Source organism: Salvelinus fontinalis, chromosome 24 (genome assembly GCF_029448725.1).
Source record: "Salvelinus fontinalis isolate EN_2023a chromosome 24, ASM2944872v1, whole genome shotgun sequence".
In the NCBI taxonomy this organism is placed as follows: domain Eukaryota; kingdom Metazoa; phylum Chordata; class Actinopteri; order Salmoniformes; family Salmonidae; genus Salvelinus; species Salvelinus fontinalis.
The window spans coordinates 20738746-20810834 of NC_074688.1; the positions used below are offsets into that span (position 1 = coordinate 20738746).

General features: G+C 42.2%; 1 pseudogene; it reads left to right on the forward strand.

The window, feature by feature from the left end:
- Positions 1-16925: 16925 nt before the first annotated feature.
- On the forward strand, positions 16926-27358 carry LOC129821701 (interferon-induced GTP-binding protein Mx1-like; annotated as a pseudogene).
- Positions 27359-72089: the final 44731 nt, after the last annotated feature.

Genomic DNA, 72089 nt, shown 5'->3' on the forward strand with positions numbered 1-72089 from the left:
CTTTTATATGTTTTTAATAATTAAGGAGACACTTAAGTGTATTGAAAGATTGGAATGTTGGCATTCCATTTACTGTAAGAGAACTGAAATGTCAAAATGTTACACATTTAGCATGATTAACACTGGCCACTTTGGTTTCTGTCTCTGCCCCCATATCTTGGAGCTTGCATTATTTTTGTTTGAAGTGAACAACTTGACCAAAGGGGAATACCGCTCCGGGGCAAGATGGGAGTGAATGAGCATTCAAAAAAGTGAGATGCAACGACCAGGCCAGCCCAAGAACTAGGCGACTAGCCTGTGGTGAAATCACGTATGGGTTTTGTTCCTCCACATTAGTCCCCCATCCTGGAAGGAAGCGACTGTTGCTGTGGCGATACACTGGTGGCTGATCTCATGCCTTGGCCCTCGCCTTTGGCTCAATTTATCCATCCTTTCATTCATTCATATTCATAATTCATGTGGAATGAAGTGATTTGAGATCATTAAATGAACATGAAAATTTGTCGGATGACACTTCAATTAAGCCATCCCTCAGAGCATGACGTCATCAAGAGGCTTCCCGTTCAATGCGCTCAGCTCCCCCTTTCACCGCTTTATTTTACATCTCCTGCACTCTAACTGGCCAGTCTAGTCTGAGATGGTTTTGAATGGTTTTAGATGGCACTGAAAGGGTGTGGATCAATCATACTTAATTCAATAGAGTGGCAGAGCCTTGCACTTTTGGTACACTTCATTCAAATGTCAGAAATTATTCAGTAATATACTGTATTTACGGAGGGTGATTTTGTGTACATATGGATATAAGTGCTGTGTGTACTGCAGTGGAGTAAAAATACTTTAAAATACTACTTAAGTAGGTTTTTGGGTATCTGTATTTTACTTTGCTATTAATATGTTTGCCAACTTTTACTTTTACTACATTCCGAAAGAAAATAATGTACTTTTCACTCCATACATTTTCCCTGACACCCAAAAGTCCTACTTACATGTTGAATTCTTAGCAGGATAGGAAGATGGACCAATTTATGCACTTATCAAGAGAACATCCCTGGTAATCCCTATTGCCACTGATCTGGCGGACTCACTAACCACACTTGCTTTGTTTGTAAATTATGTCTGAGTGTTGGAGTGTGGCGCTGGCTAAAACATCCTGTCTGAATTGCTTAATATAAGGAATTTGAAATCATTTATACTTTTACATTTACAGGTGAAGTCGGAAGTTTGCATACACCTAGGTTGGAGTCACTAAAACTCTTTTTTCAACCACTCCACAAATTTCTTGTTAACAAGCTATAGTTTTGGCAAGTCGGTTAGGACATCTACTTTGTGCATGACACAAGTTATTTTTCCAACAATTGTTTACAGACAGATTATTTCACTTAATGTATCATAATTGTTTACTCACAGATTATTTAACTCAATGTATCACAATTCCAGTGGGTCAGAGGTTTACATACAATAAGTTGAATGTGCCTTTAAAGAGCTTGGAAAAGTCCAGAAAATGATGGCATAACTTTAGAAGCTTCTGAAAGGCTAATTGACATCATTTGAGTCAATTGGAGGTGTACCTGTGGATGTATTTCAAGGCCTACCTTCAAACTCAGTGCCTCTTTGCTTGACATCATGGGAAAATCAAAAGAAATCAGCCAAGACCTCAGACCAAAAAATGTAGAGCTCCACAAGTATGGTTCATCATTGGGAGCAATTTCCAAATACCTGAAAGTACCACGTTCATCTGCACAAACAATAGTACGCAAGTATGAACACCATGGGACCACGCACCCATCATACTGCTCAGGAAGGAGACGTGTTCTGTCTCCTAGAGATGAACATACTTTGGTGCGAAAAGTGCAAATCAATCCCAGAACAACAGCAAAGGACCTTGTGAAGATGCTGGAGGAAACCCGTACAAAAGTATCTATATCCACAGTAAATTGACTCCTATATTGACATAACCTGAAAGGCCGCTCAGCAAGGAAGAAGCCACTGCTCCAAAACCGCCATAAAAAAGCCAAACTACGGTTTGCAACTGTACATGGGGACAAAGATCGTACTTTTTGGAGAAATGTTCTCTGGTCTGATGAAACAAGAATAGAACTGTTTAGCTATAATGACTATTGTTATGTTTGAAGGAAAAAGGAGGACGCTTGCAAGCCGAAGAAAACCATCCCAACCGTGAAGCACGGGGGTGGTAGCATCATGTTGTGGGGGTACTTTGCTACAGGAGGGACTGGTGCACTTCACAAATATAAATCAAATGTACCTTTGATACTTAAGCATATTTAAAACCAAATATTTTTAGACTTTTACTCAAGTAGTATTTTACTGGGTGACTTTCACTTTTACATCAGTCATTTTCGTTTAAGGTATCGTTACTTTTAATGATAATTGGGTACTTCATCCACCAGTAGGGTACTGCATTTCTTACCTATTTGCTTGAGTGAACAGGACACACATACAAACACACCACACACACACAGTTAGTTCCTGTGACATTGTATCAGCCCATTTCAAGGCCTCCAAGGATGGATGGCGGAAGATGCTGAGGCAGGCCTCCAAGCACATTATTTATTTAATATTGCAGCATGTTTGTTATCTGAATATCACTGCTACATGCTGCCACCCTGATATGCTATGACTATTTCCAGACTGCGACTCTGACTGCACAGAACTAGTGTATGCAGAAGGGTGTCAGCCTGCTTGTTGCCATAGTACTAGGCTACTGCAGTGCTGAGTAAAAGTGCTTGGCATCAGCACCTTGCCACCAACTGCGGCTATAGGCGACAAGCGCTCCAGCCCCACATCACTTACGTCTGAGGACCCCTCTTTGGTCCCAGGAGGAGTTTGATTACTTAAATGAACAAAAATAATTAAGAGCATGGGAAGGAGCGCAGGTCGTAATAAAATTAATCAAGGGGGCAGCAGTTCATTTTTTTACGTAGCTTCCCTCTTCCTCTTCACGGTTTTAAGAAATTGAAGCGTAAGCACATTTATCAAGCTCTGCAAATCCTCACCCTCTCTCACCAAGACCACCTGTTGAGACACAAAATAATACCCTCTGCCAAAGGGGCCATATGGAGAGTACATTATAGAGGGAAGATGGAGGGGATAACGACGTTCTTGCAGGAATAATTAATAAGAGATGGATATCCAGAGTATCAAGCGCATCTCATCTCACATCTCACAGCGGCTCTGAAGCTCCCTCTCCTCCACTCCCGCTGCTTTTGAAGCCTCAACGTCTTTGGAGAAGATAATGAGCTCTGTCAAAATATATTTTAATTTTCTAAATGCTTTTTTCCCCACATATTCAACAGTGTGGTGTCCCACATTTCAGCATTTAAGCAAAATATTGCCTCATAACCAGTCAATATCATAGCTAAGACAACATCACATTCAGGAAGTGAGGGCTTCAGATCTGAATGTCCTCATAGAAGAAAAAAAAATATATATATTTTTTTTTAAATCACCCAGTTTTCCTTCGAATGCATCATCAATATGATAATCAGTTGATCAGGGTTACGGTTTGCTAACACTGACTCGTAATGCAGATATTTGTTCTGCCAGTGGATCTGATGGACTGAAATCAGTTGATTGTTTGTTTATTGGTAACCAAACCCACAATGTAATTTCTCCGATGACCATCTAGAGATTAAATTAGTTGGTCCAAATTAGGAATCAATGGTTAGTCCCAGAAGGAGATCTTGATCCCTTACAATCAAATGTCAGATGTTTAAACAACGCCACTGAGGAATTCCCATCAAACCACGAGAGTAACCTTTGGAGTGTACAGCCAACTGGCACGTGCCGTGATTAAAATATTTTATTTCCATGTTACAAACCTGATAGATTCAACTGGTTGACAATATCAAATATCTATCCAAAGGGTGAACATACATGGTAAAGACAACGATGGACCATGTCTACCGTATATGATGCACATACATTACAGCAAGCTTAAAAACCCTGGTTCAGCCTTGGTTGCCAAATTGCCACCTCCAAAAAGTCAGTGATAGAATTGCAGGAGTGAAATAAGACTGCATTTAGACATGTAATTTAATTGAGAAGCTATTTGTATAGCCAGGTCATTTATGGAGTGCAAAAGAAGGTCAAATAACTCTCAATATTGTTTGTAAATGTATTGCTGGTGGAGGCTTTATGGAATAATTGAATTGACTACCGGCCTTATATCGGCCTAAAATTGCGGCGCTAACCTTCAGAAACTCAGTGAGCTCTCAGGAGACCTCTAGTTTTTTTCTCCTCACCCCAAGCTCTACCTCTTTATCTTTACTGTCGGGATAAACCACATTACTTCAAACCCATGCAGGAGTAGGAGCTCCTTTGGGCTGTGTGTTTTAAACTCTAGAGAGAAAGTTCAAGAGCCATTTTGACAGATTCAGCAAGATGGGACCTTGTCAAATCTGTGTGATACTGCTGGATCTATCATTGTCAAAACCAATATGATGATTGTTTCCGCTATTTTTGGTTTGTCTGTTTTCTTTCCACCTTCATTGTTCACTGCAGTGCCTAATGTAGTCACAATAATTGGTGTTTTATGCATTCATGCTAAGAATTGGAAGCAATTTAAACAAGGGAATACATGCCAAATGAAGGGTGGAATGAAACATGATGGGAGATATTAATTAGCTTTTAATCATTTAGTACTCGTCCAGAATTTGTTTTGAGGTACAACAGAGGAACTGTTGCTTTGAGGCAGATGCAATAATATCTCTTTAATCGTTCAATCTGTCATAGATAAACAAAAAACAGTCAGGCATAATTGAGGCACAGTGGCACACACAATTTTTTTGATAATCAAAGCTAATTTTTCTTACACCACACTTATATTGTATTTGCAAGAGTGAAATATATTGACTTGCTGTATGAAATCTATCATTATGGTAATTGAATGTACAGAACATTGACTTCATTGTGTTAACCTAAGTGGAAGTTAAACACATTTTCTGAGGAAAAATGTTTCCTAGTCAATGCATGTATTGGTGATTTCTTTCACAAATAAGAGTTCTAAATTGAATTGAGAGATACTATGGTTTATTCACTGAGTACTCCATGTCAATTACATAGCAATGAGGAGCCAGTGATTGTATTTGGACTGGCACAAAGATGGGAAGTTATTGTGACATTGCTTTTCATTTACCAGAACACTGTGATGCCAGCACCAATGCATCAGTCAGTTGGCCAGGCCGCTAGTAGCTCTGAGGAGAGAACTAGGAATCCTCCAAAAATAGCCTCTGTATCAACACCCCCACAAGCTGGTTCATGCTCGGCCTGGGGACATCAAATTTCATCAATCTTTCAGACATTTATTGACGGGATGTCCACACAAATTTGTCTGACAGGCGATGCAGCACTATGAAATATTAATTTTATGCTTGTATTCCTAGATGTGGGGGACAAAACTCTTCCCTCTGGCAACCATTTCATACATTAACCCATAATGGCTATGGGAAGTAGAACAGTAGGACATGTAAGCCTGTTAATGTTGGGCGGTCTGCCGGTCCCTACTACCCATGCTGTAAACACCACACGTAGTGGACTGGGAACAGTTATGTGGAAGTCCCATAGTAAACTGAGTAAAAGTGCTGCTCTCTCCTGACTTCCTTTCCTGGGTGTTGAAATCAGACGTCAGCAGTGATGATGACATTAAGGCTCTTCCTTAATTCCAGTTTGATTGCTCTCTCCTCTGTTTATGTGTCCTTTCCATGTCCACCTCTATATATACGGCCAATAAACTTGCATATCAAAAGCCTCATAATAGAAAGGCTTATAATGGTCATATTCATAGGAGTAGCCTACTTGCTGATGACAAACAAAAGAGGAAGTCACCATTGTACGCTGTAGCCTTTGCCATGGTTTATAGAAAGGCTTCAGATTTGCATATCCCCACTCTTTTTCAAAGTGACAGCGACTCAACTGGACTTGCAAGATGTGCCAAGGATATGCCGTGGTTTGGTGCTTCTTATTTAAAAACTTTCTGAAAGTAAATAAATTCTGAACATCAATCTGCGCAGCAAGTGCAATAAAAATACCTTAAGTACAATTATAGCACTGGATATGGATTTGGAATGGAGGGATGATGGGAGTGTTCCATAAATCACATATGTTTATTACACGGCCCAGCATGTGTAGCCCATGTGATACTACTAGATATCTGTGTTTTTATGGCAGCACACTCAAGACCTGCAACCTGTACAATGGAGATGATGCAAGCACATTATTGTGCAGGAGGAAGTGTACATTGGAGATTTACTGCTTTTCGCTATTGTGTTTTACAAGATGACCGAACAAAGCCATAAGCTGCATGGCAAAAACTCTAAATCAATATCATGCCTGCAGGCAGGACCAGGAACAAATCAAAGAATGGAGTCACTGTATTTATCCTGGAAATGACGGGAAATGGATCTCAGATATTATTATGATGAAGGGTAGCTCTTGCCATATCAATTTACTTTCCTTAGAGAGGTCAAGGTACTGCCAGGGCAAAGGGTGTAGTAGGAGATTGGGGATGGCTATAGAGTTCCCAGGAACAGCCACCCAAAAATGTTAAAATTAAAAACGTGACTTTATTAAAAGATCATGAAGGAGAGAAGAAATTAGGACTAGGCATTCCCAGAGAGGAACATTCCCCCATCCATTCCAAGCCTCTTATCCCTGACATATTTTGAATTCTATAATGATTCCGGGATTAGATAACCTGTTGTCTAGTTCAAATGGATTGAATCAATGAAGCTATCTAGCCTACCCAAAGGCTAGGGTTTTGAGTTGAGAGGGTCAGGATACAGTAGTAATTTGGTGGAATGTAATAAGTCTTATGTTATTTAAAGATCGCATGAGCATTAGATTTTAGGGCAGGATTTGGTTTTGATTTTAAGCAGATCAAGGCGGTCCCTTTAGAACTTGATGAGACTTCTATAGCTTTTGGCATGTCTTCTCCCATGTGTAAAGTTAAACAAAGCAAAGCATTCTACATTTTATGCTCTTAGAGGTTTTCATAATTTTTGTGCATGTAGAGTTTTATTTTCTCTCTATTTTAATCTTGTTTTTTATGTTTTTTTTGCCTATGAGCAAATACACTAAACTCTGCTTTTTTTACCCATGAAGCCTTGCACCGGGGGACAACTTCATATTAACTCATTTTAATAATTTCCATCTGCCTAATGAGGCCTTATTTTCATGTGCCCAGAGGTGCAGCTGTTTGTGTTGTTTGGTTTTACCACTTGGTTAAATGTTAATTGAGTTTCTTCATATCATTTGCATTGAGTTAATGTCTCACTCAAAGGATTTGTCCCAAATTAGCTTTAAGGATCTCTGCAGGTGTTTTAAATTCCAGTCATATTGTTGGAATCGCTGTTGTTAAATCATGTTTGTTCACTTGGGCCATTTGCAGGGCTTGGAACAGCCAATACCTTTAGCCATTGACTGACAGTCATATTTCTCTTGTTTCTCTTCTCAAAATGTTTATTTTCATGGAAGTGATTCACTCAACAGCAACACTTTATTCGATAGCCTCATTTACTTCACAACTATACTCCGGCTGCAAATGGATTTTGTTCCCCTCTTCGCTGTAATCGATGAGCTGTTGTATCCAACCCTCAGAACCCTTCTGTGAGTCGACACTGTAATTACTCTGAAGAGTTCCACACAGTCCTATTAACGTACCGGTATGCTAATTGCTGCTGGAACAATAGGCCTGTGCGGCTGCCTGGCTCCTCGCCGGATGGGCTGATTATGAACAATCTGCAGGATGTATGCCTCTGCAGTGTGGTGCCACACCCTCCCCTGATTAAAACAGTTCCAAGTGGAATGTAATCTGTGCCTCTTGTGGAGGGCTGATGCACTTGAGAAGGCAAGGCAACCCACTGTTTGGATGGTATTAGTGGGTTTTAGACACAAGGTTGGATGGTGGATATGGAGAGGCCCATCCGCAGGCTGCTCCTAGTTATGCCTAAGTCTTGCCTGGGGGCGGTGAGGAGCAGCAGCAGTAGCTCTGTAATTACCCCTGTAACAGCAGCATGTCCCCTGTGTGGCCCATTTCATTAGCCACGCATCCTCCCCAAACACTAGGGGAAATGTTATCACCACTCAGCTTCTTTGCTGCTTTTTTATTATATATTTCCTCCGGTTCTGATAGTTTAACAAGCTGCTTATGAAATAATTTAGCATCGTTATCACTTTATCAGGCCTCAACAAATGACACGTAAGGGGGGGGAAATTGACTCGAGGAATGGGACATTGACATTTTCCCCTCATTGGTTCAGAAAAGTAGATTTATATTTGTATTTACACAATTCTCATACATTGGCTTTAATATACAGTTGAAGTCGGAAGTGTACATACACCTTAACCAGCTACATTTAAACTCAGTTTTTCACAATTTCTGACATTTAATCCTGGTACAAATTCCCTGTCTTAGGTCAGTTAGGATTACCACTTTATTTTAAGAATGTGAAATGTCCGGATAATAGTAGAGAATGATTTATTTCAGCTTTTATTTCTTTCATCACATTCCCAGCGGGTCAAAAGTTTACATACACTCAATTAGTATTTGGTAGCATTGTATTTCAATTGTTTAACTTGGGTCAAACGTTTCGGGTAGCCTTCCAAAAGCTTCCCACAATTGTGTGAATTTTGGCCCATTCCTCCTGACAGAGCTGGTGTAACTGAGTCAGGTTTGTAGGCCTCCTTGCTCGCACACGTTTCCATAGTTCTGCCCAAAAATGTTCTAAAGGGTTGAGGTCAGGGCTTTGTGATGGCTACTCCAATACCTTGTTGTCCTTAAGCCCTTTTGCCACAACTTTGGAAGTATGCATGGGGTCATTGTTCATTTGGAAGACCCATTTGCGACCAAGCTTTATCTTCCTGACTGATGTCTTGAGATGATGCTTCAATATATCCACATAATTTTCCTCCCTCATGATGCCATCTATTTTGTGAAGTGCACCAGTCCCTCCTGCAGCAAAGCACCTCCACAACATGATGCTGCCAACCCCGTGCTTCACGGTTGGGATGGTGTTCTTCGGCTTGCAAGCATCCCCCTTTTTCCTCCAAACATAACGATGGTCTTTATGGCCAAACAGTTCTATTTTTGTTTCATCAGACCAGAGGACATTACTCCAAAAAGTACGATCTTTGTCCCCATTTGCAGTTGCAAACCGTAGTCTGGCTTTTTTTCTGGCGGTTTTGGAGCAGTGCCTTCTTCCTTGCTGAGCAGCCTTTCAGGTTTTGTTGATAAAGGACTTGTTTAACTGTGAATGTAGATACTTTTGTACCTGTTTCCTCCAGCATTTTCACAAGGTCCTTTGCTGTTGTCCTGGGATTGATTTGCACTTTTCGCAGCAAAGTACATTCATCTCTAGGAGACAGAACGCGTCTCCTTCCTGAGCAGTATGATGGCTATGATTTCAAGCAAAGAGGCACTGAGTTTGAAGGTAGGCCTTGAAATACATCCACAGGTACACCTCCAATTGACTCAAATGATGTCAATTAGCCTATCAGAAGCTCCTAAATCTATGACATCATTTTCTGTAATTTTCCAAGCTGTTTAAAGGCACAGTCAACTTAGTGTATGTAAACTTATGACCCACTGGAATTGTGATACAGTGAGTTAAGTGAAATAATCTGTCTAAACAATTGTTAGAAAAATGACTTGTGTCATGCACAAAGTAGATGTCCTAATCGACTTGTCAAAACTATAGTTTGTTAACAAGAAATGTGTGGAGTGGTTGAAAAACCTAAGTGTATGTCAACTTCCGACTTCAGCTGTGGGCTACAAGATTTGTGATATGATAATTCTTCCGCCTAGTCCTGTGATTCCTTCTATACAAGGTGCAACATAGAAAGCTGTGTAAATTAATAATACTACGCCCTGCTGTCTACAAAAACAGGTGCTGTCACAATTTGTACGAGAAAGCTGGAGGGATGAGGCCATTGGTACAATGCTGATGTAGCAGTTGATCTGTTAAAATCAATTTGTGAATGTTAAAAATCTTGCTCTCTCTCAGTTGCTTACGCTCAGTACAAGCCAAACCTCCATTTCAACTGAACAGTCAGACAGACACTGTGGACATTTTTATTCAAACAATAAGGCGTCTCTGGGGAGAAGTTGCTGGTGAGAGGATGGAGGGCAGGTAACTGGGGAACGTTTGGGAGTAGATTGCCAGGAGCAGAATCCCAGCATGCAAAAGCCATAGTACTACAGGTCGCACACACATACTGGTGCTGTTCTTCTTAACACTTCTGAATGGAAATTCTTACCACTGAACATAAATGATAGGCTTGAGGCTAGCACACCTCACACTTTAGAGCAGGATATTGTGTATTCTGTTGGCTGTGGTATCAGCCTTCGAGCACATGATTATCCTATTACAAGTTCAGCTCCACTAGATAAATGGTGTGCATATTAAACTCTCCTCAATTACGCAATCATGCCAGAATAAGTCATCGATAATTCATCCTGTGAGATGAAAATGTAAATCAAATATAAATCCTAACTCTGGGCGGGGGATGAGGATGGAGATGGGTGTGAGTGAATAACTGGCCAGACCTGTTACACTTACTGCACCTCACTGAGTGAGTGAGCGCAGAGGGTTTCCCTATCATTGCTCTCCCTCTGCCTAGCATAAATCATCCTCATCCAATTATGATACTGTAGCCCAGATTACGTGGTTTACTGTGAGGGAGAAAAATAGAATTCTCCCTGACACTGTCTTACAGTGAATAGGAGGGAGATTTCAGTTCAGCTGCGACGGGCCGTGTCCTTTAATTAATGGGGCTCGGCTGACTCGGAGTGGTGCAGCTATTTAAAATGCTAAATGTTTTTTCAGATTTTCTGTCTCATTTCTCCCTCCTCCCCCTCTCTCTTTTTGTGGCGTTTGTGATTAACTTTGCCGATGCTGAGCGCATGGGTTGGTGGTTCCTCTCGTAATGGGGGTAGGGGAGCAGAGCAGTGATGGGTTGATAGATTGATAACTAATGTCATTTGCAATCTGCTGTCAGGGTGGTGATTTAAAGAGGTCCAGAGACCCAGCGCAGAGGGAGAAGAGAGAATGAAGGAGGCTGCATGGGGCAGAAATAGAGCTGGAGCACGACAGGCATCAACTGAATCCACACTCAGCAAGCATCTTGTGACTTTGTCCCCGCAGTGGATCAGAGCAAATATTTTTTACTCTGTGGGTTGTTCCGTCTTCTCGACAAGGACAACAAGGAACGTTATTAATAAGAAAAATACCATTTTTACGTTTGATTTTGTAATTCGGTGCTAAAACATAATAGCCCTCAACACAACACGTGATGGAGAAGGAATCCCACTGTTTGGACCATAGCATTGTGCCAAGCCTTTATAAATCAATCCCAGTCAAGAGTGTTTAAAATCAAAGGGCCATGATTCCTGAAACATAAAAAAATAAGAAGAAAATACCACATGGATGATAGGGAACATTATTAATAAGAAAAATATGGAATTTGTTCGCCTTCCACTATGGAAATCACAGAATATTTTAAGGGCTTTATGGCTGTAGCTCCCTCAGACAGTCTGTTGTATGTCACCCAGGCACGTGCACAGTCCTATGTCACCCAGGCACGTGCACAGTCCTCATGTCCCTTTGCCATTCCAGTCTGGTGGTATAATTTCCACCCCAATTCTTTTTTGGTGTATGTTTTTTGTCAATGTTGTTCGGAACCCACTGCCAGCAAGTCATAGTCAAGTTTGCAACCCCCCAACACGTACTGTTGGTTGCGCTGGTTCATCTTCCCTCTAAGGATCCTTTGGAGCCTTTTCCCCAGTCTGCCCTGTACGGTGATTACGCGCTAGATATCCACATGCATGCCTTAAGAGATGCGATCACTGGTCAAGTGTGTGTAGCTAGCTTCCTAGTTGATATTTCAACAGTACTGCCACAGCAGCATGACATTTGATTAACACTTGATTTAGCCTACATTATCATCAATATTCAGTATTGTTGGCTAATACACACAGCTGAGCGTGGCAAAGACAGAGGTAAATCACAATCAGTCAAATAAATTGAGCTAGCTAACTAGCGAATTTACATCAATCATCAATGATCAGCTGATAGCTAAATGCCAAATGAATGTTAATTTACCTTTGAATGTAAGTAAGTAGGGGCTCTCTTAAAATACTGCCTTGTCTGAAGGAAGCGAAGGTAACCTGCCTAAATGATTACGGCCACGTATCACTCACGTCAGTAGCCGTGAAGTGCTTTGAAAGGCTGGTCATTTCTCACATCAACAGCATCCTCCCGGATACCCTAGACCCAAACCAATTCGCATACCGCCCCAACAGCTACGCAGATGATGCAATCTCAGTCGCACTCCACACTTCCTTTTCCCACCTGGACAAAAGGAACACCCATCTGAGAATGCTATTCATTGACTACAGCTCAGCGTTCAGCACCATAGTGCCCACGAGGCTCAATACTAAGCTAAGGACCATTGGAATAAACACCTCCCTCTGCAACTGGATCCTGGACTTCCTGACGGGTCGCCCCAAGGTGGTAAGGGTAGGCAACAACACATCTGCCACACTAATCCTCAACACTGGGGCCCCTCAGGGGTGTGTACTTAGTCCCTTCCTGTACTCCCTGTTCACCCACGACTGCGTGGCCAAACACGACTCCAACACCATCATTAAGTTTGCTGACGACACAACAGTGGGCCTGATCACCGACAACAGTGGTGCCAGGACAACAACCTCTCCCTCAATGTGAGCAAGACAAAGGAGCTGATCGTGGACTACAGGATAAGGCGGGCCGAACAGGCCCCCATTAACATCGACGGGCTGAAGTGGAGCAGGTCGAGAGTTTCAAGTTCCTTGGTGTCCACATCACCAACGAACAATCATGGTCCAAACACACCAAGACAGTCATGAAGAGGGCACGACAAAACCTTTTCCCCCTCAAGAGACTGAAAAGATTTGGCATGGATCCCCAGATCCTCAAAAAGTTTTACAGCTGCACCATCGAGAGCATCCTGATCGGTTGCATCACGACCTGGTATGGCAACTGCTAGGCATCTTACCGTAAGATGCTACAGAGGGTAGTGCGTACGGCCCAGTTCATAACTGAGGCCAAGCTTCCTGCCATCCAGGACCAATATAATAGGCGGTGTCAGAGGAAAGCCCATAAAATTATCAGAGACTCCAGTCACCCAAGTCATAGACTGTTTTCTCTGCTACCGCACGGCAAGCGGTACCGGAGCGCCAAGTCTAGAACCAAAAGGCTCCTTAACAGCTTCTAACCCCAAGCCATAAGACTGCTGAACAATTAATCAAATGGTCACCGGACTATTTACATTGAGTCCCCCCCCCCCCCATTTGTTTTATACACTGCTGCTACTCGCTGTTTATTATCTATGCATATAGCCTCTATTGTTATTTTATTGTGTCACTTTTTATTATATTTTACTTTAGTTTATTTGGTAAATATTTTCTTAACCCTTCTTGAACTGCACTGTTGGTTAAGTTTGTAAGTAAGCATTAAGTTTGTAAGTAAGCATTTCACGGTAATTAAGCAATTGCTTTTTGTCTGGCCACTCTTCCGTAAAGCCCAGCTCTGTCTTCTTCAGGCTAAGTTTGTAGAAATGTTTAAATAATGTAGGAGACTATAACACAATAGATATGGTAGGAGAAAATCCAAAGAAAAACCAATCTGATTTTTATTCATTTTGAGAGCCCATGCTCTTCCAATGGAACGTATAGGGAAATAATTTAATCTATCTCCCAGTATGCAATTCCTATGGCTTCCACTGGGTGTAAGTAGTCTTTGTTCAAGGTTTCAGGATTGTTTCTTTCCAAAACGCTGAAAAATAATGAGTTTTACTACAGGGACACAGACTTGGAAATTCATGTTTGCGTGCACGATGAAGAGGACACCTGCTAATATCGTTTTCCTATTGAACATACTTCTTTCCGTATTAAATAATATAGTTTAATTACATTTTAGGGTATCTGAGGATTAAATAGAAACTTGACTTGTTTTAACAAAGTTTAGCGGTAGCTTTTTGGATTCCTTTCTCTGCATATTGAACGAGTGGATTACTCAAATCGATTGCGCCAACTAAACAGACTTTTTGGGATATAAAGAAGGATTTTATCTAACAAAACGACACTACATTTTGTAGCTGGAATCCTTTGGATGACAAATCAGAGGAAGATTTTCAAAAAGTCAGTGAATATTTCACCTCTATTTGTGAATTTATGAAACCTGTGCCGGTGGAAAAATATTTTGATGTGGGCGCCGTCCTCAAACAATCACATGGCATGCTTTTGCTGTAAAGCCTACTGTAAATCTGACAGTGCATTTAGATTAACAAGAATTTCATATTTTAACTGATATGACACTTGTATGTACCTAAATGTTTAATATCCATATTTTTTATGATTTATTTGAATCGAGCGCCCTCCAGTTTCACTGGAAGTTGTCCCGCTAGCCTTATTAAAGTGGTCCTAAAGACAGATACTCCAATCTCAGCTGTGGAGCTTTGCAGCTCCTTCATGGTTATCTCTGGTCTCTTTGTTGCCTCTCTGATTAATGCCCTCCTTGCCTGGTCTGTGAGTTTTGGTGGGCTGCCCCCTCTTGGCAGGTTTGTTGTGGTGCCATATTCTTTCATTTTTTTTTTATAATGGATGTAATGGTGCTCTGTGGGATGTTCAAAGTTTCTGATATTTTTTTATAAGTCAACCCTGATCTGTACATCTCCACAACTTTGCCCCTGACCTGTTTGGAGAGCTCCTTGGTCTTCATGGTGTGGCTTGCTTAGTGGTGTTGCAGATTCTGGGGCCTTTCAGAACAGGTGTATATATACTGAGATTATGTGACACTTAGATTGTACACAGGTGGACTTTATTTGACTACTTATGTGACTTCTGAAGGTAGTTGTTTGCACCAGATCTTATTTAGGGGCTTCATAGCAAAGGGGGTGAATACATACATATGCACGCATCACTTTTCAGTTTTTTCTATTTTTGAATTTTTAAAAACATTTTTATCAGAAATGCAATGGTCATTGGATCAGTCTAAAACTTTGCAGATACACTGCTGCCATCTAGTGCGCAAAATCTAAATTTTGCCTGGGCTGGAATAATACATTAGGGCCTTTCTCTTGCATTTCAAAGATGATGGTACAATTCTTTTTTTTAACTATTCTTTTTTTCTTTGTTTTTTCTTCTACCAGATCTAATATGTTAAATTCTCCTAAATTTTTTCACATTTCCACAAACTTCAGTTTTTCCTTTCAAATGGTATCAAGAATATGCATATCCTTGCTTCAATGCCTGATCTAAAGGCTTCTAGATTTGGGAATGTCATTTTAGGTGAAAATTGAAAGAAAGGGTTCGATCCTTAAAACCTCTCTAGGGTATGTGAGACGTTAGCATCCCACCTCTTCAACAGCCAGTGAAACTGCAGGGCGCCAAATTCAAATACAGAAATAGTCATTATAAAAATTCAGAAAACAAAACATATTTTACATAGGTTTAAAGATGAACTTCTTGTGAATCCAACCACGGTGTTTAAAAAAATGCTTCACGGCGAAAGCATACCTTATTAACTTACCTTATTTGAGAACATAGCCCAGCAGACAAATCATTACAAACAGTAACCAGCCAAGTAGAAGAGTTACACAAGTCAGAAATAGAGATAAGATTAATCCCTTACCTTTGATGATCTTCATATGGTTGCACTCAGAGGACATTCATTTACTCAATAAATGTTCCTTTTGTTCGATAAAGTCTCTTTATATGCAAAAACCTCAGTTTTGTTCGTGCGTTTTCTTCAGTAATCCACAGGCTCAAACGCAGTCACAACAGGCAGACGAAAAAATCCAAATTGTGTCCATAAAGTTCATAGAAACATGTCAAACGATGTTTATATTCAATCCTCAGGTTGATTTTAGCCTAAATAATCGATAATATTTCAACCGGACAATAACGTCGTCAATATAAAAGGTAAACATGAACGGCACTCTCTCGGTCACGCGCATGAAAAAGCTCTGTGACACGGCAGGGTCCACTCATTTAGACTGCTCTTACTCCCTCATTCTTTCAGAATAAAAGCCTGAAATAATTTCTAAAGACTGTTGACATCTAGTGGAAGGCATAGGAACTGCAATTTGAGTCCTAAGTCAATGGATGCTGTAATGGCATTGAATAGAAAACTACAAAACCAAAATAAATCCTACTTCCTGAATGGATTTTTCTCAGGTTTTTGCCTGCCAAATCAGTTCTGTTATACTCACAGACACTATTTTAACAGTTTTGGAAACTTTAGAGTGTTTTCTATCCAAATCTACCAGTTATATGCATATCATATCTTCTGGGCCCGAGAATCAGGCAGTTTAATTTGGGCATGCTTTTCATCCAAAATTCCGAATGCTGCCCCCTACCCTAGAGAAGTTAAGGGGGTAAGGTCTACACTTGTTGTATTCGGCGCATGTGACAAAGTTTGATTTGATTCAACCTTAATGGTACTCCCAAAATAATTTTACGCTGTCTATTCTCAGTTTGAATGCTTGCTACCCTTTTTACTCTTGAATAGTAGTCAGGCCTTAGATGAGTGCATAGATTGACCCTTATCCTTTATTATAAACTGGAGCACCCCGTTTATATTTCTTTGAAATCAGCAGATGATCATATAATGCCAGTCCTTTACAGTACGTGGACATTGTTTTGATGCTACAGACTGTGTCCATTCTGGGGTAGTAACCTTTTTGCACATTGTTGCAGTACAAAGGTATATTGACAGGCCTCTGCAGTGTGCTCTTTATACTCTGACCAACACAACTGAGCAATACTGAGTAAGTCTACTTTATTTTTATGAAATATGTAAGTTATAACTCAAGAACAAATGACATCTAGTCTTACATGTATTCTTGGTGCATTTGTGTTTCATCGAGCAATGTCCAGACCAGATGCAGGTTCTGAGGATGAGGAAAGGTAAGTTGAAATCCAAACAATTGATCCAGGTTTGTTTCCCATTTTCAAATTAAAGATGTCCTTTCCAGCTTAATTCATAACGAATTGCCTTTGAATTGTATCACACATATCTCGGTTTTCTTACATTTGCTTGGTATATTTATTTGTCTGCAGATATAAGCGCTGGTATGAAAAGTGGGGTATTCTACAGCCGTTTGGATAGACAAGTGCGACCATTCATCGAACTCATTGATTTTCAGAGATCGACTGGAATCGAGAAGGACCTGACATTGCCAGCCATTGCTGTGGTATGAGACCAGTGCTGGATGCATTATCTTGGGGTCCCGAGTGGCGCAGCGGTCTAAGGCACTGCATCTCAGTGCTAAAGGCGTCACTAGTGACCCTGGTTTGATTCCAGGCTGTATCACAACCGGCCGTCATTGGGAGTCCCATAAGGTGGTGCCATGCAATGTTGACATAGCAACAACTGAAGCATTGAGAACGGCACATTCAGTGGATCCCAAAGGTGCAAGGACTCTGGATATTATCACAATTGTTTATTTGAACTCCTCACCCTTTTCTCTCATGAAAATATATTTTTTAAATATGGATATACAGTTTGTACTGTGTTTACAATAAATTCTGATCAAGCCAGACTTGGTTGGCAAAGAAGCAGAGCCAGACATCTTAAAAAGTGTTAATGGCCAAGTTGTTCACCTGAACAAAGGCTATATCATCGTAAAATGCCCTGGCCAGAGTGATATCATCCAGAAGATCTCTTTGGCGGACGCCACTTGACTGGAAATGGAATTCTTAAAAAAAAAAACACCACTTTAGACAATTTTTGTAGCACCACTTCATACCAGGGGGTCAATGTTGATCCCAATAGGCCATTGAATCAGCTGCTTTCACTGCCCTTAACTTCTTGCAACTATAGGGGGTGCTGTTTCGCATTAGCCTAATTTGCTCTACAGATTAAACTGCCTAGTACTCAATTCTTGCTCGTACAATATGCATATTATTATTATTATTGGATAGAAAACACTAGTTTCTATAGCCGTTGGAATTTTGTCTATGAGTGGAACAGAACTCATTCTACAGCACTTTTCCTGATATGGAGTCAGATTTCAGACATCTTGGCCACTGATCTGGAGTCAGTTTAAAGGTCACTGTAAATGCTATGGAGAAACAGACACTGCTTACGTCTTCCCCTGGGTGTCAGTACGTGATGACGCTTTGAATGGAGTCGATTGCGCAATCAGTGCCTCTGTAAATCACCAAATACCAGAAGTAACTTCCTTTGGCTGCCTGCGCCTGGCGCGCGAAGGACATCCGACTCGCCTCCTTCCAAGCTTTAGTTTAGCCAGTAATATTTCTCCGGTCATATTTTTACTCGTTATAGGTGTTAACAGCATCATAAGGTAGTTAATTTGAACCGTTTTATAGCAATTTATATCCGTTTAGTGCGATTTTGAGGCATTGCTGTGTTGTGCACTTTGAAGCGCCGGGCACGTTTCGGGGTCCCGGTCGAACGTTAGTGGGCATTTCGACAGACAAGAGGACATCTTTCGACCAAAAGAAGATTAGATCCAAGAAAGGATACATTGGCCAAGATTCTGATGGAAGATCACCTCATAGTAAGAAATATTTAAGATGATAAATCGTTGTTCTGTAGAAAAATGTTAAACGCACGTTCCGCCATTTTGTTAGGTGTAGCTTTGCTTGGCGCAACCTGTATTGAAAAGTAAGGATAATTTAAAAAATGTAATTCCGCGATTGTATTAAGAATTAAATTGTCTATCAATCGCTGTCCACCCTATATTTTTTTAGTCAAGTTTATGAGTATTTATGTATAAGACTAGATCACTGTCTAATATGGTGCACGACATTTTCTGACCAGCTGGGCTACTTTTGTCATTGTCTAACCATGATTTTGGTGGCTAAATATGCACATTTTCGAACAAACTCTATATGTATGTTGTAATATGATGTTACAGGAGTGTCATCTGAAGAATTCTGAGAAGGTTAGTGAAAGAATTAATATATTTTGGCGATATTTACGTTATCGCTCTCTTTGGCTAGAATCAATGCTCTGGTAATGTTTGCACATGTGGTATGCTAATATAACGATTTATTGTGTTTTCGCTGTAAGACACTTAGAAAATCTGAAATATTGTCTGTATTCACAGGATCTGTGTCTTTCAATTAGTGTATGCTGTGTATTTTTACGAAATGTTTTATGATTAGTAATTAGGTAATACACGTTGCTCTGTGTATTTATTCTAGTCTAGTTGTGATGGTGGGTGCAATTGTAAACTATGATTTCTACCTGAAATATGCACATTTTTCTAACAAAACCTATCCTATACCATAAATATGTTATCAGACTGTCATCTGATGAGGTTTCTTCTTGGTTAGTGGCTATCAATATCTTTATTTGGCCGAATTGGTGATAGCTACTGGTGGAGAGAGAAAATGGTGGACAAAGAAAAATGGTGTCTTTTGCTAACGTGGTTAGCTAATAGATTTACATATTTTGTCTTCCCTGTAAAACATTTAAAAAATCTGAAATGGTGGCTTTATTCACAGGATCTGTATCTTTCATTAGGTGTCTTGGACTTGTGATTTAATGATATTTAGATGCTACTATTTAATTGTGACGCTATGCTAGCGATGCTACTCAGTGTGGGGGGGGTGGGGGGTGCTCCCGGACCCGGGGTAGATACTCGTGAAAGATTAACATATCAGTCAGCTATAAAAGTCGCTGATTGTCTCGGCAGTTTAATTGTTACTATGTGTCAGTCATACTGTGTGTCAGTCAAACTGACTATCCTACCGATCCTCGACTTCGGCGATATCATTTACAAAATAGCTTCCAATACTCTACTCAGCAAACTGGATGCAGTGTATCAGTGCCATCCGTTTTGTCACCAAAGCCCCTTATGCCACCCACAACTGCGACCTGTATGCTCTAGTCGGCTGGCCCTCGCTACATATTCGTCACCAACCCACAATAGAAACGAAATTCGTTCCAGTCGCAGGCAGCAGAGAACTGGAAGGAAAGGCGGCCAAATGAGGTTTTAGCTTTAGGGATGATCAGTGAGATACACCTTCTGGAGCGCGTGCTACGGGTGGGTGTAGCCATCGTGACCAGTGAACTGAGATAAGGCGGCACTTTACCTAGCATCGCCTTGTAGATGACCTGGAGCCAGTGGGTCTGACGACGAACATGTAGCGAGGGCCAGCCGACTAGGGCATACAGGTCGCAGTGGTGGGTCGTATAAGGTGCTTTAGTAACAAAACGGATGGCACTGTGATAAACTGCATCCAGTTTGCTGAGTAGAGTATTGGAAGCTATTTTGTAGATGACATCGCAGAAGTCGAGGATCGGTAGGATAGTCAGTTTTACTAGGGTAAGTTTGGCGGCGTGAGTGAAGGAGGCTTTGTTGCGAAATAGAAAGCCGACTCTAGACTTGATTTTGGATTGGAGATGTTTGATATGAGTCTGGAAGGAGAGTTTGCAGTCTAGCCAGACACCTAGGTACTTATAGATGTCCACATATTCTAGGTCGGAACCGTCCAGGGTGGTGATGCTAGTCGGGCGTGCGGGTGCAGGCAGCGAACGGTTGAAAAGCATGCATTTGGTTTTACTAGCGTTTAAGAGCAGTTGGAGGCCACGGAAGGAGTGTTGTATGGCATTGAAGCTCGTTTGGAGGTTAGATAGCACAGTGACCAAGGAAGGGCCAGAAGTATACAGAATGGTGTCGTCTGCGTAGAGGTGGATCAGGAAATCGCCCGCAGTAAGAGCAACATCATTGATATATACAGAGAAAAGAGTCGGCCCGAGAATTGAACCCTGTGGTACCCCCATAGAGACTGCCAGAGGACCGGACAACATGCCCTCCGATTTGACACACTGAACTCTGTCTGCAAAGTAGTTGGTGAACCAGGCAAGGCAGTCATTAGAAAAACCGAGGCTACTGAGTCTGCCGATAAGAATATGGTGATTGACAGAGTCGAAAGCCTTGGCCAGGTCGATGAAGACGGCTGCACAGTACTGTCTTTTATCGATGGCGGTTATGATATCGTTTAGTACCTTGAGCGTGGCTGAGGTGCACCCGTGACCGGCTCGGAAATCAGATTGCACCGCGGAGAAGGTACGGTGGGATTCAAGATGGTCAGTGATCTGTTTGTTGACTTGGCTTTCGAAGACCTTAGATAGGCAGGGCAGGATGGATATAGGTCTGTAACAGTTTGGGTCCAGGGTGTCTCCCCCTTTGAAGAGGGGGATGACCGCGGCAGCTTTCCAATCCTTGGGGATCTCAGATGATACGAAGGAGAGGTTGAACAGGCTGGTAATAGGGGGTGCGACAATGGCGGTGGACAGTTTCAGAAATAGGGGGTCCAGATTGTCAAGCCCAGCTGATTTGTATGGGTCCAGGTTTTGCAGCTCTTTCAGAACATCTGCTATCTGGATTTGGGTAAAGGAGAAGCTGGGGAGGCTTGGGCGAGTAGCAGCGCGGGGGGGGGGGGCGGAGCTGTTGGCCAAGGTTGGAGTCGCCAGGAGGAAGGCATGGCCAGCCGTTGAGAAATGCTTGTTGAAGTTTTCGATTATCACAGATTTATCGGTGGTGACCGTGTTACCTAGCCTCAGTGCAGTGGGCAGCTGGGAGGAGGTGCTCTTGTTCTCCATGGACTTTACAGTATCCCAGAACTTTTTGGAGTTAGAGCTACAGGATGCAAATTTCTGCTTGAAAAAGCTGGCCTTTGCTTTCCTGACTGACTGCGTGTATTGGTTCCTGACTTCCCTGAACAGTTGCATATCGCGGGGACTCTTCAATGCTATTGCAGTTCGCCACAGGATGTTTTTGTGCTGGTCGAGGGCAGTCAGGTCTGGAGTGAACCAAGGGCTATATCTGTTCTTAGTTCTGCATTTTTTGAACGGCGCATGCTTGTCTAATATGGTGAGGAAGTAACTTTTAAAGAATTACCAGGCATCCTCAACTGACGGGATGAGGTCAATATCCTTCCAGGGTACCCGGGCCAGGTCGATTAGAAAGGCCTGCTCGCAGAAGTGTTTTAGGGAGCGTTTGACAGTGATGAGGAGTGGTCGTTTGACCGCGGACCCGTAGCGGATACAGGCAATGAGGCAGTGATCGCTGAGATCTTGATTGAAAACAGCAGAGGTGTATTTGGAGTGTTGGTCAGGATAATGTCTTTTAGGGTGCCCATGTTTACGGATTTAGGGTTGTAACTGGTGGGTTCCTTGATGATTTGTGTGAGATTGAGGGCATCTAGCTTAGATTGTAGGACTGCCGGGGTGTTAAGCATATCCCAGTGTAGGTCACCTAACAGAACAAACTCTGAAGCTAGATGGGGGGCGATCAATTCACAGATTGTGTCCAGGGCACAGCTGGGAGCTGAGGGGGGTCGGCAGCAGGCGGCAACAGTGAGAGACTTATTTCTGGAGAGATTCATTTTTAAAATTAGAAGTTCGAACTGTTTGGGCATAGACCTGGAAAGTATGACAGAACTTTGCAGGCTATCTCTGCAGTAGATTGCAACTCCTCCCCCTTTGGCGGTTCTATCTTGACGGAAAGTGTTATCGTTGGGTATGGAAATCTCAGAATTTTTGGGGGCCTTCCTAAGCCAGGATTCAGACACGGCAAGGACATCAGGCTTGGCAGAGTGTGCTAAAGCGGTGAGTAAGACAAATTTAGGGAGGAGGCTTCTGATGTTGACATGCATGAGACCAAGGCTTTTTTGATCACAGAAGTCAACAAATGAGGGTGCCTGGGGATATGCAGGGCCTGGGTTTACCTCCACATCACCCGAGGAACAGAGGAGTAGTAGGATGAGGGTGCGGCTAAAGGCTACCTAAACTGGTCGCCTAGAGCGTTGGGGACAAGGAATAAAAGGAGCAGATTTATGGGCGTGGTAGAATAGATTCTGGGCATACTGTGCAGACAGGGGTATGGTGGGGCACGGGTACAGCGGAGGCAAGCCCAGGCACTGGGTGATGATAAGAGAGGTTGTATCTCTGGACATTCTGGTCACAATGGGTGTGGTCACCGCATGTGTGGGAGGTGGGACAAAGGAGGTATCAGAGGTACGGGGAGTGGAACTATGGGCTCCATTGCAAACCAAAACAATGATAACTAGCCTGAACAACAGTATACAAGGCATATTGATATTTGAGAGAGACGTACAGTAAGGCATAAAGTAATTGCAGGTCTTGATTGGGAGAGCTAGTTAAAACAACAGGTGAGGTAACAGCAGCTAGTCAGCTAACACAGCAACAGCAGGTAAAATGGCGATGACTAGGCAGAGAGGGTCAGATTAACTACACACAGAGCCTGAGTTAAAACACAGAGCCGACAGATAAAACACAAATAAACAGAATGGAGTACCGTGAATTAATGGACAGTCCAGCAGGCATCCGCTATGTAGCCAAGTGATCATATTGTCCAGGGGGCAGCCGTAGATGGAGCAGGGAAGCCGCCACTACGCTAGCACGCGGCGTTTAAAGTTAGTAGCCCGGGGGTGGACTGCTCAGACGGAGGCCGGTTGAAGGCACAGCGGATGGGGTATTTGTCGGCAGACCAGACGTGGTGGTGCGGCGGGGCGCCGTGTCGACAGAGAATCCAAGCCAGATGGCGAAAGAGGTATTGTAGAATTTTGTTTGCTAACTGGTGCTAGCTTCGTGGCAGTGGTGCTAGCTGCAATCTAGCTGTGAGGATCAGAAGTAGTGGCTCAGGGATTACGGCAGGAATCCGGCGTTGTTGTGGAGAGACAGTCCGATGCTGGTAAATTGGTGAATAATATCCAGGCTAATAACAGGGCTGGTGTCTGTGCAGAAGGTAAAAGCTGCTAGCAGTGGCTAAAAATGACTAAATAGCTTGTAGCTGATTAGCTGGTTAGCTACTGGGGATTCTTGAATGTGTTCCAAAGTTAAAAAATAATAGCGATTCCGTATCACATTGGGTGAGGTAGGTTACCGGAAGGTATAATCAAATTAAAAATCGAAAAGAGTTAGATTTTTTTTAAATAAATACAAAAAATACGAAAAATACAAAAGTATACGAGAGGACGAAACGAAACAAGTCTACATTGCTACGCCATCTTGGATATAAGACACACACTTCAACACCTTATTCCATATGATTTATTTTGGGACTCTGTGTTGCCATGTACAAATGTGTTATTCAATGTGTTTCTAATGGGCTAAAACAGTAAAGGCCAATTCAATGTTTGATCAAATATTTTGTATATATTTCAAATAACATTTATAAAATGCGCCGAATACACCTTACCGTGAAAAGCTTCCTCACAACCTTACTTAAAAGCCCTAAAAGATCTTAATCAAATGGCAAAATTATCAATTTTATGACTATCTTATTAATAACCTCTAACGCCTCACAAACCCGGATCCGGGAGCACCCCCATCAAAAAAGCTGACTAGCATAGCCTAGCCTAAAGCCACAGGGATATCATATAATAAAATGTTCGTGAAATCACAAGTCCAAGATACACATCTTGTGAATCAAGCCATCATTTCTGATTTTTAAAATGTTTTACAGGGAAGACACAATATGTAAATCTATTAGCTAACCACGTTAGCAAAAGACACCACTTCTTTCCTCCACCATTTTTTTACTCCATCAGTAGCTATCACAAATTCGACCAAATAAAGATATAAATAGCCACTAACCAAGAAACAACCTCATCAGATGACAGTCTGATAACATATTTATTGTATTGCATATTTCAGGTATAAATCAGAGTTTACCATTGCAGCCACCATCACAACTCTCACCAAAGTGACTAGAATAACTACAGAGACCATCATGTATTAGCTAATTACTCATCATAAAACATTTCTTAAAAATACACAGCGTACAGCAGATGAAAGACACAGATCTTGTGAATCAGACAATATTTCAGATTTTCTAAGTGTTTTACAGCAAACACAATATAGCGTTATATTAGCTTACCACAATAGCAAACATCACAACAGCATTGATTCAATGCAAAAATAGCAATAACGTATAAACCACCAAAATATATTAATTTTTTCACTAACCTTCTCAGAATTCTTCAGATGACAGTCCTATAACATCATATTACACAATGCATATAGAGTTTGTTCGAAAATGTGCATATTTAGCGGCACAAATCGTGCTTATACAATGAGAATAGTGTCCAAAACCTCAAGCAATCTGTCCGGCGCCATCTTGGAGAGGCACCTATTCTTATCGAAAACTATTCATAAACTTGACAAAAAAAATACAGGTTGGACAGCAATTGAAAGACAAATTAGTTCTTAATGCAATCGCTGGGTTCCATTTTTAAAATTAACGTTACTTCAAGCATACAGCGTGCGCTAAAGCGAGACCACACCATAATTCATGGCGGAATTATTTTTTGACATTTGTCAACATAAGTACGAATTAACAGCATAAAGACTGCTTACTATTTGTTGGGCTTCCATCAGAATCTTGGGCAAGGTGTCCTTTCTTCAGAACAATCGTCTTTTGGCTGAAAGATGTCCTCTTGTCTTGTCGAATTAGCCGCTAACGTTAGCCACCCACTGGAGAGGAGTCCAACTAGTGAAAGCGCGTCACAAAGAAATCCATGAAAATCGCAATAAACTGATATAAACTGCTATAAATCGGTTTAAATTAACTACCTTATGATGTCTTTAACAACTGTAACGAATAAAAACATGACCGGAGGTACAGAACTGCTAAAACGAAAGCTTTGCAGGAGGCCATAGTGATGTCCCTGATGCGCCAGGCGCACCGTTGAAAAGGACGGTACTTTCCGTTCCACGGTCTTATATAAGGCCCCAGATTGCGCAATCGACTCCATTCAAATTCTCACCGCTTACTGACATCTAGAGGAAGGCGTATGCAGTGCATGTAGCCCGATGGCTTACACGGGGACTTATAAACTGGCCTCAGAACAGGGACCTCGATTTCTGAAATCTCACTCCCTGACAGGAAATGTGCTGCAGAATGAGTGAAACTAGAGAGTGTTTTCTATCCAATAGTAAAAATAATATGCATATTGTACGAGCAACAATTGAGTACGAGGCAGTTTAATTTGGGAACTTATTTTTACAAAGTCGAAATGGCGGCCCCCTAGTGTCAAGAAGTTTTAAAACAATGCCATATGTTAGCTGAGTAGATATTGTGATCTAAGGCTTAGACCTACAGGGGATTTAAAATGGGCCCCCAGGTGTTTTTGGAAATAACTTTCACAATGGCAGAGTTATTAGGACTCACAACATGCATCAAAAACAGCCATGGTGGTACTAGTGCTAAGGGCATGTGGAAACTTATTCTCACATTGGTTTATGGCTCGTTTATACACACGTCTGTGCATCTCAATTACAGTCCACTTCTTGAGCAAAACAAGGTTACAATACAATGCCTTTCCACCAAGCTCACACAAGATCTGGTAGATCATATCAAGTTAAGTTGACTGTTAACTTGTCATTGACAATTACATTCAATGCTAAGAACACTACTTAACTTCAATTAATTGTTTCCCAACAGACATCACTGCCATACTTGACAGACAAAATCAGAGAGCATCTTGAGACTGTTAAAACAGTACTGAATAAGTATAGCACAGGTCCTCCACTGAAACGTAAAAAGATGGGGCCCTAACTGAAGGAGATGAGTACACAGAAACCTGAAGAAATAATGTGAACAATAATCTTTTCATATAATTGTTCAAATCTATATTCCACTGTTGAAATTAGGATCATGTTGCCACTAATCTCAGCACCCAGAACCATGTCAGCTACTTGATTTTGGTTCTAGTACCAGATGTATAGACAGAGAAACTAGCGAGTGTTTCTCGATCCAGGGAACGAGAAACAAGAATAATATACACTGAAATAATACAACAGTATCAGAAAGATCTGTACACTTGAAATTCTTATTAAATACTTGACAATGTGGTTGTGTCTACATTTCTAGAGACTTAAGGATGTCATTGACAAGATTCCTGAACTATGCAGAACTGGGAAGGATGCATCCTGTATTCCAACAGTGGGATAGTTTTCTCAGTAAAACCAAAGGATCACGTAAGACGTAAGTCCTGTATTCATGTTGCTGCTGTACTGATCATAGTTAATGCTTTGCAGTTGATAGGATGTAAGGCTGCTTACAACTTTATAGCCCAACAAAATTGTATTCCACTCAGTTGTTTGTTCTGTCTCTTGGTTCTAGGTATCATTTCAGTCCACAACAAGGTGGCAACCATGATAAAGAACTACGATAAAGAACATTGTGGAAGGGAACTTTCAGTGCCTGTTGTATACATGAACATGCAGTTCAAAAGCACGTCTTTGGACTTCAAGAGCCGGCCTTGGAGGTCCTGAAACTCATTCCAGGTATTATTTAAACTGACATTCTGTGATATGGCATGATCACAAAAGGCACAGTCTTTGTAGGTCGGAATTCGTCCCACTCCTCATGGTGTCACGCCCTGATCTGTTTCACCTGTCCCTGTGAGTGTCTCCACCCCCTCCAGGTGTTGCGTATTTTCCCCAGTGTATTTATCTCTTTGTTTCCTGTCTCTCTGTGCCAGTTCGTCTTGTATGTTTAGTCAAGTCACCCAGCGTGTTTTTCCCCGTACTCATTTTCTATTCTCTTTTGCTAGTCTTCCCGGTTTTGACCACTGCCTGACTCTGGACTACTTTCCCGCCTGCTTGATTATCCTGCCTGCCCTGACCTTGAATTTGCCTGCCCTTCGGTACCTATTGGACTCTGAACTGGTTTTGGCCTTTTGCGTGTACACGACCATTCTCTTGCCTACCCGTTTTTGGATTAGTTAACATTGTAAGACACCAACCATCTGCCTCCTGTGTCTGCATCTGGATCTCGCCTTGTGCCTTGATACATGGTACAGTAAAAGTACAAAGCTTAGTCTGTAGGCAGTAATATTTAATATGTGTACATACAGTATATTATATACAGTTGAAGTCGGAAGCTTACATACATTTAGGTTGGAGTCATTAAAACTAGTTTTTCAACCACTCCACAAATGTATTGTTAAAACCTCTTGGAAATAGGGGGCGCCATTTTCACTTCTGGATAAAATCGTGCCCAATTTAAATGGCCTCGTACTCTGTCCTAGATCATATGATATGCATATTATTATTACTATTGGATAGAAAACACTCTGAAGTTTCTAAAACTGTTTGAATTATATCTGTGAGTAAAACAGAACTCATTTGGCAGGCAAACTTCCAAACAGGAAGTGAAACTTCTGAAATGGGTCTCTGTGAAAGGCATTGCCTATTCAATTGTCTTTTATTTATGGATCTGTATGCACTTCATACGCCTTCCACTAGATGTCAACAGGCAGTAGAACGTGGAATGAAGTCTCTAGCCTTTCTGGGACCGGATAGGACTCGTTGGAGTGAGAGGTCAGCCATATTGGTAGTACCTGGCTACGCACTTGGGTTTGTCATATCGTTTTCTGCAATGCGTTAGGTAGACACGAAGAAATGCTCCGTCTGGGACGTTATTCGATTTATTTGTGAAAAACATCCTAAAGATGGATTATCAACTGAGTTTGACCAGTTTATTCGACTATTATTATGACTTTTTTAAGTTTTCGATCATGCGTAAAATCTTCTTGGACACGTGAGCAACACCATGCTAGCCAAAGTTGCTAATTCGACACAAGAAATGGACATTCTTAAACAAAACAACGATTTATTGTGGAACTAGGATTCCTGGCACTGCATTCTGATGAAAGATCATCAAAGGTAAGGGAATGCTGAACCTCGGCAAGACGGAGCTGCTCTTCCTCCCGGGGAAGGACTGCCCGTTCCATGATCTTGCCATCACGGTTGACAACTCCATTGTGTCCTCCTCCCAGAGCGCTAAGAACCTTGGCGTGATCCTGGACAACACCCTGTCGTTCTCAACTAACATCAAGGCGGTGGCCCGTTCCTGTAGGTTCATGCTCTACAACATTCGCAGAGTACGACCCTGCCTCACACAGGAAGCGGTGCAGGTCCTAATCCAGGCACTTGTCATCTCCCGTCTGGATTACTGCAACTCGCTGTTGGCTGGGCTCTCTGCCTGTGCCATTAAACCCCTACAACTCATCCAGAACGCCGCAGCCCGTCTGGTGTTCAACCTTCCCAAGTTCTCTCATGTCACCCCGCTCCTCCGCTCTCTCCACTGGCTTCCAGTTGAAGCTCGCATCCGCTACAAGACCATGGTGCTTGCCTACGGCGCTGTGAGGGGAACGGCACCTCCGTACCTTATATTATATGATATCCCTGTGGCGCTAGGCTAGGCTATGCTAGTCAGCGTTTCTGATGAGGATGATCCCGGATCCGGGAGGGGGGGTCGGTAGAGGTTTTAACAAACTATAGTTTTGGCAAGTCAGTTAGGACATCTATAAGTCATTTTTCCAACAATTGTTTAGTGACAGATTATTTCACTTATAATTCACTGTATCACAATTCCAGTCGGTCAGAAGTTTACATACACTAAGTTGACTGTGCCTTTAAACAGCTTGGAAAATTCCAGAAAATTATGTCATGGCTTTAGAAGCTTCTGATAGGCTAATTGACATCATTGGAGGTGTACCTGTGGATGTATTTCAAGGCCTACCTTCAAACTCAGTGCCTCTTTGCTTGACATCGTGGGAAAATCAAAAGAAATCAGCCAAGACCTCAGACAAAAAATTCATAACGCCTGACAATTTCCAAACACCTGAAGGTACCACGTTCATCTGTACAAACAATAGTACACAAGTATAAACACTATGGGACCACGCAGAATTCATACCGCTCAGGAAGGAGACGCGTTCTGTCTCCTAGAGATGAATATACTTTGGTGCGAAAAGTTTAAATCAATCCCAGAACAACAGCAAAGGACCTTGTGAAGATGCTGGAGGAAACAGGTACAAAAGTATCTATATCCACAGTAAAATGAGTCCTATATCAACTTAACCTAACAGGCTGCTCAGCAAGGAAGAAGCCACTGCTCCAAAACCACCATAAAAAAGCCAGACTGCGGTTTGCAACTGCACATGGGGACAAAGATCACACTTTTTGGAGAAATGTCCTCTGGTCTGATGAAACAAAAATATAACTTTTCCTAACATTGCTATGATTGGAGGAAAAAGGGTGAGGTTTGCAAGCCGAAGAACACCATCCCAACCGTGAAGCACGGGGATGGCAGCTTCATGTTGTGGGGGTGCTTTGCTGCAGGAGGGACTGGTGCACTTCACAAAATAGATGACATCATGAGGGAGGAAAATTAAGTGGATATATTGAAGCAACATCTCAAGACATCAGTCAGGAAGTTAAAGCTTGGTCGCAAATGGGTCTTCCAAATGAACAATGATCCCAAGCATACTTCCAAAGTTGTGGCAAAATGGCTTAAGGACAACAACGTCAAGGTATTGGAGTGGCCATCACAAAGCCCTGACCTCAATCCTATAGAATATTTGTGGGCAGAACTGAAAAAGCATGTGCGACCAAGGAGGCCTACAAATCTGACTCAGTTACACCAGCTCTGTCACGAGGAATGGGCCAAGATTCACCTAACTTATTGTGGGAAGCTTGTGGAAGGCTACCCAAAATGGTTGACCCAAGTTAAACAATTTAAAGGCAATGCTACCACATACTAATTGAGTGTATGTAAACTTCTGACCCACTGGGAATGTGATGAAAGAAATAAAGCTGAAAGTGTTGATCCTAACTGACCTAAGACAGAGAATTTTTACTGTGATTGAATGTCAGGAATTGTGAAAAACTGAGTTTAAATGTATGTGGCTTAGGTGTATGTAAACTTCCGACTTCAACTGTATCTAGCTGATCCGATACATTTTTATGGAATGGCTTGTACTGCACTTTGAAAAAACCCAGGGTGCATTGAGTGAATGTTGGGAAAAGATCTTGGTTCCTTTCTAAACATAGCAATGTGAATGCAAAGAGGACTCAAACCACAAAATAGGTGAAGTGAACTGGCAAAGGAGTTCAATCAATCAAGTTTATTTTATATAGCCCTTCGTACATCAGCTAATATCTCGAAGTGCTGTACAGAAACCCAGCCTAAAACCCCAAACAGCAAGCAATGCAGGTGTAGAAGCACGGTGGCTAGGAAAAACTCCCTAGAAAGGCCAAAACCTAGGAAGAAACCTAGAGAGGAACCAGGCTATGAGGGGTGGCCAGTCCTCTTCTGGCTGTGCCGGGTGGAGATTATAACAGAACTATGCCAAGATGTTCAAAATGTTCATAAGTGACAAGCATGGTCAAATAATAATCATGAATAATTTTCAGTTGGCTTTTCATAGCCGATCAAGTTGAGTTGAGTTCTCATTCAAAGGCGAGGGCAGTTTGAATAAAAAAGACAACTCAGTTATTTAGCTTTTTTTACCGAGAGTTCACTTTAAAGATTCTGATATAGTTTATTTTAAGGTGAAAACACCTTAAGTGTCCTCTGTTAGCAGATGATTGATAATGGCTCACTGTATAATTGGTTGTCTCTTGTGTTTGTCTTTATTTTCTAAACGATTACTTGGTGGAGAATGTGGCTGCAACAAAAAAGAGGATCTGAAGATAGTTAAGTCAACGATGAATGAAGACAAGGCCTCAAAGAGATGAACAAAAAAGTGTAAATATGTCATTTAATGTAATTAAAAAAAAAAATGAAATTAAGTTTGTATAAGCATATTATTTATTGTTTGATGATATAACTACAGTTAGAATCTTGCAGAAATGACATGTGCACTAGTCTAGTAGTGACACAGTAGTGAAACAAGTAAATGTATCAGTTTTCAATAGTAATTCAAAGGGGGTTTATGTAGGAAATGAAAAAGGAGCAGGAGCAATTCAGTAGTGATCAGTAGTGACACAACACTATACACACAAATGGCAGTAGTAATTCACTCGGGATTGAATGGGCATACAGCTCTAATGTCTAGGCATACTGAAATTCAATAGAGAACATATAGGATTTGTGTAGGAAATATGTAGTGTTTAGCAGTAGTGAAACTTCCCAATTTATCACCCATTACCGCTTAAATTATAACATAAATCAATACTGGTTTACTAGACATCTCAATAGCAATCAAGTAGTAAAACCAGTAGGCTTTGTGTAGATCTTATGTAGTAGTGATTCAGTAGTACTTTCATGAGGGGAGATCCCTTAATTAAAACGCACAAAATAGTACCTTCATACTCACAGCGAACATACCCGTTTTTTATAGTTTAAACAAAAGCCAATGATTACAAAGTTAAACAAACCATACAACTCTATGCACAATGACTACTTTTAATAATTTCTACTGAGTTGTATGGTTTGTTTAACTTTGTTGGACATACATGATCTTTTCACATCAGATCTGATTGGTCAAAACATCAATTAGTGAAAAAAATATCAGAATTATGCTGCCTGTGTAAAAACAGTTTGGAAGAGTTTTTGCATATCTATGATGACATTTTGTGACGTTTTTCTTATTTTCTGGACTGTTCGGGCACACAACATTTTCTCAAGGCAAGTCGGTGCAGTTGCATTACCAGGCGGTGATACAGCCCGACAGGATGGTCTCAATGGTGCATCTGTAAAAGTTTGTGAGGGTCTAACATGCTGACCAGATCGTGCGCGAGCGTCGCAAAATAAATTTAGAAATCCATGTTATTCAATTATTGCACCCACACTGCTCGCGCGCGCCAACGAGCGTCTGCGTTACCAAGGGCTAAAATAGAACTCATTCCCATTTCTGATGCAGATCGCGCTGCAAGTCTTGCCTCTCCCATCTCCTCATTGGTTTATAGAAGCAGGTACCCACGTGCCATCTCCTCATTGGTTATACCCACGTGGGTGATAGAAAGACGAACTGTTTTGCCGGTAGTCGTGGTAATACAATGAAAGTTTAGATGCAATCACCATATAATTTAAACAATGAAAAAGCCTGGAAGGAGGAGAGATGACTAGAAACGATTCGGTTGGCCGTTTTATGTGTTGATTAATTGTCGGAGTAGAGATTCTTGTGCATTTCAGGTAAAATAACAACTCAATGTTTATATCCCAGGACAAATTAGCTAGCAACAGCAAGCTAGCTAAATAGGACAAATTAACGTTAGCTAGCAAGTGCAAGCTAACTAGCTAAATTACCATACATGTTTAATGCTTTTCGACCTGTCCCCAAATTAATGTCATTGGTTCCGAGTTTGTTTTGATATTTTAACCTGCGTGTCGTGATCGCGTTTGGTGTGGGGGTGCAAAATACATTTATGCACGATGGCGCACGAGCGCAGTCGGTTTGGGCAAGGTGTTAGGAGCCAAGACAAATTTCTTCAGCCTACAGTTTTTACGACAGGTCTGATTTATAACAGAAACATGCGTATGTACAGTATTGTAAGGACCGACGCTGGAGTAGAGAAGCAGGTACGGGGAGAGAACATTTAATGAGGAACAGACATGGAACAAGACAGGAACAGCGTCAGCACATGGGTGACACAACGACATACGACAATTAATCCTGAAGCAGGGAACAGAGCTTGGGTACAGACAGATCTCGGGGAGATAATGACACAGGTGATTGAGTCCAGGTGAGTCCAATAATTGATGATGCACGTGACAGGGGAAGGCAGGTGTGTGTAAAGATGGTGGCAGGAGGGCGTAATTCTGGGGAGCCTGGCGCCTTCGAGGGAGAGAGAGCGAGAGCAGGCTTGACAGAGTATGGCATGTGACATGTTCAGAAATTTCTATATTTTTGTACTTGCACAGACTTTTCAGAAATGGGGCACACAGAAATGTTGTGTGAAATATATTTATAACAGTTATAAATGATGCCCCAGATAACTACCACACAATTCCCCATGTTTGTCTCAATGCTACACCATTCAGAATAAAATGAATACGGATTTTGGGAAAGACATGTATTCCTTTTTTCTTTTAAATCAGTCACTATATAGTTTTATTTCAGAGAGACAAATAATCATATTATCTTGAAAAATTGTATATTATGTATGTTGTATACTCAGAAAAGTATCACTGCTAGGTTTTATAACACAGGTGTCAAACTCATTCCACAGAGGGCAAAGTGGCTGCAGAGTTTCGCTCCTCACTTGTACTTGATTGATGAATTAAGGTCGCTAATTAGTAAGGAACTCCCCACAGCTGGTTGTCTAGGGCTTAATTGAAAGGAAAAACCAAAAACCTGCAGACATTAGAACCTCCATGGAATGAGCTTGACACCCCTGTTATACACAGTTAAATAGACTGGTTGGTTGTTTGTTGGTTGTTTATTGAAAATATGAATACATTTGCAAAGTGAGCACTTGTTGTCTGTCAAATACATTGTTGCAGTTGTTGGTTAGCTAGCTAGTGATTTTTTTTGCCATATTAGCATTGACATGAAATCAGTCAAAACACCTCAAAACTAGCTGAAATGAGCCACCTACGATTCCCCACAAGGCAGCTTCTTGTCATTGTTGCTAGCTATCTGACCATTCCGAAACATAAAAAAGCATGGCTTCCGGCCACATCGGTGAGGTCGCATCATTGTCAGCCAACCGGTGTATGTTATTATTTATTATGTACTTTTTAATAATTAACTGTACAAATTGACATAAATCATTTTTTCAATTATACTCTTTTCATATGAGACCGAGACCAGAGTGACAAGTACTGTTACTATGTAAAGTCAGATTTAAGCTGTTGTCATGCTGCATAAGAGGCCCTGGCACAACCCCAGCTGGGTGGAGGCCCTGGCACATCACCAGGGAGTGCCTGCACCAGGCACATGCACAAATAGGGATCTACCTGTGCAGAGCACATGCCCTTTTGCCCTACTAGTTTTCAAAGTGCCCTTTTCGGTGGTGCTGGCGGCTTCATTAAATAGTACCCGCAAAACACCAGTCTCAATGACAACAGTGAAGAGGCGACTCCGGGATGCTGGCCTTGTGCACCGGGGCCTCCCACTCCTCTTTCTATTCTGGTTAGAGACAATTTACGCTGTCAACTGGTCTAAAGAAGGACAGTTTTATTGCTTCTTTAATCAGGACAGCAGTTTCAGCTGTGTTAACATAATGGCAAAAGGGTTTTCTAAAGATCAATTAGCCTTTAAAAAATGATTAACTTGGATTTGCTAACACAACGTGCCATTGGAACACAGGAGTGATGGTTGCTGATAATGGGCCTTTGTACGCCTATGTAAATATTCCATTAAATATCAGCCGTTTCCAGCTACAATAGTCATTTACAACAATAACACTGTATTTCTGATCAATTTGATGTTATTTTAATGGACAAAAAAATAGCTTTTCTTTCAAAAACAAGGACATTTCTACGTGACACCAAACCTTTGAACGGTAATTGTCCTGCTGAAAGGGGAATTTATTTCGCAGTGTCTGTTGGAAAGCAGACTGATCCAAGTTTTCCTCTATGATTTTGCCTGTGCTTAGCTTTATTCCACTTATTTTTACTCCCTAGTCCTTGCCAATGACAAGGATAACCATTACATGATGCAGTCACCACTATGCTTGAAAATGTGGAGAGTGGTACTCAGTGATGCGTTGTGTTGGATTTTTATTCTGTGCAAGCTTCCTTCTTTTCACTCTGTCATTTATTTTAGTATTGTGGAGTAACTACAATATTGTTGACCAATCCTCAGTTATATCACAGCCATTAAACTCTGTAACTGTTCTAAAATCACCATTGTTCTCATGGTGAAATCCCTGAGCGGTTTCCTTCCTCTCCGGCAACGGAGTTATGACGGGTGCCTTTATCTTTGTAGTGACTGGGTATAGTGACACAATCCAAAGAGTAAACAATAACTGTGCCATGCTCAAAGGGATATTCAATGTCTGTTTATTTATTTATTATTATTCGACTGAGGGACCTTAGAGATAATTGTATGTGTGGGGTACAGAGAGAGAGTAGTCACTCAAAAATCATGTTAAACACTATTATTGCACACAGAGTGAGTCCAGGCAACTTATTATGTGATTTGCTAAGGACATTTTTACTCCTGAACTTACACTGAGTGTATCAAACATTAGGAACGCCTTCCTAATATTGAGTTGCAACCCCCTCTTTTGCCCATAGAACAGCCTCAATTTGTTGGGGCATTGACTTTACAAGGTGTCAAAAGCATTCCACAGGGATAATGGCCCAAAGTTGTGTCAAGTTGCCTGGATGTCCTTTGAGTGGTGGACCATTCTTGTCATACACGGGAATCTGTTGAGTGTGAAAAACCTATCAGCGTTGCTGTTCTTGGTGCAAACTGGCGTGCCTGGAACCTAGTACCGTACCTCGCTCAAAGGCACTTAAATCTTTTGTCTTACTCATTCACCCTCTGAATGAGACACAATGAATGAATGAGGGGGAGGAGACAATCCATGTCTAAATTGTCTCAAGGCTTAAAAATCCTTCTTTAGCCTGTCTCCTCCACTTAATTTACACTGATTGAAGTGGATTTAACAAGTGACATCAATAAGAGATCACAGCTTTCACCTGGATTCACCTGATCAGTCTGTCATGGAAAGAGCAGGTGTTCTTAATGTTTTGTATACGCAGTGTATTTAGGCTTGCCATAACAAAAGTGTTTAATACTTATTGACTCAAGACATTTAAACTTTTCACTTTTAATGAATGTGTAAATATTTCTCAAAACATAATTCCACTTTGACATTATGGGGTATTGTGTGTAGATCAGTGACACAACATCTCAATTAAATCTATTTTAAATTCAGACTCGAACACAACAAAATGTGGAAAAAGTCAAAGGATGAGAGAGAGAGAGCGAGAGAGCGAGAGAGCGAGAGAGCGAGAGAGCGAGAGAGCGAGAGAGCGAGAGAGCGAGAGAGCGAGAGAGCGAGAGAGCGAGAGAGAGAAGACATGGAAACAACCACACATTCACAGCCCAGTAAGCTGTACAACATCAGAAATTCATACAAATGGGCCCAAAATAGCACAGAAGAATACCAGAAAGCAACCTGGAACCAAAATATCCAAACACTCTTAGATAACTTTCTGGATAGCACATTCACTCACAGTAAAGAAGGCATCAATCTAGCAGTACAAAACCTCAACTATATATTCAGGCAAACAGCAAAAGAAGCACAACTGATAAAAAACAAAACAAAAAAAGATCACAGATGACAACTGGTTTGATGCAGATTGTAAAATTATAAGGAAAAAACTTAGAACACCAAAAGCACAGAGACCCAAATAATGGTGAATTACGCCTTCATTACTGTGAGACTTTAAAACTCCATAAACGTACACTCAGAACCAAAAAAGCACAGTACAACAGCAAGCAGCTGACACTAATTGAGGAGTCCATAAACACACACAACTTCTGGCAAAATTGGAAAAAACTAAACAAGAGGAATTAGCGATACAAAATGGTGACATATGGACAACCCATTTTAAAACACTCTACAACACCGTTCAAATTGACACAAACGCATAACAACGCCAAATTCATGAGAAGTTGAATGGATTAGAAAAAGCTATAAAGGACAATCAAAATCCACTAGACTCCCCAATTACTGACCAGGAGCTCTATAAGAAACTTCAGGCTCTCAAATTTAAAAAGGCATACTAAATGAGATGCTCAAACTCACTAGTGCAAAATTTAAATTGGCTATATTAAAACTGTTTACAGTTTTTCTCAATTGCTAAAACACAATTTCTGAAACCTTGCTCCATTTCCTGAAAACATTAAACACAAAACCTCATCTTCAAGCACTATTTACATAACCTCTGACACCTCTCTCAAAATGAAACATTCGCCTCAAAACAGTTTTACGTCTGTTCAAAATCAAACACTCCTCTCAAATCATAAACAAAGTGATCAAAATGATATACACTCTCAAGCAGTCAGTAAACAATACACCGAAAAATAGAAAACACATTGCTCAAAACATACAATTCTCAGGGAGAAGTAACTTTTTAATCTAAAAAAATATTCATATTTTTCCGTCATTGTCTTTTGATGAACGAAAACATGTTCTATCATAGTAGCTCAAAATTGATCAGAAATTACTACTCTGCTTTGCAATTTTGTTCTTTCTCCTCCTTGTACCCCTATTTTTACAGTACTGTACCCTGCATCTCACAAACTTGTCCTTTGTCTCTGTGATACTGTAATTCTTGTTCTTTGTTGATATGAACCTGCAACCAGTCAATCTATTGAGCAGTCAGTACTGTTAATAAATGGAAAGCACAATGTTCAGGGCCATACAATTTGTCCATTGTACAGTATACAGCCTACAATGCACTGTACTACAGTATACAGCCTACAATGCACTGTACTACAGTATACAATACTAACATTTTACATTTTAGTCATTTAGCAGACGCTCTTATCCAGTAGACTGCATACATTTTATTACATTTTACATACTGAGACAAGGATATCCCTACCGGCCAAACCTTCCCTAACCCGGACGACGCAATGCCAATTGTGCGTCGCCCCACGGACCTCCCGGTTGCGGCCGGCTGCGACAGAGCCTGGGCGCGAACCCAGCCCAGCCTGGGCGCGAACCCAGAGACACTGCGCCACACGGGAGGCCCAAAAAGGGACAAAAATCAAAGGAGTAAACATGTGATCAATGTGCTTCTTGTCTTTGGGCTGGGTCAGGCCAGAGCACTTCTTCTTGTCTTTGGGCTGGGTCAGGCCAGAGCACTTCTTCTTGTCTTTGGGCTGGGTCAGGCCAGAGCACTTCTTCTTGTCTTTGGGCTGGGTCAGGCCAGAGCACTTCTTCTTGTCTTTGGGCTGGGTCAGGCCAGAGCACTTCTTCTTGTCTTTGGGCTGGGTCAGGCCAGAGCACTTCTTCTTGTCTTTGGGCTGGGTCAGACCAGAGCACTTCTTCTTGTCTTTGGGCTGGGTCAGGCCAGAGCACTTCATCGACATCACAAGCAATATTGTCCCTCCTGAGGCAACAGGGGAAGAAGCCTCGTGTGCCGTATCCAGCCCTGACATGATTCCTCACCTATATCACCACAGGCTAAATCCATGGCTTGCAGCAGATTTACTCTGGTGTAGGGTTGTCTATCATACACTTTCCATCTCCAAGAGGAGAAAAACTCCTCAATCGGATTCAGGAAAGACGAGTATGGAGGGAGGTACAAGTTCATAAACTGCCCATTGATGTTAAACCATTCCCTTACCTGAGCAGCTCGGTGGAAACTGACATTGTCCCACACTATCACATAGGTGGGAATGGGATTCTCATTTAGCTCTTGACCCTGCTGCTCTTGAACCTGCTGCTCAAATAAAATATCTCTTAGATTGGCAATAAATCTTAGAAGGTGCTGGGTGTTATATGGCCCGAGTGTAACATGGTGATGTAGAACACCATGGTTGCTGATAGCAGCACAGATTGTGACAGTGCCACCTCGTTGACCAGGGACTTCAACAATGGCCCGCTGTCCAATCATGTTTCGGCCTCTCCTTCTCCTCTTTGTTAGATTGAAGCCTGCTTCATCGACAAAGATGAACTCATGGGGTCTGTCCAAGGATTCCAAGTCAAATATTGTCTGTGTAGAAATACAATATACTGTATGTAGGATTTTGTAAGTCGTACAGAGACAGTGCTATACTGTAGAGTACAATTAGGCTTCTGATTCACATACATTGTATGTACTGAAGGGTAATGTCATTCACATTGTCTACAGTACTAACACATACTATCTGGATTACAGTAAATGTTTCTGAATGTACACTTACTTGCACATACTGAGCTCGCAGTTCGTTCACCCTTGGTGAGTTGCTCTGAAAAGCTACTCTGTATACTTGTTTCATTCACATCCTGTTACGATGGAGGACACGGTCAATTGTGGAAATGCTCACACTGTCGATTCCCTGGAAGTGTGTGTTGTCTTGTATCACTCGTTCCTGGATTTCTCTGAGTCGTATTGCATTATCTTGAAGGACCATGTCAACTATAATGGCCTCTTGCTCCCGAGTGAATATAGCTGTCCTTCCACCTGCATGTGGCAGCCTTGCAATTCTACAAAAAGTAGTTGTGCAGTTACAAGACATATTCATGCAGTACAATACATAATTGTATTTATTTTAACCTTTATTTAACTAGGCAAGTCAGTTAAGAACAAATTCTTATTTTCAATGACGGCCTAGGAACAGTGGGTTAACTGCCTTGTTCAGGGGCAGAACGACAGATTTGTACCTTGTCAGCTCGGGGAACTTGCAACCTTTCGGTTACTAGCCCAACGCTCTAACCACTAGGCTACCCTGCCGCCTCGTTACATACAGTGATTAACTTTACAAATGTCTATTGAAACAGCTGCATATAGTGTAGTACAGTAAATTTGCAATTACAAAAATACAGTAGTATACTGTACCTGTTCTCTTCTCTGAATGTCCTTAATGGATGGACACACAGAAAATGGACTCAAATTGGGTTGCACTCTAAGTCCTGCTTCCCTCATTGTCAGTCCATGGACAAGAACATGTTCTATAACTGTTACTCGAATTTCATCAGATATTTTCACTCTTTATCTTCCTCTTCCTCTTCATCCTCCTCTTCGTCTTTCTTGCCCTCCTCCTCCTCGCATACGCACTCGTCATCTCACATTGTTTCTTCTATCCATTCTCAGAGTTTCTCCTTCCCACCTTCAACAACCTGTTTGCTCTCTGAACTGGCTTATATTGGTTGTGTCGCATCATTTGAAACAGGTTAAATCAATTTTGAGTGGTTGTGTTCAATCAATGACATGTGTTCTCTATTTGTATTTGATTGTAGCCACTTGTGTTTACCAGTATGAATGACATGTGCATTGGGGTGCAGAATGTGTTTTGAGAATGAGAATGTGTTTAGCGTTTTGCTGAAAAGTCTAAGTGAGATCTGCAAATTGTGTTTTACCATGTGAAATGGTTTAAGGTATTAACAGACTGCATAATTAGCTAAATGAGTACAGGCAACTGAGAACTTTGTTCAGCCAATGGGTTTTAGTGTTTTAGCAATTGAGAAAAACTGTAATTTGATCCTGAGTGTAGGTTATTTCCCTGACATCTGGAATCAAGGACTCCTAACCCCAATCTTTAAGAACAGAGACAAATTTGTCCCTAACAATTACAGAGGCATTTGTGTGAACAGTAACCTGGGGAAGGTTTTCTGTCGTATTATCAATGTATGAGTTCTAAACTTCCTTAAAACCTGTTGGGGATGGGGGCGCTGTTTAGACTACTTATGCTAATTTGGCTAATTTTTTAAACGGCTTCCCACAAAATCCTTGATCGTACAATATGCATATTATTATTATTATTGGATAGAAAACAGTCTATAGTTTCTATAGGAGTTGAAATTTTGTCTCTAAGTGGAACAGAGCCCATTCTACAGCAATTTCCCTGACATGGAGTCAGATTTGAGAAATGTTGGCCACTCTTCTGAAGTCATTTAAAAGGGCACTGTCGTTGCTATGACTATACGGACACTTCTTACGTCTTCCCCTGGATGCCTTTACGTGATGACGATTCCAACGGGGTCGATTGCTCGTTCACAGGCCCTACAAATGAAAAAAACCTTTAGCTAGCAAGTCTTTTCTTGCTGCGTAACGCGCGTGGAAGACACCGACCCTCTCCTGTTCCAAGCGTTAGTTTAGCCTGTTATATTTCTCCGGTCATCTTTTCACTCGTTATAGGAGTTACAAACATCATAAAGTAGTTAATTTAAAGCGTTTTATAGCAATTTATATCCGTTTAGTGCGATTTTGGGACATTTATTTTTGCAACGATGTGAAAAGTTGGGCACGCTTTTCAGTTCATCCCGAACGCAGTTGACATTTCCACATGGCAAGAGGACAGCTTTCCACCAAAAGACGATTTCTCCCAAGAAAGGATCCTTTGCCCAAGATACTGATGGAAGAACAGCTCAAGGTAGGACATTTTTATTATGATAAATCGTGTTTCTGTCGAAACATTTTAGTGGCTTAGGACGCCATGTTTTTTGACGTAGCTTCGCTTGGCGCAAACTGTATTGAAAAGTAAGGATAAATTAAAAAATGTAATAACGCAATTGTATTAAGAATTAAATTGTCTATCAATCCCTGTCCACCCTATATTTTTTAGTCACGTTTATGAGTATTTATGTATAAGAGTAGATCACTGTCTAAGTGGCGCAAGGACATTTTCTGACCAGCTGAGTTACATTTCACATTGTCTAACCATGATTTTGGTGGCTAAATATAAACATTTTCGATCAAACTGTATATGCATGTTGTAATGTGATGTTACAGGAGTGTCATCGGAAGAATTCTGAGAAGGTTAGTGAAAAAATTAATATCTTTTGGCGATGTTGACTTTTATCGCTCACTTTGGCTAGAATCAATGCTGGGCTGCTAATTGCTATGTGCTAAGCTAATATAACGATTTATTGTGTTTTCGCTGTAAGACACTTAGAAAATCTGAAATATTGTCTGTATTCACAGGATCTGTGTCTTTCGATTCGTGTATGCTGTGTATTTTTACGAAATGTTTGATGATTAGTAGTTAGGTAAACACGTTGCTCATTGTAATTATTCTAGTCCATTTGTGATGGTGGGTGCAATTGTAAACTATGCCATCTACCTGAAATATGCACTTTTTTCTAACAAAACCTATCCCATACCATAAATATGTTATCAGACTGTCATCTAATGAGTTTTTTTGTTGGTTAGGGGCTATAAATATCTTAGTTTAGCCGAATTGGTGATGGCTACTGGTGTTGGTGGACAAATAAAAGATGGTGGATTATGCTAATGTGTTTTTAGGTAATAGATGTACATCTTTACATATTGTGTCTTCCCTGTAAAACATTTTAAAAATCGGAAATGTTGACTGGATTCACAAGATCTGTGTCTTTCATTAGCTGTATTGGACTTTAATGTGTGAAAGTTAAATATTTTAAAAATATATATTTTTTGAATTTCGCGGCACTGGTTTTTCAGTGGGGGGGGGGGGGGTGTGCCGCTAGCGCCACGCTGATCCTAGACAGGTTAATAAGTACAATGTCTTGAGTAAAAGCCAAATTGGATTGTCACGATCGTCTTGCGGTGAGAGAGAGGACCAAGGCGCAGCGTGTGAAAAATACATTCTCTTTTATTAGAGATGAGAGAAACACGAAACGAACACTATTAACAAAACAACAAACGTGAAGCTACAAACGTAAGTGCAATACACAAGCTACAAACGTTCTACATAGACAATTACCCACAAAACCCAAATGCCTATGGCTGCCTTAAATATGGCTCTCAATCAGAGACAATGAACCACAGCTGCCTCTAATTGAGAACCAATCTAGGCAGCCATAGACATATAATCACCTAGACAAGACACTGACACGTGACATGGATTTATACTAAAACATTGCACAAATGATCATATTTACACCCTACACACCCTGATAGACAAACATGTCCACTAAAATAATACCAAAATATACGCTTGCTTTATCGACTTCCAAAAAGCATTTGATTCCATTTGGCATACAGAACTGTTCTACAAAGTTATTGAAAGTGGTGTAGGGGGTAAAACATATGGTATAATTAAATCAATGTCTACTGGCAATACGTGCAGCATTAAAATTGGTAAGAAAATAACAGAATTCTTTAACCAGGGGCGGGGCCTTCGCCAGGGTTGCAATCTGAGCCCTGCACTCTTCAATATTTACATTAACAAATTGGCCACTATTCTAGAAAAATCCTCAGCCCCTGGTGTTAGTCTCCACAATCAGAAGTTAAATGCCCTGGGCCCTGGCAGTAAACCCCAAAAAGACTGAAATAATGATTTTCCAGAGAAGATCCAGATCTCAGGGAATTAGACCAAAGTCCTCAATTGGTACAAAATATATAGAGTACTGTACACACTACAATTACTTAGGTTTAAAAATAAGCTCAACTGGACACCTTAAACCTGTCTAGGATCAGCGTGGCGCTAGCGGCACACCCCCCCCCCCCCCACTGAAAAACCAGTGCCGCGAAATTCAAAAAAAATATTTTTTTAAAATATTTAACTTTCACACATTAAAGTCCAATACAGCTAATGAAAGACACAGATCTTGTGAATCCAGTCAACATGTCCGATTTTTAAAATGTTTTACAGGGAAGACACAATATGTAAAGATGTACATCTATTACCTAAAAACACATTAGCATAATCCACCATCTTTTATTTGTCCACCAACACCAGTAGCCATCACCAATTCGGCTAAACTAAGATATTTATAGCCCCTAACCAACAAAAAAACTCATTAGATGACAGTCTGATAACATATTTATGGTATGGGATAGGTTTTGTTAGAAAAAAGTGCATATTTCAGGTAGATGGCATAGGTTACAATTGCACCCACCGTCACAAATGGAATAGAAAAACTACTTAGAGCAACGTGTTTACCTACTTACTAATCATCAAACATTTCGTAAAAATACACAGCATACACGAATCGAAAGACACAGATCCTGTGAATACAGACAATATTTCAGATTTTCTAAGTGTCTTACAGCGAAAACACAATAAATCGTTATATTAGCTTAGCACATAGCAATTAGCAGCCCAGCATTGATTCTAGCCAAAGTGAGCGATAAAAGTCAACATCGCCAAAAGATATTAATTTTTTCACTAACCTTCTCAGAATTCTTCCGATGACACTCCTGTAACATCACATTACAACATGCATATACAGTTTGATCGAAAATGTTTATATTTAGCCACCAAAATCATGGTTAGACAATGTGAAATGTAGCTCAGTTGGTCAGAAAATTTCCTTGCGCCACTTAGACAGTGATCTACTCTTATACATAAATACTCATAAACGTGACTAAAAAATATAGGGTGGACAGGGATTGATAGACAATTTAATTCTTAATACAATTGCGTTATTACATTTTTTAATTTATCCTTACTTTTCAATACAGTTTGCGCCAAGCGAAGCTACGTCAAAAAACATGGCGTCCTAAGCCACTAAAATGTTTCGACAGAAACACGATTTATCATAATAAAAATGTCCTACCTTGAGCTGTTCTTCCATCAGTATCTTGGGCAAAGGATCCTTTCTTGGGAGGAATCGTCTTTTGGTGGAAAGCTGTCCTCTTGCCATGTGGAAATGCCAACTGCGTTCGGGATGAACTGAAAGCGTGCCCACCTATTCACAGCGTTAAAGAAATAAATGTCCCAAAATCGCACTAAACGGCTATAAATTGCTATAAAACGCTTTAAATTAACTACCTTATGATGTTTTTAACTCCTATAACGAGTGAAAAGATGACCGGAGAAATATAACAGGCTAAACTAACGCTTGGAACAGGAGAGGGTCGGTGTCCTCCACGCGCGTTACGCACCAACAAAAGACTTGCTAGCTACAGGGTTTTTTGATTTATAGGGCCTGTGAACGCGCAATCGACCCCATTGGAATCGTCATCACGTAAAGGCATCCAGGGGAAGACGTAAGAAGTGTCCGTATAGTCATAGCAATGACAGTGCCCTTTTAACTGACTTCAGAACAGTGGCCAACATTTCTGAAATCTGAATCCATGTCAGGGAAATTGCTGTAGAATGGGCTCTGTTCCACTTAGAGACAAAATTTCAACTCCTATAGAAACTATAGACTGTTTTCTATCCAATAATAATAATAATATGCATATTGTACGATCAAGGATTTTGTGGGAAGCCGTTTCAAAAATTACCCAATTAGCATAAATAGTCTAAACAGCGCCCCCATCCCCAACAGGTTAATGAGGCAGTGAATGAACAGAGAGAGAAAGCACGCAGGGCATTCTACGCCATTAAAAAGCTAATTCAAATTGAAATACCTATTAAAATTTGGCTACAACTAATTGAATATGTCATTGAACCAATTGCACTTTATGGCAGCGAGGTGTGGGGTCCACTTGCAAAACAAGATTTCATCAAATGGGACAAACACCCCATTGAAACCCTTCATGCAGAGTTATGTAAGAATCTCCTACATGTCCAGAGGAAAACTACAAACAATGCATGCAGGGCAGAATTTGGCTAATATCCACTAATAATAAAAACTCAAAAAAGAGCAATTAAGTTTTGGAAACATCTAAAATACAGTGACCCCCTCTCATATCATTACCAAGCCCTGCGTTGCCAAGAGCTGAGCAAAGAAAAGAGTCCCTTCATCCAGCTGGTCCTGGGGCTGAGTTCACAAACCTGTTCTACTAAAACACTGAAGCCTCAGGACCAGAACATCCAATCAATCAGAATAAACCAAATTACAACACAGTCAAAACAAAACTACAATGCTTATTGGGAAACACAAGCACAAACACAAAGCAAAATGCAGTGCTATCTGGCCCTAAATCGACAGTACGCCGTGGCTAAATATTTTATCATGGTTACTGATCAAAACCTTAGAAAAACCTTGACAAAGTACATGCTCAGTGAGCACAGCCTTGCCATTGAGAAGGGTAGACACAGGAAAACCTGGCTCCCTATAGAGGAAAGGCTGTGCAACCACTGCACAACAGCAGAACCTGAGACGGAGCTGCATTTCCTGACAAAATGTCAAAAATATAAAACAATTAGAGAGTGTCATTTTCCCAAATTTGAAACCCTTATATAAGGTTTCAAAGACCTCTCTGATGAGGATAGGCTACCCGTCCTGTTGGGGGAGGACGCAGAAAGCTGTGGGTTGGCAGCACACTACATTGCTGTCTGCCATAAGTTGAGGGACAGTGTCTGACAGACCAATCAACCTGCACGTGTACTCTACTGTATGCTTATTGTTATTGTTGAATGTATGGTTATTTTGACCCTTGGTTATTGTTGTTACTGTTGTCCCGTTGACAATTTTGATTCTCTTTTTTATTTTAATTTTAATTTTATATTATTAATATCCAAAACAAGCTTTGGCAATGTGTACATTGTTACGTCATGCCAATAAAGCGAATTGAATTGAATTGAATTGAGAGACAGAGAGAGAGAGAGAGAGAGAGAGAACATACAACATTATACAATCCATGTACATGAATCTTTTTTTTATTGTTTATTTCACTTTTGTTTATCTATTTCATTTGCTTCGGCAATGTAAACATATGTTTCCCATGCCAATAAGGCCCCTTGAATTGAATTGAGAGAGAGAGAAAAGTTTCAGCAGGCTGAACAGTGTGCCTTCCTGAGCCCTCTCTTGCTCTCTCCCTTCCTACCAACCACACATCCTCATCCCCACACCCCAACCCGCTGGTCCCTGGGGCTACCATTTGCGAATTCATCTCTGCCCTCGCAGCTCTGCTCAACTGTCACATCGCATTTCTCGTGCACAGACAGTCAATGATAACAATGGCCTTTCATATTTCATACACCCACCCAGACCTAGCTCCACGGACATGCATTGTTACCCATTGCCTCTCATTGTCAGCCTCCCTCTATGCTCTGTGGACGGCTGATTCCATCTCAACTCCTGTGTCTCTCTCCATGGATATTCAGCATGTCACTCTCATCCTCAGCCATTCCGTCTTTGGATAGAAAAATTATCAAGTTGAGCAGACACATGTTACCATTTCCTTGGAACCTGTCATCTATTCAAAGATGTATAGTAGAAGCCACCCAAAGATATCATCAAACACAAACTATTGTAAAGTGAGTTATGAACCCGTTCCTTCACTCAAATTATAAGGGATCACCAAACTTTCAATTGAAATACAACTGCCTCTATTTGTTACAGAGAGGTAAGCCATGAAAGAAAATGGGATATGAAACAACAAGAGCATCAAAACAAGTCTCATCTAACAACCTTGGAGGATGGTATTTAATGGAAGTAGAAACATAGGGCAAGCTACATAAGAATGAACCAACTGGGAAGAGGAACGAGAGCTGGTGTAACCTGTTGTTCTGTGTGCAACTCAGGGAAGACGGCCTAATGGGAGATGATAAAGTGAAGGAAGAGAAGGGAATAAAGTGATGATAGGAAAGTCTTAAAAGCTACTAAGAGTGTGCTACTGAGCCACTGGCAACGTTGACTACGAGACAACACAGTGGGACAATAGCGGACAGAGAGAGACATCAAACACTGTGCCTTACTGCTGGAGGCTAAACAATCAATAACACCTGACTGTGCATCTGCGCTAAAGCTTCTCTGGTGAATATCTCCCTGCAGCAGAGATGAGCCCTAACTCTCCAAATGAAAGTATGGTAATGCTAGGGCTGTTGTTGACCGTATTAACACCACACCGGCAGTCATGAGTCATGACCGCACAGCCATTTCCTTTTATGCACTCTGGACATGCTTTGGTAGTACCCAACTTGCTAACTACAATCAGGTGTCTAATGGCCTGGTACTCAGGGCTCTATTGTCCCTCTAATCACTTTAACATCAATGCAAATTAAATAGAAAAACACATCACAGTAGGCCTATCATACTTTTAAAACTCACCTCACTGTGATGATGAATTTGACGAAAGATGTTCAACAACAGGTTGAAACAGTGTAAAACATGGTTGTTGTGGATGTTGTTTCAAAACCTAACACAACCAAATGGAAAGCACTTTCTAAGGTGATGTTTAATTCAAAACAACCATACGCATATTAGCGCTTATGCATAGGCTTATGAGCTCAAGCCCGAAAAAAAAGGGAATTAAAATTATGGTTGTGCCCTTATTCAATTCATAGCCAACCGCATAATACGCATGGCAGAAAAACATACAACAAAACTGATTTAAGATGTCTTTGGTACATTATTAGTCTAGCCTATACTCCAAAATGTATTATTTTTTTTGTAATTGCCTTTGAGTGTGGACTGTATTATTATGTACACTGGATGGACTGGTTACCTTATGCTACACTCCAACATTTCTATCCGTGAGTCTGGGAGAGAACTATAGCCCTAGGCGATGCTGTTGGTTCATTGATTTTGCAGGGTGGCTTAGTTAGCCTACAATTAGTGAATTTGTATTTGGTTTTGAATGAATAGCTTAGTAATAATTTTTTATATTTTATAATTAATTGGGTGACACATTACATTTCGCTATATACCATGCGTTTCCATTTCCTCCTCTCTGTTCTTTTCCTTTCTTGAGCGCGCAGACAGGCTGTCAACAGTTTAGTGAAATGTGTGTCATTGTGAAACATGTTGCTATCGATGTTCCCGAACAGATTTCACTTGGTTTCCCAAAATAAACTCTAGGTAGCTGCAGTAACAAGGTTGAAGACTACATGGCATACAGAGTTTGGGTGGAATATCAACCGTAGGGCAGCGAGAGCTCGTCAAACAGTGGCTGATGCATGGAGTGAAATACCTTTTCTTATATTTCCTTATAATTCCAGCTGCTCATATTTCAGCACATGCTCCGCTATAAAACCTACAGTAGACCAACTCACATTCTGTTCTTTTGAAGTACATTTACTTCATATCATAATGTTTATTTAGACCTAAATAATGGATTTATTGTGATGATGTATATTCAATGGATTTATTATACTTTTTAAATGTAGATGTTCCAAAGGCTCGCATCAGCAGCTAGTATGAGTGGAGTCCTGGAGATGTGAAACGTGTTTATGTTAATTAACAGTAAATTACCGTGAGACTGGCAGTCTTTTGGATGACAATAACTGGACAAAATGGCATGACCGCCACAGCCCTAGGTAACGCTTCAGATAAGTTGCTCTTATACCTGTTTAATAATACAGTAATTACTCTATAAATAGTCTGTCAAATTTTCACAGTCTATCTTTAATACTTGAATTCTATACTGGAATGTTTCACTACAGTTCACGGGCAACGTATGTTCCTTTCCACCTCAAAAGGCTCATGCCAAACTCAAGTGAATTACATACCATTACAATTGCCCTGACACATACATTTGTTTAACATTCAATGCATGGATAGTTTCCTTGGATTTTCAAAGACAAATCCGCTATGCAGATGGAAGATGGATTGAGTAAGCATCTGTAAGGTAGACATAAAAACATTGAGCATATGGGACATGGTTAGCATTGTCTTGATATTTGACAGAGACCTTGCATCTGATCTGTTCCCCTGTAGATTCATGTGCAAGAATTATTCCACCAATAAAGTGACGTTGAAAGGTGTTTGGAAAGTTGGCTGGAATAATTGCAGGAATGTGGTGAGCTTGTGATGGAAATGTTCATGTTTGTGCTTTTCTAATAACCAATTTCTGTGTTCATGCAAGTGACTGATTGAACGAATTCTCACTATCAGTATTGGCAATTTGGCAGCACGCCCAGACCCTTTTTGAGAACCATATTTCAGTTTCAATGTCTCAGCTTAGACAGAAGAAGTCTCGTGAGGTATTGGTCTGTCACATGCATGACCCAGTATTGGTCGGTCACATGAATGACGCAAACGTTAATGATGAATTAATGATCAATAATGAATAAGCTAAATCATGCAAATATTACTTTCTGTGTAAGCAGTAGGTATATAAGATAACTAATGGGACTGCCCCATTGGAGCTCCTGATCGACATGTGTACTTGGTGCATTGAGTTAGTTGGAACCTCTCCAGCGCGTTGATGATAAAGAATGATTTATTTAAGATTGACATGGAGTGTCCCTGTGGAGAATTTTCAAGCTGTTGGGCTGTTTTGTCTCTTCTTCCCTGATATTTAATTTTGCTGGCACTTTTTCCCAAACTTCTTCATCTCTCTGTTTCCTGGAAATCCTTTATTTTTGTCAGAGGAAGGTCTCTCTCTTTCTCTCCAACATAGGATAGCACACCCTCCTTAATAAAAGAAGATAGTAGATTGTGTATAGGTCTTCAAATAATTTTTCAGAAACAAGGCAACCCTTCTCTGAGTGACTCAAACTTGTTATTGAACTCTGCAAATGTCACGTCCGTCGTATGGAGGAAGAGAGGAGGACCAAGGCGCAGCGTGATACGAATACATTCTTCTATTTATTTAACACGAAACGAAGAACACTTAAACAAACTAATAAAAACAACAAAACGAACGTGAAGCTATATATATAAAGTGCGGACACAAGCAACCAATACATAGACAATAACCCACGAAATCCCTAAAGAATGTCGCTGCCTAAATATGGATCCCAATCAGAGACAATGATAAATAGCTGCCTCTAATTGAGAACCAATCTAGGCAACCATAGACATACAAACACCTAGACTAGAAAACACCCCACAAACATACAAAACCCCTAGACAAGCCAAACACATAAATCCCCCATGTCACACCCTGACCTAACCAAAATAATAAAGAAAACAAGGCGTGACAGCAGAGCTGACAAATACATTTTTTTGATGAAAACATACAATGACAGTTTTTCAATTTAAAGCTAGAGTGAGTTGCATCATTGTAGCGTTTGCCCATAATAAAGAGCCTTGTGGTGTGCATGGTAATTACCTCTTCCTCTAGTCTAGCTACCGAGCCACAGCGCCCCACCTATTGCTGTAGGAGTCTCCCTCACTCACAACAGCCCTGCTGCTCTCTTCAGAGCTGTCAAGAAAGGAAAGGGAAGATACCTAGTCAGTTGTACATATAAGGGCACAAGGCGAGACCCAAATGCAGACATAGGAGGCAGATGGTTGAGCTCTGCTATTTATTATAACAAAAGGTGTAGGCAAAAGGCAGATCTGGGACAGGCGAGAGTTCATAACGAGTCCAAACAGTACCAGGCGATAGGCAAGCTTGAGGTCAGGACAGGCAGGGGTTCAGTAATCAGGTCTGAGTCCAAACAGTATAAGGGGATAGGCAGGCTCGAGGTCAGAACTGGCAGAATGGTCAGGCAGGCGGGTTCGGTGTCAGGACAGGCAAGGGTCAAAACCAGGAAGACTAGGGAAAAACTGAGACTGGGAAAGATAGGAGCTAGGAAGACTTGCCAAAACAGGACGAACTGGCACAGAGAGAGGAAACACAGGGATAAATACACCGGGGATAATAATCGACACCTGGAGGGGTGGTAGAGACAAGGACAGGTGAAACAGATCAGGGCGTGACAGTACCCCCCCCCGGTCCACCTGTCCTGCCTGGGCGCATACCTGGTTGACCGGGGTGTCGGCGGTGGAAGTCGGCAATGAGTGCTGGATCCAGGATGTCTCTATCAGAAACCACTCCAGCACCACTCCTCTGGGCCGTAAACCCTCCCAGTCAACCAGGTACTGGAAACCCCTGCCCCGTGGTCGAACACCCAGGAGGCGTTTCACCATGTATGTCAGATGACACAGGGAGGAGGGGTTGGCCTGGAGACAGAAGACAAAGGGCTGTGAGACACTAGACACATGGAAAGTAGGGTGAATGCGGAGGGTACGGGGTAACAAAAGACGGACAGCAGTGGAACTAAGGACTCTCGAGATGTGAAAAGGACCAATGAAACGGGAAGACAGTTTGCGGGACTCCACCCAAAGGGGCAGGTCCCGTGTGGAAAGCCATTCCCTCTGCCCAATGCGGTAGAGGGGAGCTGGAGTCCAGCGGTGGTCCGCTTGTCGACGATACCTGGAGTTGGTCTTGAGAAGAGCCTCCGAGCTCTTCTCCAGGTATGTTAACTGCGGCGAACAAACATCTGGGCCTTGTTCTGGGAAGAGCGGAGGCTGATACCCCATAGAGCACTCAAAAGGGGAGAGTCTTGTGGCTGAACAGTGAAGGGTGTACCGGGCATACTCCACCCAGACCAGTTGTCGGCTCCAGGTAGTGGGGTTGGTTGAGACCAGACATTTTAAGGTGGTTTGCAGGTTCTGGTTAGCTCGCTCTGACTGGCCGTTGGATTAGGGATGGAATCCGGAGGACAGGCTGGCTGACGACCCAATAAGGGTGCAGAACGCCTTCCAGAACTGAGACGAGAACTGAGGACCCCGGTCAGAGACCATGTCCACCGGGAGTCCATGGATCCGGAAGTGCTGCACCATAAGCTGGGCCGTCTCCTTGGCAAAGGGTAGTTTTGGGAGAGGGATGAAATGGGTTCCTTGGAGAATCGATCCAGTACCGTCAGAATGACAGTGTTGCCATCAGACGGAGGGAGCCCAGTGACAAAGTCCAGAGAGATATTGGACCAGGGACGATGAAGGACAGGTAGTGGCTTTAGGAGGCCAGAAGGAGCTTGCTGTCGAGTCTTGTTCTGAACACACACTGTGCACGCGGCGACAAAGGCAGAGACGTCAGGAACCATTGTGGGCCACCATAAATGTTGTCGGAGGAAGGCTAGGGTACGACGGGAACCTGGATGACAGGTCAGCCTGGAGGAATGAGCCCATTCCAGGACCCGGGACCGGACTGAGTTAGGGACAAACAACCAGTTAGCCGGGCCCCCATCGGGTTCAGGCTGGGAACGTTGTGCCTTGCGGACCAAGGTTTCAATACCCCCAACCCACTGAAGCCGCAAGGCATGAGGTAGGGAGAATGGTTTCGGAGACCGAAGGTGTGGCAGAGGAACTGTATAGGCAGGAAAGGTCATCAGGCTTCACATTTCTGGACCCTGGGCGGTAGGAAATGGTGAAGTTGAATCCTGTAAACAATAAAGCCCACCGGGCCTGCCTGGAGTTAGGGTGCTTGGCGGTACGGAGATATTCCACATTTTTATGGTACATCCAAACTAAGAATGACTATTCTGCTCCTTCCTTGCAGTACCTCCACTCTTCCAGCGCCATCTTTACCGCCAGGAGTTCTCGGTTGCCTACATCGTAGTTCCTCTCTGCAGGATTGAGGCGATGGGACAGGAAGGCACAGGGATGGAACTTTTGGTTCTGGGCAGATCGCTGGGACAGGATGAGGGGGACGTCTCAAGGACGGCTGTGCCGCTTTAAGGCAATGAGAATGACAAGACGGGCTCCAACCCAGGATGGAGCTTGTGGTCCAGTCAATAACATGATTGTGTTTCTAGAGTCAAGAAAATCCCAAACCCACAGGAACATGGGGGGAATCGATGAGAAGGAACTGTATGGTCTCACTGTGGTATCCTGATACCCGTATATGAACAGGCACTGTGTGATGGGTGACTTTTCAATAGAGCGGCCGTCCAATGCCCTTGCATCCACAGGGACAGAGAGAAGTTGAATGGGAATACCTCATTTAGAAACCATGGCAGCATCCATAAAATTTTCATCAGCCCATCCGCCATTTCCCGAGCAGCGAGCTCGTCCTTCATCCCCTCTGACAGTCCATGGAGGAAGGTGTCAAAGAGAGACTCCAGATTCCAGGAACTCTGGGCGGCCAATGTGCAAAAATCTACTGCGTAGTCTGCCACACTACGGGAGTTCTGATGTACCTGCAGTAGTTTTCGAGCCGCCTCCCTCCAAGGCACAGGAGAATCGAAAACCTTTCTCGCCTGAATTCCTCCAGGCTATGGCACACAGTCGATTGCTGCTCCCACACAGCCGTTGCGCAGAAGAGCGCCATTCCGATCATTAGCGTGATTAAATATGCTATCTTCGATCGTTCCGACGGGAACGAAGAGGGCTCGAATTCGTAAATGAGGGTGCACTGACAAAGGAATGCCCAGCAGGCACCAGGATTGCCTGCATAACGCTCCAGAGGAGGTAAGTGGGGTTCTTGGGGAGCCGGGATAGGTTGAACAAATCCACTAGTAGTAGAAAGTTTACTGGGTGGTTGGGAGGTCTCAGATGTGGTGTGCTGCCTATGAGCTAATTCACTGATTTGCTCCATTATAGCCTTGAACCTTTGGTTCAAAAACAAGACGAACTGGCACAGAGAGACAGAAAACACAGGGATAAATACACCGGGGATAATAAGCGACACCTGGAGGGGGGTGGAGACAAGCACAAGGACAGGTGAAACAGATCAGGGCGTGACAGTACAACTGAATGCATTCAACTGAACGGTGTCTTCCGCATTTAACCCAACCCCTTTGAATCAGAGAGGTGCGGCGGGCTTCCTTAAGCGACATCTTTGGTGCCTGCGGAACAGTGGGGTAACTGCCTTGCTCAGGGGCTGAACGACAGATTTTTACCTTGTCAGCTCTGGGATTCGATCCAGCAACCTTTCGGTTACTGGAGTGTGTAGGTGTGTGTGAGGGCTGGTGTGTGTCTGCGTGCATATGTGTGTGTATGTCTGCAGGTAACTACCACAGTGTGTTGGCAAAGGTGCACAGAACCACTCTCCACACCACCACCTGCATTGACCACCACAATGCCACGTCTCTCTGGGGTCCTGCCTTCACGTCTGGGCAACAACAACGAAGGGGGAAAAGAAACAGGTAGACAAGGACAGCTGTCAACCAGCAGGCCTGTGTGTCCTGCTACTGCAAATGTGATCAGTTGGGAGCTGAGGTATAGGCAACATCTTTCCCAAAGCACCGTCCCTACATTCTGATTATACCCTAACTAACACACTTATTTACATGTACTTTAATGCCAGCAATAAAAATGTCTGGCATCAGCATTGTGCCGCTGGGCCGTGTCCACCATTAGGGTTTTGATTGCATTATGGGACGTAAGCATGATTGATGCAATGAGGGAAAATGGTGAGGCTGCAAAGAGGGCCAGTGCAAGTAGAAAGATAAATCAATTCATTTTCAAATGTAGGATTTATATCATTGGATAAGAGACATATTAAGGGGAACTGATTTCACATGCAAAGATACCAAAGAGAGCGGGGGAGAAAACTGTTTTGGTCTATTACCATTTTGCTGATCATCAGAACTACAATGAAGAGAGTACTGTCGAGTCTATTTTGAGGCTCTATCAACATGGCATGAGAGAGTGAGTGACATCCCAACTCATGTATCATCAGTTACTTCACTCACGCTGTGAATCACAATATTAAAGTTACATAAAAGATGGCTGCTGGTCACTCTTGCTTTTTTTTACTAATAACCACAGTGAGTGCACCGAAATAACCTTAGACGTACTCTTAGTGAAACCCTAAATGTGTCCTAGGTCTCTTCTGGACTGATTCTCTCTTTGATAAAGATATTAGATACATTTAGAAACAACACCACCCAAAGCAAAGTCATTAATATCCCAATGTCCCAGGGCAGTGATGAATTTTTTTTTTTTTAACTCATAGCCCCATCTACCGAACAGGGTGATAGAGGCACAGTAGTACTATACATTGTAAATGCCTGGGTGGATTACATTCCCCTGGGTGGATTTTAGATGATGAGGGCTATAGAGTACATTATGTATTGCAGAACATTCTTCCGTCTTCCAGAACAAAGGAGTAGATCTCCTCTAAGAGATGACTGGTCCTTTATGGCTCAGTTGGTAGAGCATGGTGCTTGTACTGCTAGAGTTGTGGGTTTGATTCCTGGGACCACCCATATTTAAGCATTGATGCAAGCATGACTGTAAGTCGCTCTGGATAAAAGTATCTGATAAATTACATATATTATTATATTAGATGATGTCATAAGATGTATGCTTGATAGTTCCCCACTCTCTTCATCTCTGACAAATCAAATGTATTGTTGCCATGTTATAGAATACAGAGCTATTTTCTATCTTGTGCTATTACAGCAGACATGCTGTACCATCAGGTCTGAGCAGACTTGGCCCTCTGTAGTTGAGTTCATGATGACTCACTGATTCTCTCCCTCTATCAATGATTATCTCCCCCTATCCCTCATTCTCTCTCTCTATCCCTCGTTCTCTCTCTCGATCAGCAGATAATTGACAGTCAAATGTTCTGGCGGTAGCCACACTCTGGTGGATGGTGCTTCAGTCAGAGTAATGTGTGACAACCGGATGCCAGCGAATTCCCAGCGAATCAGTGGCATAACAGAAATTGCTGATCCCATTTTTGGGGGTAATAGGAATTCACTCCTCCTATAAGTCCCCTCTAATGGGCCTTGGACACAAACACATGGCCAGCAATGGGGAGCCAAGAGGAAACCAAGCCACAGATATCAACAATTCATTCCACGGATTTGTCCTGTGATGTGAGTTTCTTCGGATTTACCTCCGCCTCTAATGCTCAGTGAAGGAGATGGACCATTAAAATAGCCGAACATGTCTGTGCCATGGCTCCGGGGAAATCGTGTGCCCATTAATAATTCAGAGTCAGACAAACAGAGCAAGACAGGTTGTCAGTTACCAGATTTCTCTTCAGTGAAAGACACAAGATGCTCAACCTGGAATCAGGGGTAGACGTAAAATAGTTAATGTAAATCAACGACACATACAATATGATACAAATTAGCAAAACATATGATATGTTGCGGATTCCAATTTGTTGTGGGTAACTTTAGTTAGGTGGCTAAAGCTAAGTTTAGCTAGGTGGCTAAAGTTAGCTAGGCTAGGGTTTAGGGTTAGGGGTTAAGGTTAGGGTTAGGATTCAGGTTAGAGGTAGCTAACATGCTAAGTAGTTGCAAAGTAGTTAGGGTTAGTCAGTAGTCAGTAGTTGCAAAGATGCTAATTAGCTATAATGATAATGTTGTCCTTGATGAGATTCGAACACACAGACTTTGGGTTGCTAGACATTTGCTTTGTACATCTACCATCCACCCCAACCAACTCCCCTACTTTAATTTTTGCCTTAAGTAATCTTGTCTTATGTAACCATACCAAACATAACATACTATATCAATCTAATTCTAACATTTACTTGATGATTGATGCTAGATTGATGCTAGCTGGGATGGCAGCTACTTCTGTTTTTCTCCCTTCTCTGGCCAGCCAACCCATCCGACCCTTCCGTCCATTCTTTAGTTCCCCTGGACAGAGGGGGTGGCAGACAGAGGTCATTAGTAACTGTCTGGACAGTGGGCACCATCCCCTAACGCCGGCCACGATGAGAAAACAGACAAATATTGGGCAGAGCACCTTTCATAGCAGATGTCCTACTAGCGATTGATGCCCAGGCTCCAGTCTGACAAGTGTGGACTTTGGGTCCCCTTGGCCCCGGTCCTGTCGGGCAGAGAGTCCTGGACACCTTGTCTGTGCCACCCCCTCAGCCGACCCTCTGAGTGGAGCTGTGAGACTGGGGAGTGGGGAGAGGCGGGCTAAGCTCTTATCAGCTCCTTGTCTCCACACTTTACTGCACATGGGACAGGCACAAAGTAAATAACCAACCTTTGTAAAGAGTAATCAGACGGAAGGGTTCCAGGAGGTCATGATGCTGCAATAGTGCAGGAAGGCTTTCTCTTTCTAGACAAATCCCCTTTCCTGACTGTCTGAATTCTGAAGGAGGACTGGAATGTTTCTGGAATCTGAATGTTCTTTTCTACTTTTATCAGTCATTCACATAAATTCCCACAGATGTTGTTTTATAGGCTACAGGAACACGATGTCATCAATTGCGCCTATTCATTGATCCTCTTTGAGTCCAGATGTTAACACCAATGCAGTATGCCCATTTATAAATTAATGCATTAAGTACAAACCACTTTCGTCCTGGTCTGCTCATTGCAGACTATAGACAGACTACAGGAAATGGTGTAGCCTCCTTGACTGCTCCAAGTGACTGATACGAATGAGAAGTGCTGATGAGGGTGGTGTGGGACTGGTTCCTGGCTGGGAGAATCTGTCTAGGGGGGAAACCTCTGATTTTCCACACACTCCTGCTAATGCTTCTCGGTAAATGCAAAGGGCAGGAATCAGGGAGAGGCATGTAGTGTAACACAGTGTGATCTGTTTACCCACCAGGCCGATATGGTTGTCTACCTCAATAGAGCTCCCCCTTTTAATTTGTTGCTTGATGTGTTGGCCTGATCTATGAGAATGTCTCTTGTTTAGCACCGCAGCATTGTAATCCATTCAATTACGGACCTAATTTTAAGTGAAGCCATCTGTATGTAAACAAAGACCTTCCCCCAACGGTGCTGAGTGAGAGGAAGAAAGAGAGCACAGTGAGAGATCAGGATGGTATGACATACCCACCCACCACTGAGTTTGTGATGAAGCCAGAAGAGGTGCCCTTGCCAAATCTGCAAGTCAGCATGACTCGTTTGATGATATCCCGATCCATGATTCAAAGAGGAGCGTCAGGGATGCAGACTCCTGGGTAGGTAGGCAGCTCTAGCTGGCTGTGTGGGGCTAACTCCCTCACTGGGCCCTCTGCCAACATTTACATTTATTTATGCTGCAGCTCACTCACTTAACAGGCTCCGTGATATCCTGGCTGTTGCGGCAATCTCATCTACCACCCCGCGACACGGCGCCAAACTTCGCCTTCCATTTTCACTTTAAGCACTCACTCCTGTATCGGGATGAATAATGCATAACTGTGTGGAGGTGGAGGCCTTCCCTACTATAGCTTCACACATTCATAAAATTCCTAAAGATGTTTTTGGGAAAATACGCTGTAGGTACTGTATTTGCGGTTGAAGATATTTTGGGTAATGAATCATTGCCTTTAATTAATGGCCTTGAGCAATAAAATTATAATACAAATCTGTGGTTAAGTGGTGTCTGAAGAACTTGATTATGATGCCCCAGTAGAACATATACTATATAAACAATGAGAGAGAGATTATTTCTGTAGTTTATGTCAAATGTGACTTTTTTGCTACTTGTGACTAATTTTCTACTTACGCAGTCAGATGAACTCATGGATACAAATTGTATGTCTCTGCATCTAGTTTGAAGGAAGTTGATAACTAGCATTAGCGCAATTGCTAACTAGCATTGGTGCAATGACTGGAAGTCTATGGGATCAGCTAGCATGTGAGCAATCGCTCCAAAAAACCTTCAACCTCTTTCAAACTGCAGTCAGAGACATACAAATAGTATCTATGAGTTCATCTGTACAAGAACAAAACCAGAAAAACTTAAGGGGTACCATTGTGTTGCACTGTTCTGTTTCTCGCTGCATGACACTGCATTTCAATCAATCAAAACTAATGTGACAATGATCCCATCAAGTCGATCAACGTCATTCAAGAGACTGATAAACTTTTTAGCCAGCTGTGTAGAGCTGTACTAAATAGCCTCCCAACAATGTTCGCAGTATGTTATACCTGTCAAGTCTCCAGTCATTTGCATGGAGTCTGGTGGTTTGATGTATGTCTTCTGGACGTAACGATTACGCTCTAATTGGTTTCCCAGACATACACCATATGCTGGACTTCTGAAGGATTCAAAAAAACATTCAGTATGTTTTTGATTCAGAAGCAGCATAAACGTTAGTCTATCTTGGCTACAAGTTAGAGTGATGCAAAATGTTTGGAGATTGTCATTAACCGTGTTTCCATCCAGAGTTTTTATGCAGTAAAGTCATACCTTATAAATCAAATCATGACAGCTGTGATGGAAACAGGATATTTCGGTACAATTTTTTAAATTCCTAAAACGAATTTGTAAGTTTAACATGGTGGGTTCTTTTTGTGTCTGTAAAATGAATAATGCAAGAAAGGGCAGTTGAAACTCCTTCATGTTCAAATAACCATGAAATCAAAGTCAACTTGGAGTCATGCGATGATATGGTGTGTGGTCCTCCCACTACGACTTGGGAAACCATGCAGTTTATTCGGCTACAGAGTAAATAAATGATGATGAACTTCACAGGGTGGTTAAAGTGCACATTGATGAGCTTGCTGCTCTTTTCTAATAAATATCAACAGTCTTTTTCTGGTGACATGGGTGCTTGACTACCATTTGACAAATACAAATTATCTCCATCTTATCCATAACAATCTCATCATGTACAGTTGAACTCGGAAGTTTACATACACCTTTGCCAAATACATTTAAACTCTTTTTTTCACAATTCCTGACATTTAATCCTAGTAAAAATTCCCTGTCTCAGGTCAGTTAGGATCACCACTTTATTTTAAGAATGTGAAATGTCAGAATAATAGTAGAGAGAATGATTTATTTCAGCTTTTATTTCTTTCATCACATTCCCAGTGGGTCAGAAGTTTACATGCACTCAATTAGTATCTGGTAGCGTTGCCTTTAAATTGTTTAACTTGGGTCAAACGTTTCGGGTAGCCTTTCACAAGCTTCCCCATTCCTCCTGACAGAGCTGATGTAACTGAGTGCGGTTTGTAGGCCTCTTTGTTCGCACATGCTTTATCAGTTCTAGCCACAAATTTTATATAGGATTGTGGTCAGGGCTTTGTGATGGCCACTCCAATACCTTGACTTTGTTGCCCTTAAGCCATTTTGCCACAACTTTGGAAGTATGCTTGGGTTCATTGTCCATTTGGAAGACCCATTTGCGACCAAGATTTAACTTCCTGACTGATGTCTTGAGATGTTGCTTCAATATATCCACATCATTTTCCTCCCTCATGATGCAGCAAAGCACCCCCAAAACATGATGCTGCCACCCCCGTGCTTCATGGTTGGGATGGTGTTCTTTGGCTTGCAAGCATCCCACTTTTTCCTCCACACATAACGATGGTCATTATGGCCAAACAGTTCTATTTTTGTTTCATCAGACCAGAGGACATTTCTCCAAAAAGTATGATCTTTGTCCCATGTGCAGTTGCAAACCGTGGTCTTGCTTTTTTATGGCGGTTTTGGAGCAGTGGTTTCTTCCTTGCTGAGTAGCCTTTCAGGTTATGTCGATATAGGAGTCATTTTACTGTGGATATAGATACTTTTGTACCTGTTTCCTCCAGCATCTCCACAAGGTCCTTTGCTGTTGTTCTGGAAATGATTTGCACTTTTCGCACCAAAGTACGTTCATCTCTAGGAGACAGAACGCATCTCCTTCATAAGCGCTATGACGGCTGCGTGGTCCCATGGTGTTTACACTTGCGTACTATTATTTGTACAGATGAACGTGGTACCTTCATGCGCTTGGAAATTGCTCCCAACGATGAACCAGACTTGTGGAGGTCTACATTTTTTTTCGGAGGTCTTGGCTGATTTCTTTTGATTTTCCCATGATGTCAAGCAAAGAGGCACTGAGTTTGAAGGTAGGCCTTGAAACACATCCACAGGTACATCTCCAATTGACTCAAATGATGCCAATTACCTGGATTGCCCAAGCTGTTTAAAGGTACAGTCAACTAAGTATATGTAAACTTCTGACCCACTAGAATTGTGATACAGTAAATTATAAGAGAAATAATCTGTCCGTAAACAATTGTTGGAAAAATGACTTGTGTCATGCACAATGTAGATGTCCTAACCGACTTGCCAAACTATAGTTTGTTAACAAGAAATGTGTGGAGTGGTCGAAAAACGATTTTTAATGACTCCAACCCAAGTGTATGTAAATTAAAGACTTCAACTGTAGACTAGCCTGTCTAGGATCAGCGTGGCGCTAGCGGCACCCCCCCCCCCCCCCACTGAAAAACCAGTGCCGCGAAATTCAAAAAAAATATTTTTTTAAAATATTTAACTTTCACACATTAAAGTCCAATACAGCTAATGAAAGACACAGATCTTGTGAATCCAGTCAACATGTCCGATTTTTAAAATGTTTTACAGGGAAGACACAATATGTAAAGATGTACATCTATTACCTAAAAACACATTAGCATAATCCACCATCTTTTATTTGTCCACCAACACCAGTAGCCATCACCAATTCGGCTAAACTAAGATATTTATAGCCCCTAACCAACAAAAAAACTCATCAGATGACAGTCTGATAACATATTTATGGTATGGGTGTCACGCCCTGGCCTTAGTATTATTGGTTTTCTTTATTATTTTAGTTAGGTCAGGGTGTGACATGGGGAATGTTTATGTTTTGTTGTTTTGGGTGTTTATTTGGTAAAGGGGTTAATGGGTGTAGTATATGGTTTTGTGTTGAGTGTAGATGTTTAGCATTGTCTATGGTGGTTAGTTATCTAGGAGAGTCTATGGTTGCCTGAATGAGTTCCCAATTAGAGACAGCTGATTTCGGTTGTCTCTGATTGGGAGCCTTATTTAGGGTAGCCATAGGCTCTCATTGGTTGTGGGTAATTGTCTATGTAAGAACGTTTGTAGCCTGTATGTTTGTGCACAACGTTTGTAGCTTCACGGTCGTTTTGTTATTTTGTTATAGAGTTTTTGTGTCGTGTTCATCTTCGTTGTGTTTAATAAAGAAGATGGCTTATTTTCCAAAAGCTGCATTTTGGTCCGTCAATCCGCCACACGATCGTGACAGAATTACCCACCATAGGACCAAGCGGCATGGAAGGCGGCAACAGGACCTTCCTACACAGGATCTCTGGAGTTGGGAGGACGAATTGGAAAGAGATGGACATTGGGATCAACCTGGAGAATATCGCCTCCCTCGTGAAGAGCTGGAGGCAGCGAAAGCCGAGAGGAGGCGATATGAGGAGGCAGCACGGAGACAAGGCTGGAGACCCGTGAGTACACCCCAAAAATTTCTTGGGGGGGGCCTTAAAGGGAGTGTGGCGAAGTCAGGTAGGAAACCTGCGCCTACTCCCTGTACTTACCGTGGAGAGCGGGAGTACGGGCAGACACCGTGTTACGCAGTAGAGCGCACGGTGTCTCCTGTACGCGTGCATAGCCCGGTTCGGTACATTTCGGCTCCACGTATCGGCCGGGCTAGACTGAGCGTTGAGCCATATGTCATGAAGCCGGCCCAACGCATCTGGTCACCAGTGCGTCTCCTCGGGCCGGCGTACATGGCACCAGCCTTACGCATGGTGTCCCCGGTTCGCCTACATAGGCCGGTGCGGGTTATTCCACCTCCCCGCACTGGTCAGGCGACGGGGAGCATAGAACCAGGTAAGGTTGGGCAGGCTCAGCGTTCAAGGGAGCCAGTACGCCTGCACGGTCCGGCATTTCCGGCGCCACCTCCCCGCCCCAACCCAGTACCACCAGTGCCTCCTCCACGCACTAGCTATATGGTGCGTGTCTCCAGCCCTTTACCAGCAGTGTCTAAACCACGCACCAAGCCTCCTGTGTGTCCCCAGAGTCCTGTGCGTCCTGTTGCTGCTCCCCGCACTAGCCCTGAGATGCGTGTCCCCAGCCCGGTGCCACCAGTCCCGGCACCACGCACCAGGCCTACAGTGCGCCTCAGCCGGCAGGAGTCTGCCGTCTGCACTGCAATGACTGAACTGCCCGTCTGCCAAGCGCCATCTGAGCCATCCGTCTCCCCAGCGCCATCTGAGCCATCCGTCTCCCCAGCGCCATCTGAGTCATCCGTCTGCAATGAGCCTGCAAAGCCGCCCGTCTGCCATGAGCCTGCAAAGCCGCCCGTCTGCCATGAGCCCACTGAGCCGTCCGCCAGACAGGAGCCGCTAGAGCCGCCAGCCAGACAGGAGCCGCTAGAGCCGTCCGTCAGACAGGATCTGCCAGAGCCGTCAACCAGACAGGATCTGCCAGAGCCGTCAACCAGACAGGATCTGCCAGAGCCGCCAACCAGACAGGAGCAGCCAGATCCGTCAGCCAGCCATGAGCAGCCAGATCCGTCAGCCAGCCATGAGCAGCCAGATCCGTCAGCTAGCCATGAGCAGCCAGATCCGTCAGCTAGCCATGAGCAGCCAGATCCGTCAGCTAGCCATGAGCAGCCAGATCCGTCAGCTAGCCATGAGCAGCCAGATCCGTCAGCTAGCCATGAGCAGCCAGATCCGTCAGCTAGCCATGAGCAGCCAGATCCGTCAGCTAGCCATGAGCAGCCAGATCCGTCAGCTAGCCATGAGCAGCCAGATCCGTCAGCTAGCCATGAGCAGCCAGATCCGTCAGCCAGCCATGAGCAGCCAGATCCGTCAGCCAGCCAGGAGCAGCCAGATCAGTCAGCCAGCCATGAGCAGCCAGATCCGTTAGCCAGCCATGAGCAGCCAGATCCGTTAGCCAGCCATGAGCAGCCAGATCTGTCAGCCAGCCATGGGCCGTCCCTCAGTCCGGAGCTGCAGTCCCTCAGTCCGGAGCTGCAGTCCCTCAGTCCGGAGCTGCCATTCCTCAGTCCGGAGCTGCCCCTTAGTCCGGAACTGCCCCTGAATGCAATGGGGTTAAGGTGGAGGGGGGTCGTTTGGAGGAAGCCTAGGAGGTGTTTAGGTACTGTGGTGACGTGGGGACCGCGACCAGAGCCGGAGCCGCCACCGTGGATGGAAGCCCACCCAGACCCTCCCCTAGACTGTGTATGGTGCGCCCGGAGTTCGCGCCTCAAGGGGGGGGTTATGTCACGCCCTGGCCTTAGTATTATTGGTTTTCTTTATTATTTTAGTTAGGTCAGGGTGTGACATGGGGAATGTTTATGTTTTGTTGTTTTGGGTGTTTATTTGGTAAAGGGGTTAATGGGTGTAGTATATGGTTTTGTGTTGAGTGTAGATGTTTAGCATTGTCTATGGTGGTTAGTTATCTAGGAGAGTCTATGGTTGCCTGAATGAGTTCCCAATTAGAGACAGCTGATTTCGGTTGTCTCTGATTGGGAGCCTTATTTAGGGTAGCCATAGGCTCTCATTGGTTGTGGGTAATTGTCTATGTAAGAACGTTTGTAGCCTGTATGTTTGTGCACAACGTTTGTAGCTTCACGGTCGTTTTGTTGTTTTGTTATTTTGTTATAGAGTTTTTGTGTCGTGTTCATCTTCGTTGTGTTTAATAAAGAAGATGGCTTATTTTCCAAAAGCTGCATTTTGGTCCGTCAATCCGCCACACGATCGTGACAATGGGATAGGTTTTGTTAGAAAAAAGTGCATATTTCAGGTAGATGGCATAGGTTACAATTGCACCCACCGTCACAAATGGAATAGAAAAACTACTTAGAGCAACGTGTTTACCTACTTACTAATCATCAAACATTTCGTAAAAATACACAGCATACACGAATCGAAAGACACAGATCCTGTGAATACAGACAATATTTCAGATTTTCTAAGTGTCTTACAGCGAAAACACAATAAATCGTTATATTAGCATAGCACATAGCACATAGCAGCCCAGCATTGATTCTAGCCAAAGTGAGCGATAACGTCAACATCGCCAAAAATATATTAATTTTTTCACTAACCTTCTCAGAATTCTTCAGATGACACTCCTGTAACATCATATTACACATTCCATATAGAGTTTGATCGAAAACGTTTATATTTAGCCACCAAAATCATGGTTAGACAATGTGAAATGTAGCTCAGCTGGTCAGAAAATGTCCTTGCGCCACTTAGACAGTGATCTACTCTTATACATAAATACTCATAAACGTGACTAAAAAATATAGGGTGGACAGGGATTGATAGACAATTTAATTCTTAATACAATTGCGGAATTACATTTTTTAATTTATCCTTACTTTTCAATACAGTTTGCGCCAAGCGAAGCTACGTCAAAAAACATGGCGTCCTAAGCCACTAAAATGTTTCGACAGAAACACGATTTATCATAATAAAAATGTCCTACTTTGAGCTGTTCTTCCATCAGTATCTTGGGCAAAGGATCCTTTCTTGGGAGTAATCGTCTTTTGGTGGAAAGCTGTCCTCTTGCCATGTGGAAATGCCAACTGCGTTCGGGATGAACTGAAAAGCGTGCCCAGCTATTCACATCGTTTCAAAAATAAATGTCCCAAAATCGCACTAAACGGATATAAATTGCTATAAAACGCTTTAAATTAACTACCTTATGATGTTTTTAACTCCTATAACGAGTGAAAAGATGACCGGAGAAATATAACAGGCTAAACTAACGCTTGGAACAGGAGCGGTCGGTGTCCTCCACGCGCGTTACGCACCAAGAAAAGACTTGCTAGCTACAGGGTTTTTTAATTTGTAGGGCCTGTGAACGCGCAATCGACCCCATTGGAATCGTCATCACGTAAAGGCATCCAGGGGAAGACGTAAGAAGTGTCCGTATAGTCATAGCAATAACAGTGCCCTTTTAACTGACTTCAGAACAGTGGCCAACATTTCTGAAATCTGACTCCATGTCAGGGAAATTGCTGTAGAATGGGCTCTGTTCCACTTAGAGACAAAATTTCAACTCCTATAGAAACTATAGACTGTTTTCTATCCAATAATAATAATAATATGCATATTGTACGATCAAGGATTTTGTGGGAAGCCGTTTCAAAAATTACCCAATTAGCATAAATAGTCTCAACAGCGCCCCCATCCTCAACAGGCTAGCCTACCTGCACAGCCTACCCACACTGTGTGTTCGAGCTGTTGGCTAGAGCGCACATGCCAAGACCAGAGTAGTCACATTTGCTATTTAATTAAATCAAAAGTTTTTGTTAAAAAACTGGCTGATGGTTCAACTGACACGTTAGGGACAAATATGCAACTGACACGTTAGGGACAAAATGGGAAGGTCATTATCAAGTTTTGCTCACAACGAGGTCAGCAGTGAAAGTCCAGGGAAAATCACAATGGATGTAACGGTTTTCTTTGTCCTCCTCTGAGTAAGAAATGTCGGACCAATGCGCAGCGAGATATGTGTCCATAATATATTTTAATAATACAAACGATAACACAGAAACAAAACGTGAAATACAAACCGAAACAGTTCCGTGTGGGACAAACCCTCACACGGAAAATAAACACCCACAAAACCCAGGTGGAAAAAGGCTACCTAAGTATGATTCTCAATCAGAGACAACTAACGACACCTGCCTCTGATTGAGAATCATACCAGGCCAAACGAAAAAAACAACATAGAAAAACAAACATAGATAACCCACCCAACTCACGCCCTGACCACACATTAAACAAAGAAATAACAAACTAACTAGGGTCAGAACGTGACAATGGATACATTGCAAGGTTGTCCATTTTGATGCCAAAGTGGAGCCTGGAGAATAAAGAAATGATTGATTAGCAGTCAGGCGCCAATCTCGGGTGAAGAAGCATAGTAAGATGATCAGAATCTGATAAGCTTCTATGTTGTACACCGTAGTCATCATATTAGGTATATCTTGGTGAAATGTCCAACTTTTCCCTGAAATCAGGACACGTTACTTTCACTTTTTGTTTTCTTCGTTACAGGTTAAGAGAATCTACCCACTGAAGCTGCAACAATGTCCAATATCCCTTGACCCAAGGCCTGTACATGAAATGATTCAAGATCAGTAGTGTAGTAGTGTAGTGTTCATTAGAGAAGTTCTTATCAACCAGTGGAACGGAGGAAGAATTCCTCACTACCGGAAGACTGTCAGAACATCATCTCTGTTAGTTATCTACGTGGGACTGATACCGGTGTGGGAGAGCTGGTCACTTTTAAAGTACGCTGTGAATGATTATCTTCCCAATAAGGCACTTTTTTTGTAGGTTTCCTCCTAATACCGGATGTGGTAGGAATCGTAACTTTGTGAGAAACCAATTACTTAATGCAACAGCAAGTAAAACATGCCCTTTGTGTTTTATAGGAATGCAAGGTATTTAATGTGAGTGATTTTATGTTTCAGGCTAATGTTTTTAATACTGTCTATTTTTTCATGTTTTTTCATGTTTTCTAAAAATACATTTGAAGTATATTTCTTTTTAAAATGGTCTAGTAAAAGAGTGTAAGAATATTTTTTGATAAATACACAACGCAGAGGACTAAAGACCAAGAGGGAATTAATAATCAATGGAAATAGTTGTTTTTCTGTAATGGGGAACTGAAGATTAATGGGTCGGGACACGGGAGGAATTTCAGTCCAGGACTCATAGCTACATGTGGAAAGTTCTCATTGGTACGAATTGTCTATACATTGAGCCTGAAATGGGATATTTATTATTTGGCCATTGGCCCAATTTTACTACAAGGAATTCTAATTGGTCAACCACAGGCTAGGGTTGGTGTCACGCCCTGACCTTAGAGATCCTTTTCATGTCTCTATTTTGGTTTGGTCAGGGCGTGAGTTGGGGTGGGTATTCTATGTTCTATGTTTTGTAGTTCTATGTTTTGGCCGGGTGTGGTTCTCAATCAGGGACAGCTGTCTATCGTTGTCTCTGATTTAGAACCATACTTAGGCTGCCCTTTTTCCCACCTGTGTTTGTGGGAAGTTGACTTTGTTTAGGGCACATAGCCTTTAGCTTCACGGTTTGTTTTTGTAGTCACTATTGTTTTGTTCTGCGTCATTTTTATTATTAAAAGGAAAATGTACGCTCACCACGCTGCACCTTGGTCCTCTTCTTTTAACGGCCGTGACAGTTGGGTTATAAACTACATCCTGTCTCTTTGTTCAAGAGAGAAAACACTGAGGACAGGGAAGAATGACCATCTACCATCTACTTTCCGGCATAACAACTATGATTTGTTCTGTTTGAATAAATATATTTTTATGCCCATGACTTGCTTTGGGGTATGTGTTATTGAAGAATAACATCAACTACTAACAGCTAGAGCGCATGTGCCAAGACCAGAGCAGTCACATTTGCAAAATAATTAACGCTATAGTTTTTGTGACAAAACTATGAAACTATTGGTAGAGTTGAAAATGCTATGGAAACACCTTGAACTTGAAAGTTTTATTCTGTTCATGAAAACTTAAGCGAAAAAGTACATGTGTGCACTACGTCATCACGCACTGATTTTTATCTGCAACAAGTCAGTTTGGTGGAAGCAACCCACGGGTGGGAAGATGCACTTTTTTTCTTTATGCGGAGTTTGGAATATTCGCATGAAAATCTTTCGCCAATTGATCAGAAACCTAGCTACAAAAACAATTTTTTTATCAGAATTGTGATTGAAGTAAATGGCTTTCTCTTGTTCAATTTGTCAGAAGGCTGGTGTCATGTAAAACATCAGCTAAGCCATCATTCAATTGGCTATAAGCCATGGTCATTTTGTAACTTGGCTAATGTTATTAAGACAGTGATTCAAGCTATTAGCTCATGGGTAAAGTCAAATAGAGTGGGTTGCATACTTAAAGAATGCAGAAAGTACTGGTAAACCTTATATCAACAAACCTGTGTTGTTTCTTTGGTTCTGTAATTTAAAGTCAAGAAGAGCTAAATCCCATAAGAGGTGAAATTAATGCCCCAAATATTCACCATTGACTGTGAAATTCACCAGAGTTCTAAACTTCTCGACTGTAACAATGTAGCTTATAATTACATCAACAGAGCAAAGCTTATGTTCTGCAGAACTGTGACTAAAAGTATAAACAGAAGACTTCCTCCGCACTGTTGGAAGTTTGCTTTTTGTCACGCTATTTGTGGAAGTCTTTCGCTGCACTGTGTACAAAGAACAGCTACATTGATGTCTGTGTTTATATCTCCCTCTAACTTACTTTCTCTCTCTAGTTCTCTCTCTAGTTCCCTCTCTCTCTAGTTCCCTCTCTAGTTCCCTCTCTCTCTAGTTCTCTCTCTCTCTAGTTCTCTCTCTAGTTCCCTCTCTCTCTAGTTCCCTCTCTCTCTAGTTCCCTATCTCTCTAATTCTCTCTCTAGTTCCCTCTCTCTCTAGTTCTCTCTCTCTCTAGTTCCCTCTCTCTCTAGTTCCCTCTCTAGTTCCCTCTCTAGTTCCCTCTCTCTCTGACCCTCTCATTCTTTCTCTAGTTCCCTCTCTAGTTCCCTCTCTCTCTAGTTCCCTATCTCTCCAGTTCTCTCTCTAGTTCCCTCTCTCTCTAGTTCCCTCTCTCTCTAGTTCCCTCTCTAGTTCTCTCTCTAGTTCTCTCTCTAGTTCTCTCTCTAGTTCCCTCTCTAGTTCTCTCTCTAGTTCCCTCTCTCTCTAGTTCCCTCTCTCTCTAGTTCCCTCTCTCTCTAGTTCCCTCTCTCTCTGACCCTCTCATTCTTTCTCTAGTTCCCTCTCTAGTTCCCTATCTCTCTAGTTCCCTATCTCTCTAGTTCTCTCTCTAGTTCCCTCTCTCTCTAGTTCGCTCTCTCTCTAGTTCGCTCTCTCTCTAGTTCGCTCTCTAGTTCCCTCTCACTCTAGTTCTCTCTCTAGTTCTCTCTCTAGTTCTCTCTAGTTCTCTCTCTAGTTCCCTCTCTCTCTAGTTCCCTCTCTAGTTCCCTCTCTAGTTCTCTCTCTAGTTCCCTCTCTAGTTCCCTCTCTCTCTAGTTCCCTATCTCTCTAGTTCTCTCTCTAGTTCCCTCTCTCTCTAGTTCCCTTTCTCTCTAGTTCTCTCTCTAGTTCCCTCTCTCTCTAGTTCCCTCTCTCTCTAGTTCCCTATCTCTCTAATTCTCTCTCTAGTTCCCTCTCTCTCTAGTTCCCTCTCTCTCTAGTTCCCTCACTCTCTAGTTCCCTCACTCTCTAGTTCCCTCTCTAGTTCCCTCTCTAGTTCCCTCTCTCTGACCCTCTCATTCTTTCTCTAGTTCCCTCTCTAGTTCCCTCTCTCTCTAGTTCCCTATCTCTCCAGTTCTCTCTCTAGTTCCCTCTCTCTCTAGTTCCCTCTCTCTCTAGTTCCCTCTCTAGTTCCCTCTCTCTGACCCTCTCATTCTTTCTCTAGTTCTCTCTCTAGTTCCCTCTCTAGTTCCCTCTCTAGTTCTCTCTCTAGTTCCCTCTCTCTCTAGTTCCCTCTCTCTCTAGTTCCCTCTCTCTCTGACCCTCTCATTCTTTCTCTAGTTCCCTCTCTAGTTCACTATCTCTCTAGTTCCCTATCTCTCTAGTTCCCTATCTCTCTAGTTCCCTCTCTCTCTAGTTCCCTCTCTCTCTAGTTCGCTCTCTCTCTAGTTCTCACTCTAGTTCCCTCTCTAGTTCCCTCTCTAGTTCTCTCTCTAGTTCTCTCTCTAGTTCTATCTCTAGTTCTATCTCTAGTTCCCTCTCTCTCTAGTTCCCTCTCTAGTTCTCTCTCTAGTTCCCTCTCTAGTTCCCTCTCTAGTTCCCTCTCTAGTTCCCTCTCTAGTTCCCTCTCTCTCTAGTTCCCTATCTCTCTAGTTCTCTCTCTAGTTCCCTCTCTCTCTAGTTCCCTCTCTCTCTAGTTCCCTCTCTCTCTAGTTCCCTCTCTAGTTCTCTCTCTAGTTCTCTCTCTAGTTCCCTCTCTAGTTCTCTCTCTAGTTCTCTCTCTAGTTCCCTCTCTAGTTCTCTCTCTAGTTCCCTCTCTAGTTCCCTCTCTCTCTAGTTCTCTCTCTCTCTAGTTCTCTCTCTAGTTCTCTCTCTCTCTAGTTCTCTCTCTAGTTCTCTCTCTCTCTAGTTCTCTCTCTAGTTCTCTCTCTCTCTAGTTCTCTCTCTAGTTCTCTCTCTCTCTAGTTTTCTCTCTAGTTCTCTCTCTAGTTCCCTCTCTAGTTCTCTCTCTAGTTCCCTCTCTAGTTCTCTCTCTAGTTCCCTCTCTAGTTCTCTCTCTAGTTATCTCGCTAGTTCCCTCTCTAGTTCCCTCTCTCTCTAGTTCCCTCTCTCTCTAGTTCCCTCTCTCTCTAGTTCCCTCTCTCTCTAGTTCCCTCTGTCTCTGACCCTCTCATTCTTTCTATAGTCCCCTCTCTAGTTCCCTATCTCTCTAGTTCTCTCTCTAGTTCCCTATCTCTCTAGTTCTCTCTCTTGTTCCCTCTCTCTCTAGTTCCC